The sequence below is a fragment of the Erinaceus europaeus genome, chromosome 18 (assembly GCF_950295315.1).
Source record: "Erinaceus europaeus chromosome 18, mEriEur2.1, whole genome shotgun sequence".
Classification (NCBI taxonomy): Eukaryota; Metazoa; Chordata; class Mammalia; order Eulipotyphla; family Erinaceidae; genus Erinaceus; species Erinaceus europaeus.
In genome coordinates this window covers 4,909,485-4,981,573 of record NC_080179.1, presented here as the reverse complement: position 1 = coordinate 4,981,573, position 72,089 = coordinate 4,909,485, and the positions used below count along the sequence as shown (strand labels likewise).

At 41.4% G+C, this 72,089-nt stretch overlaps 1 protein-coding gene and 2 long non-coding RNA genes across 3 annotated transcripts; 2 read left to right on the top strand and 1 right to left on the bottom strand.

Annotated features, from left to right (window-relative positions):
- Positions 1-28,054: 28,054 nt before the first annotated feature.
- Positions 28,055-53,428, bottom strand: SLC40A1 (solute carrier family 40 member 1). The gene is made up of 8 exons (XM_007528998.3): positions 52,968-53,428; positions 52,404-52,471; positions 43,960-44,119; positions 40,591-40,706; positions 39,483-39,609; positions 32,462-32,707; positions 31,074-31,724; positions 28,055-29,676 (listed from the first exon to the last, which is right to left on the bottom strand). The coding sequence occupies exons 1-8, from the start codon at positions 53,008-53,010 to the stop codon at positions 29,363-29,365; spliced, it is 1,725 nt and encodes a 574-aa protein (XP_007529060.1). The 5' UTR covers positions 53,011-53,428; the 3' UTR covers positions 28,055-29,362.
- Positions 53,429-55,367: 1,939 nt separating this feature from the next.
- LOC132534301 (uncharacterized) lies at positions 55,368-57,022 on the top strand. The gene is made up of 4 exons (XR_009546024.1): positions 55,368-55,485; positions 55,641-55,724; positions 56,040-56,114; positions 56,891-57,022. It is a non-coding gene; the product is annotated as an uncharacterized LOC132534301 (long non-coding RNA).
- A 3,617-nt stretch (positions 57,023-60,639) lies between these two features.
- On the top strand, positions 60,640-64,112 carry LOC132534300 (uncharacterized). Its single transcript, XR_009546023.1, has 3 exons — positions 60,640-60,803; positions 62,100-62,293; positions 63,553-64,112. It is a non-coding gene; the product is annotated as an uncharacterized LOC132534300 (long non-coding RNA).
- Positions 64,113-72,089: the final 7,977 nt, after the last annotated feature.

Below are 72,089 nucleotides of genomic sequence, written 5' to 3'. Positions count from 1 at the left end.
GCTGCAGTCAGCAAGGAAGTGGGAAGTCCCCACCCATGGGTGAAAAGCTTTGCGAGTGGTGAAGCAGGGCTGCAGGTGCCTCTCTGTCTCTCTCCTTCTCTATGCCCCTCCTCCCTGTGGATTTCTGGATGTCTCTAGCCAATAAACAAAGATAATTAAAAAAATGGACAAGGCAAAATTGAATTTAGGAATTATAGGGTCTGGGGATAACACAGTGCCCACGTACCAGTTTTTCATGAGTGAACACAGAGGTGGCATTTTCAATCTCCAGCACTACTCTCAGTCAGAGATACGCAGTACTCTGGTATCTCTCTCTCCTTCTTGCATTAAATAGAATTAAGAAAGGGACCAGGTTCAAGTCTCTAATTCCCATCTGCATTAGGGAAGCTTCCTGATCAGTGCAGCAGTGTTGTAGGTCTCTTTCTCTCTCTCTCTCTCTCTCCCAGTAAAAAGGAGGGGAGGGGGTGGGGGGAAATAGATAGCATGATGGTTATGCAAAGAGATTCTCATGTCTGAGAAGCCAAAGTCTCAAGTTCAATCCCCTTGTACTACCATAAACCAAAGCTGAGCCATGTTTTTTTTTTTTAATTTTTATTTAAAAAAAAAAAAAGGAAACAAAAAACACAGGACAAGAGGGGGACAACTCCACACAGTTCCCACCACCAGATCTCTGTGTCCCATCCCCTCCCCTGACAGCTTTCCCATTCTCTATCCCTCTGGGAGCATGGACCCAGGGTCACTGTGGGATGCAGAAGGTGGGAGGTCTGGCTTCTGTCATTGCTTCCCCGCTGAGCATGGGCGTTGGCAGGTTTAAAAAAAATGAGAAAAGAAGAGGGTCCTGGGAACGGTGGAGTTGTGCAGGCAACAAGTCCTAGCAATGACCCTGGTGGCAATGGATATTTTTCAAGTCTATTTTAAAAATGACTATAGTTCTGTGAAACCCGGGAAGAGTCCATGACCGAGGCCTATCATTATCATTCACCAGTTTTATGTACACAGAGGTGGCTTTGTCAGCTGCATGGTTCTAGGTCATCGTAACATGAAACTTAAAAATATCCTGGCCATTTCCAGAAGCCAGTAAGCCAGTGTCTATATGTGCGTGGGAAATATTTCAGAGACGATGGAATTAATTTCTCCCTCCAAAATATCTAATCAGCATATTCCTTTCAAGCTAAGTGTTGTATGGAGAGGAAGTGTGCTCAGGTTTGTCGTTTGTTTGTTTGTTTTGATGAGATTGATCAGTTCTCCCATGCAATTTCCAGTGTTTGGTCTCTATGTAAAAGGACTTCAAAACTTCACCCTCCAGGCTTCCATCTCTTTAAGTTCTTGCTGCTTTGTGTGCCATTCTTTCTTTATGTGATATGAATGTGAACCTTAAGACCTTTTAAAATCTTTATTTGTTTATTGGATAGAGACAGCTAGAAATTGAGAGGGGTAAGGAAGATAGAAAGGGAGAGAGAGACACCTGCAGCCCTGCTTCACCACTCATGAAGCTTCCCCCTGCAGGTGGGGACTAGGGGCTTGAACCCGTGTCCTTGCACATTGTAATACGTGTACACTTAGCCAGGTGCGCCACTTTCTGGCCCCACTTTTTTTTTTTTAAGAATAGCATTTGGGTTTCAGGTAGTTTACTTAGCTGAGTTGTTCTTAGATAAGGATTATCCTCATTTAGAATATTTCTAGATGAGGCAATCATTAAACTTCTTATTGATTTCTTCAAAAGAAAAAGATGTAGAATGCTGCATGTTTCTCTATCAATCCCTTTATCCCACTCTGTTTCTCACTCTCTTATCAAACAAAGAAAGGGAACTTTTAAAAAGGAAAAAAGTGGTTACTTGGAGCAGCGAGGTCATGGTGCATAGTGATAACCCTGGTGGCAAATAAATAAATAAAATTGAATATATATATATATATATATATATATATATATATATATACTGCTTTTTAAAAAATATTCAGTATCTTTTAAATTTATTTTCATTTATTGGATAGAGACAACCAGAAACCGAGGAGTTAGGAGGAGACAGAGGGGGAGAGACACTTGCAACACAGCTTCACTACTCACAAAGCTTTCCCCCTGCAGGTGGGGACTGGGGCCTCAAACCCAGTCCTTGCACATGGTAACACATGCACTCAACCAGGTGCGCTACTACCCAGCCCCTATTTATTATTTTTTAAATTGCCACCAAGGTTGTTACTGGAGTGCAGTACCTGTATGATTAATTCACTGCTTCTAGCTGTCTCTCTCCTTCCCTTCCCTTCCCTTCCCTTCCCTTCCCTTCCCTTCCCTTCCCTTCCCTTCCCTTCCCTTCCCTTCCCTTCCTTTCCCTTCTCTTTTCCCTCCCCTCCCCTCCTCTCTCCTCCTATCCTATCCTTTTCTTTTCTCTTAATTTTTCTTCATTTGATAGAACAGCGAGAAATTGAGAGGGAGTGGGAATAGAGAGGTAGGGAGAGATAGACACCTGCAGCACTGCTTCATCACTCATGAAATTTCTGCCCTGCAAATGGGGACTAGGGGTTTGAACCTGGGTCCTTGCACATGGTAACATGTGTGCTTAACCAGGTACACCAACCACCCAGCCCCTAACAAAATATTATTATCAAACCAATGCTGTCCTATTACTTAGAAGTTGACAGAAATACTACATGAAGCCAACTTCATTCTTCATCGAGATCTGGCGCCTCTACTGAGAAAGATGGCGGAACTATGAAAGTCAGCAAGATGGCATCTTTACCCAGTGTCTGAAGCGCATGTGCACATTCTCAGTACAATGCCTTCTACTTGTCAGAATGAGATGGAAAGCAGTCTGTTGCCAGCAGACAAGTAAATTCCAGTTGAGCATGATTCCAAGTCAGCCCATCTGCCCTGCCTCAGCCAAGACAGATCATAAATCAGTGAAGAAATTGCTTATTCACGGTGGCAGTTCCGTCCTGACTGAACCATGCAAGTTTCCAACAAGGCTGGAAAACAACCTGATTTATTAGATTGTTATTGTGAGGGCAGGTAATGAATGTCACATTCTTTGTGTCAGGCTATATCGGTGCCCAAGTTCATTGCTAAGAAAAAGAAAAAAGAAAAAATAGGGACAGGGCTAGGGAGGTAGCATAATGGTTATGCAAAAAGACTTTCATGCCTGAGACACTAAAAGTCGCAGGGTCAGTTCCCAGCACCACCATGAGCCAGAGCTGGCAGTGGTCTAGTTAAAAAAAAAAAACAAAAAAACAAATAGAGGGGAGCAGACGGTGGTGCACCTGGTTAAGTGCACATATTACCATGCACAAGGACCTGGGTTCAAACCCCTGCTCCCCTACCTGCTGGGGGGAAAGCTTCACAAGTGGTGAAGCAAGACTGCAGGTGTCTGTCTGTCTCTCTCCCTCTCCATCTCTCCTTCTCCCCTCTCAATTTCTCTCTGCCTCTATCCAATAATAAATAAATAGATAAAATTTAAAAATAAAAAAACCAAAAGAAAGAAAGAAAAAAGGAATAAGAAGGAGGAGAAGAAAGAAGGAGAAAGAATGAGAGGAAGGATGAGGAGGAGAAGAAAGTAGAAGGAGGAGGAGGAGAAAAAGAAAGAAGAAAGAGAAGGAGGAGGAGGAGGAGGAGGAGGAGAAGAAGAAGAGAGAAGAAGAAGAAGAAGAAGAAGAAGAAGAAGAAGAAGAAGAAGAAGAAGAAGAAGAAGAAGAAGAAGAAGAAGAAGAAGAAGGAGAAGAAGAAGGGGAAGATAGAGATCATCAAAGTTTTAATATCTAGGAGGAACCAGCTCAGTAAGATATGAATGAAAACTTACACAGTTGATAATTGAAATGAAATGTAGTGGCATGAACTAGTATTCACTGAAATATCATCAGAAAGTCAATGTGTAAAACTCTCAATTGGTCAAAAATGAAAAGAAAATGGCACAGGCTATAAATAATTGTAACCTGCCTCAGCTTCATTCTTCCTTCACCCACCTGCCTCTCTCACTAAGATGCTCCCCCTTGGTATATTTAAAAGCAGACGTAGTCAGTTCCACCTAGGAATTGAGGTTTGGTTGAGTCACGACTCCAGGTTACCAGGGGCTTTGGAACTGCAGCTCGGGTAATGCAGACTCTTGAGCAGTGTGCCCGAGAATTGGTGAGAAATGCCAATATAGGAGAAAGGGGTGGAGACTGAGTCCACTTATATGAAGGAGTTTTCAGTTAGTGCAGCTCTGGTTAGAGGAAAGTTCCTGAAGGTGTTTGGTTTTTCCCTGGGAGCTCTGTCTTGAGTGTGGATTCTCATGAAACCAGTGGATGTGTCTGAATGAGTCTACCCACCCGCCCTGCCCCACCTCCTCTTTTAAGAATCTATTTATGAGTTACCAGTGCATTACTAAATTATGGAAATAGGCATGTCGTCCCATACTACTAAAGTTCTGTATCCCACTTCTCACTGCACCAAGGATAACCACCATAGTTCCCTCAGTCTTATGGACAAGTTGGATACTTTCCTTTTTCAAGTTCATGGGTTTCAGTTCTCTGTATTCCACACGGGAGTTATCCTGCTTTGTTTGGTTTTATTGTCTTGTTTGTTTGTTTTGTCTTCAGGGTTATCACTGGGTCTTGTTGCTGGCACTACGAATTCACTACTCCCAGTGGCTTTTATTTCTTTTTTAAAATTTTTTTAATTATCTTTATTTATTTATTTATTGGATTGAGACAGTCAGAAATCGAGAGGGAAGGGAGGGACAGAGAGGGTGAGAGACAGACACCCGCAGCACTACTTCACCAGGTGTGAAGCTTTCCCCCTGCAGGAGGGGACTGGGGGCTCGAACCTGGGTCCTTGTGCATTGTAACGTGTGCTCAACCAGGTGCACCACCACCTGGCCCCTCCTTTTTTTCTTTATTGGATAGGACAGAAAGAAATTGAGAGGGGTAGAGGATATCTATCTATCTATCTATATCTATAGAGAGAGAGAGGGAGAGGAGAGAGGTAGAGAGAGAAAGAGAGAGAGAGTGTGTGTGTGTGTGTGAGAGAGAGAGAGAGAGAGAGAGCCGCAGACCTGCTTTACTGCTGATGAAATGATGCCCCCCCCCAGATGGGGAGCCAGGGGTTCGAACCCACATCATTTTGTTTCATGGGTCCTTGAGCTCTGTACTATGTGCGCTTAACCGCGTCCACCACTGCCTGGTCCCCCCCCCCTTTTTTTTACCTAGACATGTAATGACTCCATGTCTGTGTTCAGCTTTTAGGTGTTGCTCACCACCCCTTCTTCTTCTAGCGTTTGCCATTCACCACCCCCACCCCCCTTATCTAAACTGTATATACCCAGGAGTTGCTCTTCTCCACTTTTTTGAAGTCTGGCATCCTGTACGACTCACCTTGCACCTGGGAATCTTGCAGAATTTGCAGTCCTGAGTCTTCTTTGCTGGAGACTGGCCCTCCTTCGGATGTGAACAGCACACAGACAGGCCTGCTCTTTGTTCGTTTTCCACAGCACAGCTCCGCAAAGCTGTCTGCTGGACAAAGTCGCCAAGGTAACTAAAAGCACGGGCCAAGCAAGGAGTCATTTAGTTCAAGAGAAACAGACCAGGGACAAAACACCATCAAGTTTAAGTCCTCACAGCTGTTCCTACAGAGGCTCTTCCAACTCCCAGCCCCGCTGCCTTCCGCGCCTTGCTTGTATATTCTCTACTGTTTCTGTACTTTTTTTGTCATGCAAGTCTCCATCTTTGGCAATTCTCCCTCTTAAGGACAGTGGTTGCTCTGCTGTCACTGTTCATTATTCCCAAGTTTCTTCATTCAGATTAAATCCCAGCTTGTTCCAGCTCTGTAATCCAGAGAGCAGTGTGTGGAATTTTCCATCCTGCAGAGCAGTCCGGGACGGTGTGGGCACATCATGGCCTGGCCATGTCTTCAAATCCAGCCAATACTCACTTCTAGAGAATGTACAGCCAGAGTAAATCACAAAGTGGTGGCCACAGACAAGATCTATTTCAATTTCCACTTAACTAGAAAATAAGCCTGGAGGGCCCCAGTGATGGCACAGTCAGCTAAGTGCAAGTATTCCAGTGCTCAGGGACGGTGGTTCAAGACCCTGACGCCCACCTGCAATAGGAAAGCTTCACAAGCTGTGGGGAAGTGTCTGTCTGTATGTCTGTCTGTCTGTCTACCTATCTAGCTCACCCTCTACTCTCATTTTATCTCGACCCAATAAATAAATATTTTAAAAATAAAAAAAAAAAAGAAAGGAAATCTGGGACCAGGAGCTAGCTCACCAGGTAAGGAACCTGCCTTGTCATGCGTGGAACCCAGTTCAAGTCCCTTGTAGATAGCAAGGGAATACTTTAGTATCGAGGGAAGTTACAGTGCTGAGTCTTCTCTCTCTCTCTACCTGAAAAAGGTCACCTGGAACAGTGAAATCACACATGATCAAGACCCCAGTGAGAACCAAGATAAACGAAACTGTTTCTGTGTAGATAGAATAATGTTCCCTCCCTTCCAAAATCCTCATGCTCTGATCCCCAGTGTCTGGAATATGTTACTTTCCAAGGCAAAAAAAGACTTTGCAAATTTCATTAAATTAAGAAATTGAGAGGGGGAGATTATTCAGGTGGGCCTAATACAATCACAATAGTCCTTACAAAGCAAGGAGAGAGACAGACTAGACCAGAAAAGGAGATAAAATGAAAGAAAATGAGGGTCAAAGTCAGGCAGAGACTAGAAGGCATCATACTGTTGATTTAAGAAGAGGTCCCAGGCCAAGGACTGCAGGCGGCCTATAGAAACTAGCAAAGGAATTAGAATGGAATCTCGAGAGCTTCTGGAAGTGTCCAATAGCACAGCCTGGCTGTCAATCTGGCTTCTAACCTGTGAAACCCACTCCACAAATCTCCCACGTCCAGAACTGTACGGTCATTAAACCGTATATATATTTTTTTGTGTCAATTATCATCCATTCCTTAGAGACAGCCTGAAATCGATATGATAAGGGGAGATAGGGAGGGAGGCAGAGACACCTGCAGCACTGTTTCACCACTCACAAAGCTTTCCCCCTACATGTGGGGGCTGGGGCTCACACCTGGGTCACACCTGGTCACATGTGCACTCAACCAGGTGTCCCTCTACCTGGCCCCTGAGATTGTATTGTTTAAGCCACTGTCTGTGCCTACGTGAATAGCAGCGATCAGAAGTTAATGTCATTACCCACAATTAAAAATCAGAATTTTTTTTTTAATTTTTAAATTTTATTTATTCCCTTTTGTTGCCCTTGTTGTTTTATTGTTGTAGTTATTATTGTTGTTGTCGTTGTTGGATAGGACAGAGAGAAATGGAGAGAGGAGGGGAAGACAGGAGGAGAGAAAGACAGATACCTGCAGACCTGCTTCACCGCTTGTGAAGCGACTCCCCTGCAGGTGGGGAGCCGGGGTTTGAACCAGGATCCTTATGCCGGTCCTTGTGCTTTGCACCACCTGCGCTTAATCCGCTGCGCTACAGCCCGACTCCCTAAAAATCAGAATATTTGATATTAAAAAAGTTGGGGGGGAGCGGGCAGTAGTGCAGCGGGTTAAGCGCACGTGGCGCAAAACGCAAGGTCTGGCGTAAGGATCGCGGTTCAAGCCCCCGGCTCCCCACCTGCAGGGAAGTCGCTTCACAGATGGTGAAGCAGGTCTGCAGGTGTCTGTCTTTCTCTCCCCCTCTCTGTCTTCCACTCCTCTCTCCATTTCTCTCTGTCCTATCCAACAGTGACAACAACAATAATAACTACAATAATAACCACAAAAACGATAAGCAACAAGGGCAACAAAAGGAGAAAAATGGCCCCCAGGAGCAGTGGATTCATAGTGCAGGCACTGAGCCCCAGCAATAACCCTGGAGACACAAATAAAATAAAATAAAATAAAATAAAATAATTTTTTTTTACCTCTCTTGTAGGAGAAATCAGTTGTAGTGGCTGCTTGAGAACAGGGTCTGTGATTCGCCATCGCTACCTTCTACGTGTTCCCAAGTGCTGAGGCTAGAAGCCAGGTGTGATTTACTAAGCTGGTTCTTTAAGCTTCTTTGTTCCACTCAGTGCTACAGGCATCACCTGTGGTCGTAACATTCGCCCCCTACACTTCTGCTGATTTGAAACACTGCCCCAAAAGGGGGCCAGGCAGTGGTGCATATGGTTGAACTCATACATTGCTGTGCATGGACTCAGGTTCAAGTCCCCGGTCCCTACCTGCAGGGAGGAAGCTTCATGAGTGGTGGAGCAATGTGCCAAGTTTCTCTGTCTTCCTCCCTCTCCATCTCCCTCTACCCTCTCAATTTCTCTCTGTCCTATCATATATAAGAATAATAAAATAAAACAAAATTGAGAATGGCCGAAATGGATAGTCATTTGAATTTCAAAATGCTGCCAGTGGATGGCTGTGATATTCATCTTTACCTTTGGAAAGCAGAGCACAGAGGTGTGAGCGAAGCATGGAAGAGGCATAAGTCTGTCCAGAGGCTGGCTGCAAGGAGGGGTAAGGTCACTGTCAAGTGTTCACAGTCAGGCACCAGGCCTCCTCAGGTCTAGACAGGCTTCTCCTGACGACATCATTTCAGTGGTGTGGTGTGGTGATCACTTGTACACATGTGGATTCTACAGATTATAATCAGCTGAAAATCTTCTTTTTATTTTTTTGCCACCAGGGTTCTTGCTAGGGCTAGGTGCCAGAACTTTGAATCAACTTTATTTTTATTTGACAGGACAGAGAGAAATTGAGAGAGGAGGGGAGATAATGAGGGAGAGAGAAAGATAAGACAGCTGCAGACCTGTGGACCTGCTTCATTGCTCAGGATGGGGGACTCCCTGCCCAGTGAGAACAGAGTGCTAAAGCATCCCTCCCTTTGGATTTTGAAGCCAAGAGAGTACTGAGCCACGAGTGTATAGTATGTTTTGTAAAGTCATCTTGTAAATCCAACAGATGTCAGCCTAAATCTGGGTTGTTTTTGTCTGTGAAGAAAAGCTTTGGTGCTGGATAGACAGCATAATGGTTATACAAAGAGAATTATGCCTGAAGATCTGAACTCCCGGGTTCAATCCCCTGCACCACCATAAGCCAGAGCTGAGCAGTACTCTGACAAAAAGAGAGAGAGAGAGAGAGAGCTATAAAATAAAGTTTTGGCCACACACACACACAAAACTTATAAAGTTTTACTACATGCAAATAATAATGCTGAATATGCTTAAAAGGTGTCCAAAGTAAGTATGTCTGCCATGAAACCACCCATTCCTCAACTTGACTACTGCAAAACGTTTCCACTGGATGGAGACAAGCCTGTGCCAGGCCAGGTGCTGCCAGGCTGAATGTCTGCGTCTCTGGTTACACAGAAGATGACTTTATAAGATGGTGGTTGGTATTTTATTCCAATAACACTGAATGTCAAAAGACAGCACAAAGAGCACATTTCCGAAAATTAAAATCTCTTCCTCCATTAAAAACACATAGTTATGGGAGTCGGGCAGTAGCGCAGCGGGTTAAGTGCACGTGGCACAAAGCACAAGGAACGGCATAGGGATCCCGGTTCGAGCCCCCGGCTCCCCACCTGCAGGGGAGTCGCTTCACAGGCGGTGAAGCAGGTCTGCAGGTGTCTGTCTTTCTCTCCCCCTCTCTGTCTTCCCCTTCTCTCTCCACTTCTCTCTGTCCTGTCCAGCAACGATGACAACAAGAATAACTACAATAAAACAAGAAGGGCAACAAAAGGAAATAAATAAATAAATATTTAAAAAAAAACCCACATAGTTACAACCTCTCTTTGTTAAAGGGTAACCAATTTGTTTTGTTTTTATTTTAGCATCTCTAAGGATTCAACTATGCGATGTCCAGCCATTATGAACAAGCCAATTCTATTATTAGATTGGTTTAGAAGAGTAAGTAGTCCCCCCCCCCAAAAAAAAAAAAAGTGGTAGAGATTCATCCTCCAAATCTGGCTGTTTCCTCTCAATGTGAGCTTTGGTAAAAAAAAAAAAAAAAAAAAAGAAAGAAAGAAAGAAAGAAAGAGAAAACTGCTGTGCCTAGGAATTTGTGGATATGGAAAAATGAAGCAATTTCAAACTTCTTATGTGAGTACATTTTTTTCCCAGCATAGGCTAGGTCTGTCCTTTTGGTGTGTATGAGAATCGAGTGTGTACCAGATGGGGAAACACACCGGTGATCTACGTGTTTGGGGACCTGTCCTATAGTTTCCTGGGGAGAAGACATTTTTACTTAGAAACAAACTTTACTGTCTCCTGAATCTAAAGTTTAGAAGTCTTGAAATTATGCTCTCTCTCCTCCCTTCCCCCACCCCCACCCCCCGGGGACTGTGAAAGAGAATCCAGTTTACGCCTCTCACAGCTTCTGGTGGTTTTTGTCATCTTGGGAAAAATTTGCTTCACTCTGATTCCCACCTATATCCTCTTTTTAATTTTATTTATTTATTAGGGTTTTTGTTTGTTTGTTTGTTTGTTTTACAAAATTACATGTCAACAGGGGTTTAAATCCACACCACTCCCACCACCAGAGTTCTGAATCTTCAGTCTGCAATCCACTGCCATCCAGCACAGCTCCCCTGAAGTTGTAGACATGGGCCAACCATCTTCTCTACAACTATCTGTCCACATTTATACATAGTCACCCTCTTTTTTTTCCTGATTCAATCCTCTCTTTCCCTCTAAGTCACTCATGACATCACAACTACCTCCATATGTCCCTCTCCTCTCCCTTCTCTCTCTCTGGGTGCTGATGGAGCTGGAGGCAGAGTCCTCTTATCTGCATCCTGTCACTTCTCCCCTGCTGGGAGTCTGGATCAAGGTTGTTTATGGGGAGCAGAAGGTGGGAGTTCTGGCTTCTGCAGAGGCTTCTCCGCTGAGCATGGGCGTTGACAGGTCGATCCACACCCCCAGCCTGTTTCCATTTCTCCCTAGTGGACCAGAGCTCTGGACATGTGAGGGTCCAGGACACATGGGTGAGGTCGTCTGCCCAGAGAAGTCGGGGTGCAGCCATGGTAGCATCTGCAGCCTGGTGTCTGGAAGGTGGCAGGACCTGAGGCTGTGGCTTTTTTCAGCTGTAGTTCATGTGTCCAAAATTCGATCTCTTGTTGTGAACAATATTTTTATTGGGGAGAGCGAAGGTCTGATTGCAGCTACTCCATCAACCACGCCCCCCAGAAGTCCTCTATCTCTCCCTTTCTATCCGAAAAAAAGTGTCCCAGTACTGTTAAGTCCTAGCAACAGCAAAAAGGATAAATTAAAAGTAGAAAAACATTATTAGTTCCCATTTTTAGCTCTCCATTAAAAATTGTAAGTGATTTAATAATTATCAACAAGATTGTAAGATCACAGGGGTATAATTCCCACCAGCAGAGTTCCATGTCCCATTCCCTCCATTAGACGGTTCCCTATTCTTTATCCTTCTGGGAGTATGGACCAAAATTCCTTATGGGGTGTAGAAGGTGAGGGTTCTGGCTTCTGTAATTGCTTCTCTGCTGGACATGGATGTTGGCAGGTGAATCCATACCCCCAGCCTGTTCCACATATTTTTAGTTTTTCTGAAAATTCGTTGTTTTTTCCTCTAACATGTAAATTGTTTTCTCTGAGTTGTCCAGGTCAAAGCCCTCATTATTTTTACCCAAGGAAATACAAGTTTCTTCATGTTGTAACAGCCTCTTTCTGCTGCATTCTAAATTATACCTGCTTGTTTCAATTTAGCATCTCAAAATTCACCCCCAAAAGAATCGATTCCCAGAAGCCAGCCCTGCCACCTTCTGCACCCCATAATGATCCTGGGTCCATACTCCCAGAGGGAGAAATAAGAAAGATTTCAAGAGAGGGGATGGGATACAGAACTCTGGTGGTGGGAATTGTGTGGAATTGTACCCTTCTTATCCTTTTTTTTTTTTATAAAGAAAACACATTTTAAAAAAGAGTCAATTTCCTCATCCTTTCTAAATTTTAACAGATGCATATTTTCTCCTTTTAATGGTTTGACACAGGTTTAAAGTAGTGTGAATATGGAGGGGTGTAGTTTTACACCTGCATGTGTGTGAAAGACTCCACACCCCCACACCCAAGTTCCAGAGTCGCTGCAGCAAAGACACACCTCAGCCCGGCCCACTTTCCCTTCCCATGACCTCCAACCACTGCCCGACTTTTCAAGAGTCCAGGTTAGTTTTGAATTTGTTTGTTTCAGCTATTTATATTCCATATAGGGTACCAGTTATCACCTGGTACCTGCCTTTCACTTACTTACTTCACTTAGCATAATCACTTCAAGTTCCATCCATTTTGTCCCAAAAGACATGAGAGATGGGGCCAGGCGGTGGTGCACCTGGTCGAGAGCACACACGACCGTGAGCAAGGAACAACTTTATAAATTTGCCTTGGTCCATGTCTGTTCAGAACAACCACAGATACGTATCCATCCATATTCAACCTCCTTGACTGAGACACAGGATGGAAGCCTGCTGGACTCTGAATTATTGCAAACAAGTTGCTGGGCTCAGAGGAAGCTGAGAGCATGTGCGGTGCTGCTGGTTCCCAGAGTTTCTTGGACTCAGTCAGGCACCAGCTGCATCAGATATTTTTTTGCATGGGCTGCTGGCCGCACTCCACTTCTTCTCAGTCAGAACCACTTTTCCCTTTCCTGTTAACTGCTTGTCTCTTAGGTATATTGACCGAAGAACATTATTTCTAGAAAGAGGAGTGTTCCAAGCATCACAATAAATTTTGGCAGTTAGAGAGACATTGCCAAACAATTTTCCCTCCTCTGTCTGGTGTACTCTGTCCATCCTGTAAGACTGAGCTCAGAACATCGGATGTCAGGAAGTAGGAAGGGATTACATGAATAAAACCATAAACATCTTGTTTTACTTTGCAATGCAAATAAATACTAGAACATTTGTTCTAGCAAAGCAATATTATTTAATAGAAGGTAAAAATTAAAATGATGAAGAAGTCAAATTCTCCTAATAGAGTTTATCTCTATGGTAATCAAAATCTCAACAAGCTTCAAGAAGTTTGCTAAAGTTCATTTAGAAAAAAGTAAAATGCTAGGGTGGAGGGTAGATAGCATAATGGTTATGCAAACAGACTCTCATGCCTGAGGCTCCAAAGTTCCAGGTTCAGTCACACCATCATAAGCCAGAGCTGAACAGTGCTCTGGTTCAAAAAAGACCAGTGAATGCCCATGTTCAGCTGGGAAGCAATTACAGAAGCCAGACCTTCCACCTTCTGCAACCCACAATGACCCTGGGTCCATACTCCCAGAGGGATAGAGAATAGGAAAGCTATCAGGGGAGGGGGTGGGATACGGAGTTCTGATGGTGGGAATTTTGTGGAGTTGCATCCCTCCTATCCTACGGTTTTGTTAATGTCTCCTTTTTTAAATAAAGAAAGAAAGAAAAAAAGGGAAAAAAAAAGAAAAGGTAAAATGCTAAAACAATCAGGACAAAAACCTGAAAATCATGAATGAACCAGTTCACACATGTTATGAAGCTACATTCCTACTGACCCATGAATTTCTACATTCTAATAAATGGAACAGTCGAATCTGAAAAAGCCCACATACACATGTGGATTTAGTATGCAACAGTGACAAAGATCACAATTTAGTGACCTTTTATGTGTCATGCATTTTATAAACCAGGGATCCCGTTAGGGAGAGATAGAAACAGGCTGGGGGTGTGGATCCACCTGCCAACACCCATGTCCAGCAGAGAAGCAATTACGGAAGCCAGACCTCCCACCTTCTGCTCCCCATAAAGATATCCGGTCTATACTCCCAGAGGGATAAAGAACAGGGAGGCTTCCCGTGGAGAGGATGGGACACGGAACTCTGGTGGTGGGAACTGTGTGGAATTATATCCCTATTATCTTACAATCGTATAAGCCAATAGTAAATCACTAATAAAAATTTGAATAAATAAATAAACTAGGTGGTGGGCATCATCTAGCCCACAAGCTGTATAGGACCCTTGAAATCACTGGTTCTGGCCTTGCCAAGGCCAGCACATATAGGACTTGAAATTCAATAAACCTAGACTGCTTTTTCCATAGCAACACTCACTACTAATTTTTAAGTTGTCATTTTTGTATGGTCCACAAATGGCATTATGAATTTGCAAATCTCCCTTGGCAGAAAAAAAAGTTGTCTTACCCATATTCTAAACCCTTCACATACATTAAAATACACAGTCCTGACAACCCCCTATTATTCTATTCCCTACCTACTTACTATATATTTGAGAGACTAGGGGGTGGGGTAGGCAGTGGCGCTCTGGGTTAAGTGCACAGATCTCTACACACAAGGATGGGGTTTCAGCCCCCGCCCCCCACCTGCAGCTTCACAAGTGGTGAAGCAGGTGTTTCTCTTTCTCTCTCCTTATCTCCCTGGCCTCTCTCAATTTCTCTCTGTCCTATCAAGTATAATAGAAAGAAGGGGAGATGAACACCAGGAGCAATGGATTCATAGAGCCCCAGTGATAGCCCTGTAAACAAAAACAAGTTGTGAAGCAGGTCTGCAGGTGTCTGTCTTTCTCTCCCTCTCTCTGTCTTCCCCTCCTCTTTCCATTTCTCTCTGTCCTATCCAACAACAACGACATCAATCATAACTACAACAATAAAATAAGGGCAACAAAAGGGAATAAATATTTTTTAAAAATACATAAAAACAATAAAAGTAGTAGAGGAAAATATTAGCATTTAAAATATTGATGTGAAAAGGATTTTTTTATATGCTACACGAAAATCAAATCCTAAATGGGAAAAACTGATAAGCCTAATGCAAGCTTTTTTTTAAAAAATCAAAAAGTGAAAATGATCATCGGAGTATGTATAACAAGCACACTTTAATATCCCTAGTACATAGTGATCCTTGACAAATAACCAGACAGCTGTAAACAGGTCAGTGATAATCGTACTTAAGTGATTCACAAAAGTAAGGAAAGTTGGTTTAAAAAAACCTCGAAAAAAGGTTTAAGCTACTTAATGATTAAAGAAATGCTCATTGGAGTAAAAAATTTTTTTTCTTTTTTTTTGTTTAATTTCTTTATTGGGGAATTAATGTTTTACATTCAACAGTAAATACAATAGTTTGTACATGCATAACATTTCTCAGTTTTCCATATAACAATACAACTCCCACTAGGTCCTCACAAATTTTCATTTATCAGATTGGTGAAGACCTAATAGGTAAAACTCACTGTTGACAAAGGCATTTGAAAACAAGGGAATCTAATTGGTACTTTTTAGGAGAGGACTTTGACATTCGTGACTTGCAATCTTACAACATCATCTAGCAATTCCTTGAGAAACGTAGTTAGGGAGATGACTGTCCAAGTACCCCATATTAAACATACTCTGCAATTAAATACTGAATGATTTAAGAGAGCATTTAAATGTCCTGAGGACTCTGCTCTAGGCATAGCATTTCAGCCTCAAGTTTTCCAGTGAACTCTGTCTCTGTTTTGACACAGAAAAACAATGTTTTGGCTCTGAGTAACACACAGAAATATTTCACAATAAGTTCTTATCAGTTTGTTGACTTGACCACGTGAAGTTTTCCCTTTTCCAGGTCACAAATTATTCCAGGATTAGTGCTTTTGAACTATGGTGACAGACATGAATTGCAGATAGAAATGAGCTTTGATTATAATTGGGCTGTTGGAAAAGTCAGGCCATATTTTTCTATGCAAAAATGCATCATGACTTTTCCAACAACTATATATATATATATATATATATATATATATATATATATATATATTATAAAGTACATGAAAAGGGGAGTAAGAAAGTGAATGTATGGGGCTGAGTGGTGGCATACCTGGTTGAACGCACATGTTACAATATGCAGGGACCCGGGTTCAAGCCCCAGGTCCCCACCTGCAGGTGGAAAGGTTAACGAGTGGTGAAGCAAGGTTGCAGATATCTCTCTGTCTCTCTCTTCCTTTCTAGCTCTCCCTTCCTCTCAAATTCTGGTCATCTCTATCCAGTGAATAAATATAGATAATAATAAAAAACTTTAAAAAAAATAAAGGGGATATATTAACGAAGTGATCATTCCAGGAGTAAAAAGAATCTCTCTAGCTGAAATGAACTAAAACCTGAAAGACCTGGGGGCAGGCGGTGGCGCACCTGGTTGAGTGCTCACATTACAGTGCACAAGGACCCAGGTTCAAGCCCCTGGTCTCCACCTGCAGGGGGAAAGCTTCACGAGTGGTGAAGCAGGGCTGCAAGTGTCTCTCTGTCTCTCTCCCTCTCTATCTCCCCACATCTCCCCTCTCAATTTCGCTCTGTCACTATCCAGTAAATAAATAATAAAAAAAATAAATAACACTGAAAAAAAACCTGAAAGACCTAACTTCTATTACAAGCTTTTAATATATTCAAGAAAGTGGTGTTGGTTTTATAATGTCGATGGGGATAAGCTGCTTGGAAAAACAACCCAGAGGCTCAGGAGGTGGCACAGTGGGTAAAACCATGAATGCTCAAGCATGAGGTCCTGACTTCCACTCCTGGGCTAGACTCATGAAGCTCTGTCCTCTCCCCTCGCCCTCCCTCTCATTAAGAAATAGATCATTAAAAAGACAAACAGGGCTGAACTGTATTAAATGGGAAGTTGCAGCTCTGCCCCTTGCTCCATCAGGTAGGGATGATCACTTCCGTTCTTCCTAGGTCTTCAGATATTTGTCTAGTATTAGGTCTGTTTTCCTGTGTTAAGGCAGGTGTGATTTCCACACACTCCTCTAGCCAATGAAAGCATCACTTTTTAATGATTACATGAAAGTTGTGGTTCTTTTTTTTTAAAAAAATAAATATTGACACTGACAGGTCAGGCAATGTCTAAGAGTTTATTTACTTAATCTTCTGGAAATTCAACATAGAATTCCTACAATGCTTTATACTAAACATGTGTTACCATTTTGAACTTATCTATAACCTAGAGTTAACATCTCATAAGAATAAGATAACACAATTTCTTAATTTTTTAAATATTTTTTGGGGGGATTAATGTTTTACAGTCGATGGTAAATACAATAGTTTGTACATGCACAACATTTCCCAGTTTTCCACATAACAATACAACCCCCACTGGGTCCTCTGCCATCACGTTCCAGGACCTGATTCCTCCCCTCACCCCCACCCCAGAGTCTTTGACTTTGGTGCAATACACCAACTCCAGTCCAAGTTCTGTTTAGTGTTTTCTCTTCTGATCTTATTTTTCAACTTCTGCCCAAGAGTGAGATCATCCCATCTTCATCCTTCTGTTGCTGGCTTATTTCACTTAACACGGTTTCTTCAAGCTCCATCCAAGATGGGCTGAAAATGATGAAGTCACCATTTTTACTCTGAACATGTCCAATAGCTCTCGTTTATCTATCTCTTCATTTACCTCCTTCGCTTCTTTACTGATTTTCTGCCTGGGTGATCTGTTAAAGTATAACAAAATTGATGACATTATAGATATTTGTATTGCAAAAGTTTCCAATTAAGACAGCTTCTAAGATCACACAAACTTCTGCCTCACACAAATATACTTAACTTTATAAAACAAATAAATTAGAATTTGTGTGCTCAACTGGAGTGTCACCTCCCAGCCCCCTGCTTATTCATCCTAAAACTGTATTTCCAAAGGAATAGTAGAAGCTGGTTTCTCAGTAACTCATTCACTAGGTTCATAAAAAATTGTACTGCAAAGGCCAGGAGGTGGTGCACCTGGTTAAGTGCACACATTAAGCGCACAAGAACCCAAGTTCAAGCCTCTGGGACCCACCTGCTGGGAAAAAGCTTCAAGATTGGTGAAGCAGGGCTGCAGGTGTCTCTGTCTCTCTCCCTTTCTATCTCCCCCTCCCCTGACAATTTTTCTCTGTTTCTATCCAATAAATAAAAACATTTTTTTTCCTCCAGGGTTATTGCTGGGCTCGGTGCCTGCACCATGAATCCACCGCTCCTGGAGGCCATTTTTCCCCCTTTTTGTTGCCCTTGTTGTTGTAGCCTCGTTGAGGTTATTATTATTGCCATTGTTGACGTCATTCGTTGTTGGATAGGACAGAGAGAAATGGAGAGAGGAGGGGAAGACAGAGAGGGGGAGAGAAAGACACCCACAGACCTGCTTCACCGCCTGTGAAGTGACTCCCCTGCAGGTGGGGAGCCGGGGGAATAAAAACATTTAAAAAAAAGAATTTTATTGAAAGTTCTGTCCATGTATTAAGATCATCCCATATTAATCCTTCTCTTTCTGGCTTATCTCACTTCACATGATTCCTTCAAGCTCTGCCCAAGATGAGGTGAAGAAGGTGAATTCACCATTTTTTTTTATTTCTTTACTGAGGAATTAATGTTTTACATTCAACAATAAATACAATAGTTTGTACATGCATAACATTTCCCAGTTTTCCATATAACAATACAACCCCCACTAGGTCCTCTGTCATCCTTCTTGGATCTGTATTCTCCCCCCCACACACACACCCACCCCAGAGTCTTTTACTTTGGTGCTATACGCCAATTCCACTTCAGGTTCTACTTGCGTTTTCTCTTCTGATCTTGTTTTTCAGCTTCTGCCTAAGAGTGAGATCATCCCATATTCCTCCTTCTGTTTCTGACTGATTTCACTTCACATGAATTTTTCAAGGTCCATCCAAGATCGGCTGAGAAGGGTGAAGTTATCATTTTTACTAGCTGAGTAGTGTTCCATTGTGTATCTAGACCACAACTTGCTCAGCCACTCATCTGTTGTTGGACACCTGGGTTGCTTCCAGGTGGTTTTGGCTGTTACACATTGATGAGCAAAACATTTAAGATTGAACCTGGAACTTTGGAGCCCTAGACATGAGAGCTTTTTTGCATAGCCAGTCTACTCTCTCCCCCAACAAATATTACTTTAGACTATTTTTTTTAAAACTACTTTATTGAGGAAATTTTTATCTATAATGCTGCTGTTGTCACAAGGGTACAGTTCCACATCTGCCCAAAGAAGGTGACCCCTCACTATATTTTATTGGGGGCTTAATAATTTACAGTAGAACCTGAATTGGAATTGGCATATTGCATCAAAGTAAAAAACTCTGGGGTGTGGGGGAGGTGGAGAATACAGGTCCAAGAAGGATGACAAAGGACCTAAAGGGGGTTGTATCATTATGTGGAAAACGGAGAAATGTTAATGCATATACAAGCTATTGTATTTACTGTTGAATGTAAAACATTAATTTCCCAATAAAGAAATTAAAAATATATATTACCACATTTGCAAAAGTGGAAAAAAATAATTTACAGTAGATACGATTGTTGGTACATGTACAAAATCTCTCAATTTTCTGCAAAACACTCTCAGCCTAAGTCCTCCTCCACCATGAGACACCAGGACCTGAGAGCTCCTTCTTGCTCTGCATGGCAAGGCAGGCGTCCTACAAGGTGAGTCATTTCACCAACACTTCTCAATTCCTTGAATCCTACTATTTAGTGTTGTTGGTTAGCTGTTTACACTTATGAAATGACATCTAGATTGGTGAGTTCAAGTAGTGTGTGTAGAGTTTATTCATGCATAGGTTGTGTTTTCTTAGCAGACCTGACGTAAAAGCTCTAGGTGTGTAGGCCAATCAGGTCAGTATGGGATCTCCTTTAAGCACCTGGACAGAGCACCAAGTCAGGGTTTCACCACCTGCCGCCGACCACCCAACTGGGGGCTCAGCAGGCCGATCCAGGGAGAATGAGACTTATAGGTGGGAGGTGGATTCGGCGCGACAGACAACACTGAGACACATGAGTTTCAATGCTGCTGCAATCTTTTACTGATATAGAGATTCTTTTTATAATAGCATAACAAAGAAGCATAAATCAAAAGCTGGCCAAGTCAGTTGACCACAAAGTACGCAGGGTACATTTTTTATAAGTAACACAGACAGGAGGAACTGAAGGCATACAACTACCATCAAAACGAAAGCACAGCCATACTGTTCTTTCATGGGTTATTAACCACATCCCTTTGGTTTCAGACAAAAGTCAATTTATCAGTAAGAACTAAATGCTTTCACTGCTCTCATTTATCCAAAGGGCTATTCTTTCTCCTTCCAAGCACTGGACCTTAATACCCAGAATAGGGGGGGCACTAGTGGGAACACGGCGTCTTGCTCTGATCCTTATGCCAAACTCCCTTTCCTGTAATCTACCTAAAACAATATGCAGGTGCATTTCAGGGTTGCTATGTAACATGTTTCCTGGGAAAGCTAAAGGACCATTGTCTGTATGATTGAATGTAATATTTCTGAGAATAGTGCTCAGTCCTTGCTCAACCTGGATAGCCAAGTCATTGGGGCTTGAAGTGCTGGGATTTACTGTTGTAAGGGTCTTTTCATCCAGTGGGGTCCCATCTGGAATGTCCAGACTAGACTTGGGGGGTTGCACTGTAAGCGTCTCCGGAGTCTCCTGGACATTCCCTGGGTGGCCTGCATAAAGCATGATAAACAACAACAGTAAGCTTTCAGAAGCGAAACCAAGTCCACCTAGCCATCCAAGGCCTTTCCGCCAACCGGGAGACCCAGAGATCCGTCCACACAAATATCCAGGCTTCTGTCCACCACCTATCTTGGGTAGGGTCTTCCGTACAGGAGCTTGTAAGGCCCCTGTCCGGTTCCCTAACCAGGTCACCCGCACTGTTTTGTCACACCGCGGTCGTGGCCTGCCTATCTGGCCAGACAGGTGTGGCAACCACCAATATCAGAGCTAAATGGCTTTTCTCTTGCTCCCTCACCCTCCCTACGACTATCAGCCCTTGCCAGCCTGACTGCGCAGATTTTTTTCATCACCTATTCGCAAATGTCATTACATAGATGCTCTGGGAAGGGCACCTCTTTTGTATAAAATTCTGCCTACTCTTCTATTTCTCTCTCTCTCTCTCTCTCTCTCTCTCTCTCTGTGTCCTTTTTTTTCTTTCTTCTCTCAACCTTTGTCCTTTTGTTCTGATCTTTTATTTTACAGATAAGTACCTAGATAATCTAGATGATGACATCAGAATTAAAGACAATAGGGGCCGGGTTAAGCGCACGTGGCGCCAAGCGCAAGGACCGGCATAAGGATCCCGGTTCGAGCCCTCAGCTCCCCATCTGCAGGGGAGTCGCTTCACAAGTGGTGAAGCAGGTCTGCAGGTGTCTATCTTTCTCTCCCCCTCTTTGTCTTCCCCTCCTCTCTGCATTTCTCTCTGTCCTATCTAACAATGACGACATCAATAACAACAATATTAATAACTACAAAAACAGAACAACAAAAGGGGGAAAACAAATTGAAAAAAAAGAATTAAAGACAATGATGTAAATTTCTGCTTTTCAAAGAGGTTCTTTATGGTTTCCACAATAATATTTTAACTGTTTGTTTATCAGGGAACTGAGCAAAACAATTCTTAATTCTGTTTGCTCTAGACAGGTTTTCTTAATAGAGAGAATTTATTACCAAACTGAATACATCACTCTCAACAAACAAAATGAACAAGTCACACTGATTGATCTCTTTAGCCAAACAATCCATCTGATAGGACACATTTGTAGAATGTTAGTTCAGCTAACAATAAGTGATGTTGAAGCAAAGAGTATTTTCAATGGTTCCTCGTTTATTTAAGGAATTATTTAAGTTAAATTATTTAAATAAATTATTATCTATTTAAATAAATAGTTATTTAAATTTAATTATTTAAGGACTAACTTAATGAGGCTTCTGTATTAACTACCGGGTAAGAGTGCTAAGGCCCTATGTAACAGCTATTAGTAGGGCTGGTAAGATAACTCTCTTAGATAGTGTTACCTTTCCATGCACGACCCAGGTTTAAGCCCTACAACACTGAAGGAAGCTTCAGTGCAATGATCTTTTTTTTTTTTTTTTTTCTCAAAAGAAAGAAGGAAGGGAGGGAGGAAAGAAGGGAGGAAGGGAGGAAGGAGGGAAGACCAAAGTAATTAATGATTTCTCTGAGAAGGTGGAAAAAGCAAGAGTATGAATTACACTGGAAATCTGAACAATTTAATCCCTTTTTAAGACTGGGGCAACATATCACATGCTAGAAAGTAGTGAGAAATTTCTAAGGAAATTATTAAAGGCAGAAAACATTAGAAAGAAAGGAAGGGAGAAAGAAAGAGACAGGGAGAAGGAGAAAAGGAGGGAGGGAAGGAGGGAGAGGGAAGACTATGAATAGCTGCACTGTGCAATCAAAGGACAGAAATTCAGAAAAGTTGAACATTTTGCCCAAGAACACAAAAACTAATCATTAGCAAGGTTAAAATTTGAACCCACATTTCTCCACTGCTCCCGACCGATTCCTTATTCCGCTTCATTTAATGATATTAGGAGAGTGTATTAAATGTTACACAAGGACCAAGATGTTTAAAATGAATGTGGTAGCTGTAAATATTAACAACAGCAATAACAAAAATAGCTCCCTGGATACACTGTTATAGATTCTGATGTCCAATGTGTCTATTAATAGAGTTATATCCACTTTGTTAAAATTTGCCATAAGCAAACCAATGAAGGGTCAGTCAACAAAGCTATTAAGGATTTTAAAGATTTTCTGATGCCTCTAAAGAAAGTTCATGCTAGGACTGTGTCAAATGGAAGAAAGACAACAGCCTTTTAAAACATGAAGAACACTAGCTTTGAAACTTTGGCTGTAATGTTCAGTGTCACACACACACACACACACACACACACACACACACACACAATTTACTGTGACTGTTCTATTTATTAGGAAACATTTACAATTCCCTATAATATAAGCCAGAGTTGAGAGTGCTCTGGTTAAAAAAAAAAAAAGTAAGGAAACATTTATTGTAAGACCTTTGAAAATTAGTTCTTCTAAACATACATAAAGAAGTTTGTTTTTTTTCCATTGATCGACCTTTGTGTTATCATCACTATAGCTGCATATGTGTACTAAGAGCAATTATTAAGAGAATTTTTTGCATAACTACCTATGAAACTTCTCCCCCAGTAAAATGCAATAAGGAAAATGCTCAAATAGGAACATGTGTACTTAGGAACACAGAGGCCAGGTGAAGAATGTGGGCTAGAGCTCCTACTTGTACTTTGAGCTCTCACTTATCCAGCTTTTAGATAAAAACAGTTGCTCCTTTGTGGACTTGGAAAATGTAGACAAGTGTCCCTGTACTGGAAAGAAACCTTTTTTAACATTTAAGGTGTGACTAAAATTTGTGTTCGTTTGTGGTAAATGTATGTTGTTATAAAGTCCTTCTAATATTTGAACTCTCTTCTTCAATTCATATCTTATGAAAGTGTTATGATAGAAAATATTATTATGGAGGGAAGAGGATGGAAAGAAAAAGGCATTATAAAAGAAAGAAAATGTTTATCTGAGATAATAAACAGTGACAACTTGAAGATCATTTGAACATCGGCTGTGAGACTCAAGGGTGTTTTGACTGGACTAGAGGGGTGTCAGGCTTAGTTTTTCTCCATCACAAGAAACATATTAAACAAAACAATGTGCAAACCTGCTTTGATATTTTTAAGGATTTTAACTATTCTATCAACAGTCTATATAACCATGACTTCAATGTTCAGAGTTTAGGAAAAAGACAAATTGATTAACAAATAGAGATGTCAATAATCTTGATAAAAAAAAAAAACTAATAATGCTATAAAATGTTCTTTTTTAAATTTCATTAAAATATTACCTTTTAGAGGTAGCAGAGAAACAGTTACATCAGCCAGAACGCCTACCTTCTGTACCCCATACAGAATTTTAGGAAAGATGACCAGAGGGCTCTGAACTCGAATTTCATTAGAATCCAGAGAGAGAAGAGGAACAAAAGAAAAAAGAAGGAAAAAAAAAAAAAAAAGGAAAGGAAAGGAGGACACTTGGAAGTAGTAGGTGTGACTTAGAAAGGAAGAGAAGGCAGGAGCATAGAAAAAAAGGAATATATATATTTAATAGGAATAGGGAATAGTAGCCAGCCCATATCTGTGATCTTGGGAGAACTAATGTAGTTAGTTTTCAATGAAGGGAATGGGGACACAGAACTCTGGTGGTGTGAAAGGTGTGGACTTATACCCATGTAATCTTATAATTTTGTAAATCACTAATAAAAATAACTTTAAAAAAGAAAATCTTCAAGAATATACTATAAACAGTCATGGTGAAGCATCACTTCAGGTGAGAGTGTCAGATTGGAAAGCACTTGGACAATTTAAACTTTTGTGCTTTTTTTAAAAAAAATATGAAGCTTGCACTGTTTATAAACCAAAATTTAAAAGTGTTTTTTTTTTTTTTATTAAATCATTATTTGGGGCCAAACTGTGGCCGACCTGGTTGAACAAACACTGTTGCCACAAGGACCCAGATGCAGCAGCCCGCCAACTTGCAAAGGCAAAGCTTCAAAAGTGGCGGGCGGGGCAGTGGGGCGGACAGCTCTCTTTCTCCCCGTCTCCCCCTCTTCTCTCAATTTCTGTCTGTCCTATCAAATAACAATACAAAAAAAATTAAAGCATATTTATAAAGAAATACAAATGAGCATTTTAAAAATGGAAACAAAGATAGCAAATAGCCATGTCGATGTTTAAGTCACCAGCGGCCACAATAAGGTTTGCAAGGGACAGAACTCAGTGTGAAAACAATGTGGTAAGTTTTTATAAATGTTTTTAATTAAAAGTTTTCTAATTTTAATTTTAACATTTTTAATTTTTATTTTTAATGTATTTTTAATTGATTAATTAGATAGAGACATAGAGAAATTGAGAATGGAGGGGGAGATGGAGAGGGAGAGACAGAGAGACACCTGCAGCCTTACTTCACCACTTGGAAGCTTTCCCCATTGTAGGTGGGGATCAGGGGCTTAAACCAAGGTCCACAGCTCCCGGAGGCTATTTTTTCCTCTTTGTTGCCCTTGTTTGCTTATTGTTGTTGTTGTCATTATTATTATTGTTGCTATTGTTGTCATTGTTGTTGGATAGGACAGAGAAAAATGGAGAGAGGAGGGGAAGACAGACTAACCATTATTTACTACCTATTTAAATGACATGAGCTGGGCTAGGGAGACAGCATAATGGTTCTGCAAAAAGATTCTCATGCCTGACTGGGAGTATGGACCGACCAGTCAACGCCCATGTTCAGCGAGGAAGCAATTACAGAAGCCAGACCTTCTACCTTCTGCAACCCTCAATGACCCTGGGTCCATGCTCCCAGAGGGATAGAGAATGGGAAAGCTATCGGGGGAGGGGGTGGGATATGGAGATTGGGCGGTGGGAATTGTGTGGAGTTGTACCCCTCCTACCCTATGGTTTTGTTAATTAATCCTTTCTTTAATAAAAATAAAAATAAAGATTAAAAAAGAAAAAGAAAACAAATAACCCCATCCACAAATGGGGGAGAGGACATGAACAGAATATTCACCACAGAAGAGATCCAAAAGGCTGAGAGACACATAAAAAAATGCTCCAAGTTTCTGATGGCCAGCGAAGTGCAAATTAAAAAAAAAAAAAAAAAAAAGATTCTCATGCCTGAGGCTCTGAGGTTCTAGGTTCAATCCCCAGCACCACCATCAGCCAGAGCTGAACAGGGCTTTGGCCTTTCTCTGTGTGTCTTTCCCTCTCCCTATCATTAAAATAAATAAAATAAAATATAAAAAGAAAGGAAGGAAAGGAAAGAGAGAGAAAGGAAGGAAAAAAGGAGAGAAAGAAAGCAAAAGGCATGAGCCAGACCAGTAAAGGATGGTGCTGAAACTTTACATGTTCCAGGGGCTGGGCAGTAGCGCACTGGGTTAAGCACAAGGACCTGCTGAAGAATCCTGGTTTGAGCCCCCGGCTCCCCATCTGCAAGCGGGTCGCTTCACAAGTGGTGAAGCAGATCTGCGCGTGTCTCTCTCTCCCCCTTTCAGTGTTTCCTTCCTCTCCCAATTTCTCTCCGTCCTATGCAATAACAGTAGAAAAAAAGGTGGCCTCCAAGAGCAGTGGATTTCTGGTGCAGGCACCAAACCCCAGCGATAAACCTGAAGGTAAAAGAAAGAAAGAAAGAAAGAAAGAGAGAAAGAAAGGAAGGAAGGAAGGAAGGAAGGAAGGAAGGAAGGAAGGAAGGAAGGAAGGAGTCAGGCTGTAGTGCAGCGGGTTAAGCGCAGGTGGCACAAAGCACAAGGACCAGCATAAGGATCCCGATTCGAACCCCGGCTCCCCACCTGCAGGGGAGTCGCTTCCCAGGCGGTGAAGCAGGTCTGCAGGTGTCTGTCTTTCTCTCCCCCTCTCTATCTTCCCCTCTTCTCTCCATTTCTTTCTGTCCTATCCAACAATAATGACAACAAGAATAACTATAACAATAAAACAAGGCCAACAAAAGGGAGTAAATAAAAATATAAAAAAGAAGGAAAGCGAGAAAGTTATATATATGTTCCAAGTCTTAGGGGAGATAAAAGCTGCTGCTAATGAACTATGTGGATCAAATCTGGCATCAGTTTGGCATAAACACCCCATGTTCAGAGACAGACATGTCTGAGTGCAGAACGTGGCTCCAGCTCTGTTATCAGCATGAATCTTCCTCTGTCATCAGTCATGAGACCAGGTCATGTTTGAGTTTGCCGAGCACTGCTGCCTGACTTGACTCAACAGGGAAGTTTAGAGTAGGTAGAGTGGATTTATATGATCATCTCCAATTTATGGGAGAGAAAAATAGACCTCACCTTAATGTGACTTCAAAGTCACACAATGAGGACAGTCCTCATGCTTACCATGCTTTCATCAGACGCTACAAACTAGAAATGTAAACAGGGAGTAAAAACCACCAATTTGGGGAGTCGGGCGGTAACACAGCGGGTTAAGCGCAGGTGGCGCAAAGCAAGGACCGGCCTAAGGATCCCGGTTCAAGCCCCCGGCTCCCCTCCTGCAGGGGAGTCGCTTCACAGGCGGTAAAGCAGGTCTGCAGGTGTCTGTCTTTCTCTCCCTCTCTCTGTCTTCCCCTCCTCTCTCCATTTCTCTCTGTCCTACCCAACAACAACTACAACAACAATAAAAAACAAGTGCAACAAAAGGAAATAAGATTTTTTTAAATTAGCAACTAATAATGGGCCCCAGATCACATCAAATCGATGGGGTTTACAGTCAACAATATTTACACCCCTTTCCCATATTAGGGAGCTACTCTCTTCCCTGACCCAGCTTTCTGGTCCTTTTCCCAGCCAAGACATCATCTCCCCAGACAATAATTAGGATCCACCTGCATATCAGATTTCAGGCTCAGGGCAAAAACAAAACAAAACAAAACAAAAAAAAACCACTAGTATAGCTACAGGCCTTTGAAATATAACTAAAATATGCCTACTAGCTATCTACAAAATGGAGGATCCCCCCCAAACACTTCATCTGCACTATTCTAGCCTTTAGGTCCATGATGTTGTATGTTAACTCTCTTTTCAGCCACCAGGTTCCAGATGCTAGCAGGATGTGACCAGACTTCCCTGGACAGACAACCCCACCAATGTGTCCTGGAGCTCCACTTCCCCAGAACCCCGCCCCAAAGGGAAAGAGAGAGACAGGCTGGGAGTATGGACCGACCTGTCAACGCCCATGTTCATCAGGGAAGCAATTACAGAAGCCAGACCTTCCACCTTCTGCATCCCACAATGACCTTGGGTCCATATTCCCAGAGGGTTAAAGAATAGGAAAGGTATGTGGTCTGGGAGGTGGCGCAGTGCTAAAGCTTTGGACTCTCAAGCATGAGGTCCCGAGTTCGATCCCTGGCAGCACATGTGCCGGAGTGATGTCTGGTTTTTTCTCTCCTCCTATCTTTCTCATAAATAAATAAAATCTTTAAAAAAAAAAAGAATAGGAAAGGTATTAGGGGTGGGGATGGGATACAGAGGTCTGGTGGTGGGAATTGTGTGAAGCTGTACCCCTCTTATCCTATGGTTTTGTCAATGTTTCCTTTTTATAAATAAAATTTTTTAAAATTATCAGTTTTTAGCAAATAGACTCCAACATTCTATGTTCATTACTATTAGTAAACTTGAACCTTCTACAGAGAAAAAAATTCCATTCAGACATATTTTGTAACAAAAACAATGTTTATATAATTAAGAACACAATTCAGGCCAAAGAAATCAAGATTTAAAAAATGCTTTATATAGAAATATTTTTACAAAGATTTTACAACACAGTAAATCATTTTATACTCTAGAAAGAAGATTTAACCTCCAGGATGAAGAAAGTGCTCTCAGCAATACACTGCAGTCTCCCTCAAAGTGCTCTCAGCAATATATCGAAGTCTCCGTCAAAAGTGCAGGGCAGTTAAGGCAAAGTACCAAGTCGGTACTGGCACTTGGCAAAATGACATGTAAAACAGTTTTATTAATATATACAAAAGTATTTTTCTTTTAAACTTCGTTCTTCTCAACATTTGAAAGGGATACACTTATGAAGTCTTGCTCTCTATGTAAAAATAACTCCTGGGTATAAAACAGTAAAAAGTGCTCTCTGCCTGAACTAGCATGCCAAAAGTAGAAGGGTTAACGAAACAAAAGCTTACTAAGTATGCGCTTGCTTTCTTTGTTTAACTTGCCTGATTGGAAAGCTTACTCCCCTCTTATTCCAACACAGAGATTTATTAATGACAGGGTGTGAATTCAACTTGGATTTTACCCTCCTGTGTGACTTTTCGTTTCCAGGTTATATGGCCAAACTTGTAGCATATCTGAAGCTCGTAATACATTTGCTGCGTTTCACGTCTACTTTACAGCTGTGCTACCTACAGCTTATGAGCTCAGCCATTTCACCGAGGGCTTAATTATCTGCCTGATAATAAAAATGTGGAGGTGCTCTCTAAAGTTATACCACAAACCCTCCTGAAGAATCCTAGTTTTGTCTTTCATTTGTCCACATCTAAGTAAGTCCTGTAAATAGGATCCATAAGGATAACACTGCTTATTGAATTTTAATCTTCTAAGTCAGAGCAGAATTTTCATAATACAACTAGGAATAAGATGCCCTGAGCAGAGTTATAGTTGAACAAGAATGAGTTTTAGGGAAAGCTAATTTGAATTCTAATACAGATAATAAATATCTGCAAAAGAATAACTTAATACACACAACTCACCACATTTTAACGGAAATTTTTATCTACCTGTGAGGAAAAAAAAAGGAACATTATATTTCTATTTTAGTCTCTGTATTTAAAACAAATTTTTCTTTTCATATTTTTTCCATTCATACATGGGAGGGTAATTAACCAGCTCCTTTTTGCTCTCTTAGATCTCCTTTTAGCCCTCAAGGTATAACTGTGGTAAAAAAAATAATAATAAATAAAAAAACCCAAAGAGAAACACCCAGCCATTTATTGGAATTCTGGAGTAGAAAGAGGCACACGTGTTCTCTATAAGTGAGTCACAGGGATAGCAACAGTTAGGTATGTTTTATACAACAGATGAGTTATTTTCATTTTCATTCGTGACTTCTTTTTCCTCAGGGCCACAGGCAAAAAGTTGACTGCCCAGAGTTTTTTGAGAAAATCGGAAATACATGATGTGACCCATGGCCACGAAGGAGACAGAGATCAATACAAGCAGGCCAAAGGCTTCTGGATTTGGTGCCAAAATGACCATGATGAAATGTAGGAGATCGAGAAGGTAATTCATGGAGTTCTGGACGCCGTTTATGATGCCTCGTTCAGATTCAATGACATTTTCTTGCAGCAACTGTGTCACAGTTAAATCAAAGGACCAAAGACCTACGACAAAAAAAATTTTTTTAAGACTGAATTTTTAAGTGATAGCTTGACCTTTCAGATTTAAAGATTACAAAGCACTACTCTGCAAACATTTCTGTTTTTCTAATCATTCATACTAGGAAAACAAAATTCTGCAATCAGACAGAATAAATCCACTTATAAGTACCAGTATCTCTAAAATTAAAAAAATAAATGGACCTAACATATTGCAAACAGTTGAATGTTAAGAAATTTTAAGCCACCATTACATGAACAGCCTGAGTTGTAAAACCCCTACAATAAAGCTGTCTTACCTGAATATTAATGTCTTAGATAACTTAATGAACTGTTTTGTATCACAAGATAAATGTGCTTTCATTTGAAGAATGAATACAGGGTAAGGTAATTCACTGGGACTCCATTAATGATTACTTAAACTTTGCTTTATAAGAAGTCTATCATTGTGCTTCCTCCCAGAGTTATAAAATTCATTTATTTGGCAAAGTATATAAAAGATACACATCAGCTAGAGAGGACCTTTGGAGGATGTTTTTTAAACTGTTGTTTTTAATAAAAAATATTACACTTCCTCCCATAGAAAAAATTTTTTTCTTAGGGCAGGAAGAAGCAGGATACTGGCTATGCAAAGAGGCTCTCATGCCTGAGGCTCCAAATTCCCAGGTTCAATTCCCTGCACTACATATGCCAGAGCTGAACAGTGCTCTGGTAAAATAAATAAATAATAAATTTTAAAAAGAGAAAATAAAAAAAAATTTTCTGATAGCCCTAGAAGAGCCCTATGGGATATTTAGTGGTGATGGCAATACAAAGTTTCTAAATTGCTGAATATCAATATAAATAAGTGTTTTCTAAAAATTACACTGAAGAGATATATTTAAGATATTCACTTAGAAAAAGTTAAATCTCTAAAATCCATGTATTTAAAAAAAACCATATATGTGCACACTATAAAACTTTCATCATACTCTGGTTTCTCTTCAGATCGCACAAATCTCTTGCCTTTTACTATAAAACTTTCATAGAGACTTGATTAAATGTAAGGATAAAAGTTAACTTAAATCAATATTCAGGGAATTTTTAAGATTATTTACTGAATTCTCGGAACCTATATTATAGAAAGATGCTGTAACTCATTAAGATAAAAAGGAGGGAGCAGGAGGTGGCACCTGGTGGAGTGCACATGTGACCCAGTGGACAGGGACCCAGGTTCGAGCCCCCGGTCCCTAGCTGCAGGCGGAAAGCTTTGAGTGGTGAAGCAGTGTTGCAGGTGTCTGTCCCCATCCCCCTACCGTTCCTTCCCTATTGATGTCTGGCTGTCTCTATCCAATAAATAAATCAAGACAATAATGAAAAATATCTAAAAGATAAATACATAAATAAATAAGAAGATGTCTTACCGATTCTAGCAGCAATGACACCTGCAAACAACAGACTGACAGAGACCATTGACTCAGAATTAACACTCATGGCTGAGAAATCATCAGTCGGGTCAGGTCCGCTTGACACATTCATCTCTGTTGTACGGAGAATTGCAGGTGTCTCTGTAGGCATATGTATGGGCTCTGATTGAATGAACCTAGAGCGAATGTCTTCAAATGGAGAAACAGTCAAGTCCAAGGGGCTTCCAGGCATGAACACGGAGATCACACACAAGATGAGACAGGAAAGCTGTGCGAATCCTGAGATCAGACCGGTGCGAATCAGTCCACACTTGCGACGCAGCCAGGTAAAAGCCACAGTGCCCATGATTCCAGTGATGGCTGACGCGCCCATCAAAATACTGAGGATGGAACCACTCAGACCCTGAGTATAGGCGTACCCTGTGGTGATACAATCAAAGCCCAGAACAGTCATGTAGAGAAAAGCAAGCCCCATGCCCGCAAGAAACACTGGCTGGTTGTAGTAGGAGACCCAACCGTCTCGGAAGGTGCGGAAGGGCTCAGATAGCTGGGAGCCGCAGCTTGGCTCTTGTCCATCTTCCAGCTCACGGAGGTCAGGGTCTTTCTCACCCATGAGATGAGTTCCCTCCAAGGGTTTTGGCTCAGTTTCTGTTGAAAAAAAATATATATATATATATCATTACTTGGGAAGAGAGGACATGGGGGGGGGGAGTCAGTTATCGTAGTAGTATTCTCTTTCTCTTTCCCTCCTCCTTGATGATTACAAAAACCAAATATTTTCTTGCAGTAGTCTAAAACTTCTAGTCAAGAAACAATTTTTCAAATAGCATTTATATCCAACAAAACATTGATAACCTTCTTTCTTCCTCTTAGAAATTATACTTTCACCAAAGTAAACAGTAGAAAAACTCATCAAATAAAATCTAATGCTTTAGAAAACAGAGCATTTATTTCCTGGGGCCCTGATAAGATCCCGGCCATCTAGAAGCCAAACTTCCTTTCTGTGCCTGGGAAGCGTCCAAGTTCATACTCTCTTATGTTTCTGCTGCCCACAAATGGTCTACAAAGACTCCTATGATCCCTGTCTACATGAATTCCCAGAAATTGGCTTGTTCTCTTCTGTTTTTCACTGTTGTTCTCATCCCTAAGGTTCAACGTTGTCCAGCCATCTCTTAACTGGTTCTGTGTCTCCTGCTTACTATAAGAAAAGAATTAGGGGGTCACATTCCAACGCAGACCTTCAAAACCGGGGTTGGGACTACCTATCAAAGTGCTATATTCACTTCCTCATTAAGGAGTTTCAGTTGTAATAAAATTAACACATACTCAAAACAATATTGATCTCCACCAAAACCTAAAGACTAAATGTTGCACTGTGTTTTTACCTTTGTGTACATTCAGTTGTTTCAATTCAGCTTCTTCTGCTTTAAGAGCAGCCTTCACAGCTAGAGCAGGGGTTTTCTGGTAAACCTTCCAGAGCAGAAAGTATTCCACACACATGGACCCCAAATTCCATCCCGAAATGAAGCCGCAGCCAATAACTGGAGAGCCAAAGGTCATAATCTGGCCAACAGCCATGGGGGCCAAGATGTTGGTTAACTGGTCAATCCTTCGTACTGTGGCATTCATATCTGCAGAGGTAAGTGGATGAGGCAGAGAGATGTATACAACTATGAAAAAGGGGGTCGGGCAGTAGCGCAGCGGGTTAAGCGCACGTGGTGCAAAGCACAAGGAGCGGCGTAAGGATCCCAGTTCAAGCCCCCGGCTCCCCACCTGCAGGGGAGTCACTTCACAGGCAGTGAAGCAGGTCTGCAGGTGTCTGTCTTTCTCTTCCCCTCTCTGTCTTCCCCTCCTCTCTCCATTTCTCTCTGTCCTATCCAACAACAAAAGACATCAACAATAACAATAATAACCACAACATGGCTACAACAACAAGGGCAACAAAAGGTGGGAAAAATGGCTTCCAGGAGCAGTGGATTCATGGTGCAGGTACTGAGCCCCAGCAATAACCCTGGAGGAAAAATAAAATAAAATAAAATAAACTATCAAAAAGTGATCACCCACTTACATAATACATGTTCATAAACCAAGAGTTCACATCTCTAAAATATCTTCGAAAAGAACTCTAAAAGAAAATAATTTTGTTTTTTAAAAAAAATGAGTTTGAGTTTGGATCAAGTCACATTAAATTTGCCTCAAAAATCATGATTCCCCTTGGATTATTAATTCAACTCACATTAATTTTTAAACTGTGTATAATGTCACTATGGTTATATCTTAAAACATTTATTTAGTTCCTCTCATTCAGGGGAAAATATCCCTGTCATCATGAAGTTTATATCCCCAGGAGGAAAATAAAACAACAGATTCATATAAAGATATATAGCATCCCAGTTGTTCATTATTGTCATGGAAAAGAAAAGGGAGGGGGGTGGGTGGTAGCACGCCTGGTTGAGCGCACATGTTACAACATGCAGGGACCCTGGTTTGAGCCCCTGGTCCCCACCTGCAGGGGGAAAGCTTCACAAGTGGTGAAGCAGGGCTACAGCTGTCTCTCTGTCTCTCTCCCTCTTTGTCAATCACCCCTTTCCTTCTTGATTTCTGGCTATCACTATCCAGTAAGTAAATAAAGATAATTTTTTTTTTTTAAAGAGAGGCATAGAGAATGCTTAGGAGAAGGGGCCAGGTGGTGGTGCACCTGGCTGAGCACATATGTTACATGCACAAATACCCAGGTTCAAGCCCCTGGTCCCCCCCCTACAGGGGGAAAGCTTTGCGAGTGGTGAAGCAGGGCTGCAGGTGTCTGTCTTTCTCCCTCTCCATCTCCCCCACCCTCTTGTTTTGACTGTGTCTATCCAACAAATAAATAAAGATAATTTTTAAGAAATAAGAGAATGCTTAGGAGAAAGGGAAAAACTGAGTTTTAAATCTGGGAAGATCACTGAAAAAGACAAAAGTATCACAGCAAAGACACAAAGTGATAGGAGGTCAAAGAATGTCTACTGCTGGTGTCAGTAAAAGGAACTCCAGACTAAATTTAGAAAGTTCAAAAATCCTGGAAAGAGCAAGGAAGGGATCAGACTGGGAGACATGAGGTTGAAGAAGGCAGGAGACTGGGCCACTCAGGCAGGATCTGGGGGAATATTACATGAACTTGAATTTTGATCCTGAAGGTTGGGAAGCCTTTAGAAACTTGTAAATAAAGAAGTCTGGCATGTTTTTCTAGTGTTTTTAATTTATTAACTATTATTACCTTTAATGTCACCAGGGCTATTGTTGGGGATCAGTGTTTGCATGACAAACCCACCACTCCCAGGGTGTGTGTGTGTGTGTGTACACAGAGACACCTGTAGAGCTGCTTCACCACTAGTTAAACTTCCCCCTGCAGTTGGCGGCTGGGGGCTGGAAGTCTGTGCACTCAGCTTGGGTATACCAGTGCCCCGTTCCTAAAGGCTTGTTTTTAAAGACATGCTGATGTTGGTAGGTCCACTAACATTCAAGCCTGCAGAAAGCAAGCAGTGAACCATGAGTGCGGAGCACAGATCTGAAGTCATCATGAAACCGGTTAGAACACCAAGGGAACGAGTGTGGATCAAGAGACCAGGTCTGAGGACTGAGTCCTGGTCATGCCAATGTTGAAAGGTCAACAAGCTGAAGAAAAAGCAGCAAAAGAATAGCAAATCTTTTTAAATTAAAACAACGTTGCCTATCTGGAGCTCTCAGACCCCAGTGTACATTTTAATTGGTGCCTAATCTCTTATTTCAGTTACTGAGCTACTTGGATGGATTCTACACTTCTCTTGTTAAAATGTGAATTAGAAAGTCATTTGTGGAATCAAGTGGAAGTTCCTGAAGCTTTTGTGAAAATAAACGGTTACAGGTAAAAATCAATGCAAGCTGCCTTTGCCTCTCAAGTGAAAGGTGAAATATGTCAAAGTTCTCCTGTTATCACAGAAGCCTTGCATGTTCACGGGGTTAATTGGGAATTGAGGACCAGGAAGAACTAAAGAAAGAATAAAGGTGATTTTCTGTTAATGTATTTATTAGTCATATATTGCTCTCCCCTGAAGGTGCCCCAAATGACTTGATAAACTTATCTTACTAATTTTTGTTCTACTCTCTAAGATAATGAGAAAGTAGGTCGTTTTCTTGACTCTTCCATCTTGTCCTGTGTCCTGACTCAGCTGTGTGCTCCTATCACCACACTCTGTCATATGGTCTAAGTACTCCTATGGTCTTTGTCTCACAGAATCCCAGACACTCGTGTCTTGAGTTGCTTCCTCCTCTCTCTTGAGCTTACTTCTTCTGGTATCTCAGCTCAGCCATGTTCCAACCTCATTGGTACCTAAAAGTCATCACATCTACTACCTTTTATAGTTCGGGACCTTGCTTCTCGTCCCAGCCCAACACAAATTTCAAGGCCAGTCATTCTAGCCACATGATTGCCTCTTGGCATATGGCCTCAGCTCACTTGGCCTCCTCTCCTTATTCCTTTCCTAAGATCTTGGCTAAACCCAGCCTTTCACAGTAGAGCAATAACAGAGGCAAATGCATGAGTTTTGTCACTTCTCTCCCTAGACACTCACGATCACTGGTTTCAAGCTGCCATATTGATGATCATATTATGCGTTCTCTGAATGTGCAAATAAACATTTTTACAACTTTGCATTTATTCTTCATTTCCGTTTAACTGTTTTCAGCCACAGCTATGATACAGAGTACACCATTCAGTAACGATCTCCTATTTGAGCTAGCAAGTTTGCCGAGTTCAAATATGAATTAATTTTTAGTCACTAAGAGGTTGAACAAGAAATCTATCTGCCATACTTGATCAAGCTAAACCGAAGCTGTTTCTTCACAACAGTGAGCAAGAAAACCTTCAGAAGCTATCACTGAAGAGTGACTAACAAAGAAAACAGGGCACAAAGTCAGCAAACAGATGGAGCACAAAGTCTGGGAAAAGGAAGTTAGTTTTCAGGTAGGTATGATGGACTTAAGGGTCATGTCATGAGACAAAGTTTTAACAAAACACTAAATCAAGTACGTGTCCCAACCAGGTCACAGATTAACAGGATGTATGTGAAAAACAATACATCTGCTATCTAGCTATCTAAACTACATGTTTAAAAGACACGTTTTGTCCTGCTGCCACTATAATTCTGAAGCTTTTGAACTTTCCAGGAATTTTTTTTTCTCTTGCTCTATATCCTCAAGAAGTACAACTTCCAACTGTAAAGTCCACGGTAAAATCAATCCTGGAATCCTGGAATAAAGCAATGGATGCAGCTAGCACCTGGCTCAGAATCTTTCCTCTCTATGGACACAAGCTTTCTCCTTCTCCCTCACACACTAGCACAAGCTCTCCGGTTTAGCTGGCCCTACCCATCCCCTTGTTCGGGTTTCTCTCACTCTTTGCCAGCAATGCCAAAAACTCAATTTGCCTGTGTGTGGATTCTTCCCGTATGAAGTGGGTGTGTCTGTGCCCAAAGAGACACAACCCCAGAAGTCACTAGGGCAGCAAGTGGAGTTTCGTTTCCTTCTCTTTTCTCTGTTGTCCCTTATATTGCCTTAGCTCTGGTCTTTAACTCTGCCTCAGGGTAGACATGGCATAAAGATCCATGGTCGAAGTTCTGCTGCCCCTCAAAACCAACAGAGGATTTTGTATCCTGCGTTGAATGCACTGGTTTTAGTTGGGGCAGTTTTTTCAACTTAAACTTGAAGAACTGCAGGAAAGACAACATGAACATCTTCTTCATTAGGCTACGATCCTGCACTGCTGGGCTGGATGTGATAGTCCACCAGGGACTAAAGGCCAACTCACGGTGGGAGAGCTCAAAACTGACAGCTGGTCTCCTTTCCAAAACTTGATTACCCAGGTCCTTCCCCTCTGGAATAGCTGCCATTATCAAGAAGGACATCTGAGAAATGGCCAGTCATAATTTTGTTCTGGGATGATGATGATTATTATGATTTTGCCTCCAGGGCTATAGCTGGGGCTTAGTGCCTGCACTACCAATCCGCTGCTCCTGGTGGCCATTTCCCTACCCCCATTTTTAGTGGATAGGACAGAGAGAAATTGAGAAAGGAGGGGGAGATAGAGAAGGAGAGAGAAACGTAGACACCTGCAGACCTGCTTCACTGTTCATGAATCTTCCCCCTGCAGGTGGGGAGAGGGGGCTCAAACCCAGATCCTTGTGTGGGTCCTTGGGCTCAGTACTATGAGTGCTTAACTGGGTGCACCACCACCCAGCCCTCTGGGATAATCACTTCATAGTAAAAAAGAGCTCACAGAGTTATGTGGGATCTTAGTTTATTATTAGCTTATTCAGGAAAAGTTAGAGATCAGGAATAGTTGTCTCTTCGCTAAAAACATTTTATAAATGAGCTAAGAAACTGGAAAACTTATTTTGAAATTTAACTCTTTTCCCAAATTTGCTCCAACAGAAAAAGCATAATGGCTTACTTTACAATAGTTTAACGTCACAAAGAGGGATATGGATCCCCCCCCCCCATTACTAAGTGATAGCAGAAAAAACAACAGTCAATGGGAATAACAACAGTAAGAATCTTTCTTTCTTCCCTCCTTTCTTCCTTTCTCTCTTTCTTTCTTTTTTGCCTCCAGGATTATTGCTAGGGCTTGGTGCCTGCACTACACATCCACTGCTCCTGGAGACTGATTTTTCCCTTTTGTTGCCCTTGTTATTTTATGTTGTTGTGGTTATTACTGATGTTGTTAGTGATGTCATTGTTCTTGGATAGGACAGAGAGAAATGGAGAGAGGAGGGGAAGACAGAGAGGGGGAGAGAAAGACAGACATCTGCAGACCTGCTTCACCGCTTGTGAAGCGACCCCCCTGCAGGTGGGGAGCCGGGGGCTCGAACCGAGATCCGTGCGCCAGTCCTTGTGCTTAGTGCCATGTGCACTTAACCTGCTGCACTACTGCCTGACCCCCTTTCTTTCTTTTAATCCATGTATGCTAAAGTAACCTGCACACATCATCATCATATAAAATGACTGCAGTACTTTACTAGCTCAGAAAGATAATTTAAGCAATTTTTTCTTTAAACCTTTCACCAAGTTTGTTCATTACCACTCCCTTTTTATTCTTTAAGAAAAAATGACCCAGTTAAACAAAAGTGTGGGATAACCCTAATACCTAATCTCACCTTCTGTATCCTGCAATATGTCACAAGTCATTACGAATGGTTTTCCGTCAAGATGTTCTGGCAACATGTTTGTGACAACCATTATCTCAGTGACTAGTGAAGCTGACTCAGCTGATCTGATAGACAGATAGGTGTCAGCTGATTTGCTCAGAACACAAGTGTGATTTTCTTCTCCTCACCCTGTGTAATTATCAATCCAGTATGTGTCTGTGTGCTGGGTGGGCACAGGAAGAGACTATTATTCTGAAGACAAGTAATAATTATATAACAGGACACACTGCTTTGAAAGCCTTTGGCCACTTGCATATGTTTCCAATGAAGACCAAAGACTGTAAGTATCTTAAAGATTGTATTCTTTCCTCCATTTTTACAAGTTTCTAATAGCAATTTTATTCCATAATGTAAGACAAATTCTAGATTGTAACTTTAAAATTGAAGGGATGAAGTCACACAATCTCTCCTAGAAGTAAGTTGCTTTTAGTTGGTGTGAAGGAAAGCAATATCTAGCATGACCAAGAGAGGTTAATCTGCTCATTACTGTTAAATTCTATGTCAAAATTTCACCTTTTTTGGTAGCAAGGAATATCTACTTCCTTTTTAAAAAAATTTATTATTATCTTTGTTTATTGGATAGAGACAGCCAGAAATTGAGAGGGAAGGGAGTGATAGAGAGGGAGAGAGACAGAGACACCTGCAACACTGCTTCATCACTCATGAAGCAATCCCCCTGCAGGTGGGGACCAGGGGCTTGAACCCAGATCCTTGCACACTGTAGCATGTGCACTCAACCAGGTGCACCACCATCCAGCCCTCAAAATTTCACTTTTCTAAGTAGTAAGTAATCATTTTAGAAGTTAACAGAACAGTAAAAATGGTAATAAGGGGGCTAGGGAGATAGCATAATGGTTATGCAAAACTGCTTTCGTGCCTGAGGTTCTAATGTCATAGGTTCAACCCCCAGAACCACCATAAGCCAGAGCTCAGCAGTGCTTTGGTAAAAAACAAAGCAAAGTCCTTCATTTGTGAAGTTTGCGAAGGACAGAAGTGAAGTACACTGTTCCATGTCATAAATTAACTTCATAATGAAGAGAGAAATCTCTGCATGGATAACGAAAAGACTGTTTCCAACATACTGTGCTTGAAAAGTCCTCAGAAAAGAGCTGACGGTCTCATTTATCACTGCTGACTTAAACGTCAATTCCAGTTTGATCCATTTAGTTGGAAGAGAAAATCAAATTACCTGCTAACTTGCTTCTGTTTTCCCCTGCAACAACGACAATCCAATCCCTTTGGATGGTGATGGCAGTAGCTGTACTGGCCAGATTGGCAATATTGGCGATAGTGATGATCAAAATATAGCAGCACGTCTAAGGAATCATAGGGGAGAGTGGAGTTAGAAAGTCACTTTTTCCAGACTGGACCTCACTGTACAATTATTGTCCAGAATGGATGTGGCAGTATAGGAATAACACTTTGGCTTTGACTTGACTGATCTCATTTTACTCTGCACACCTAAAACAAAAGATAACTGTGGTCACGTTAAAGGATATAGTATCTCCCTAACCCATAGCATCAGTACTACACATTATATAAGAACTGTGGTAACTATACGCACAGGTATCATAAAAAAAAAATGACACAGTGACGTTCTTTAATATTTCCACTACAAATATCTCTTTTGAAAAAGCATTAAAAGTAAGAAGGCCTATGATTAATTCCAAATTTTAACACTCTAGTTGTCACGGTCGTTACGTCAACAAAGTGACGGGAACAGACTTTCAATATACTACGTGACTCTAACAATGCAAGGATGCAGAAGTATATATATATAATAATATGCAATAGCATATTCATTCTTTTCCACCATATTCCTACATATCTTTCTTTTTTTTCCATTAAGATATCATGATGTCATAGTGTGAGAAGTTAACTAATCCATAGCCCCAAACAGAAAAAAACGAGTTATTGGAGGACAGCTACACAAATGGATAGCATTTTTATACTGTGTGACTAAATTTTAGATTAGTAATAATGAACTAAAGGCAACTGCATTCTATAATCTAAGCAAAGGTAACAAAAACAGGCAAAAACTGTACAAAAACTGTACAAGTTTTTTACAGTCGTACAAAACTTCAAACACTTATTAATGAGTGCCTATTAATGTGTGTGTAGGACCCAAACCCCAAAACGAAACAAAAACTCGAGGGATAGTGAAGTTGATACAGAGATCAATATTAAAACGCTGGTATGTGGAAAGACACTTTGTAGTCTCTAAGGGACTTTTGTTTCTCCTTTTACCACTGCTAGCTGTTAAGATTTTGCCATCAGAAGCATCACTGAGTACTTACAAGAACCCATCCGTGGTACATGGTCAAAAGCTCATCTTTATGTAAGAAAACCATCATCAGGATAATTCCACACAGGATGACTGAAACATTCTGTACCACCAGCGAAGTCTGGGCCACTATAGAGAGAAAGAAAAGTATTCCCAATGACAAGCCATCTCCAGAGAGCTGTATTTGATCCACAAACCACTATTTTACTACATTAATGGATTTTGTGAATTTCTACATTAGTACATATGCAAATTAGAGAAAAAAAAACTAAGCAATTTCTAGCATGATCCAGCAGGTCACCTCGGACTAGTAAAATTGGCAGACAGAATGATGAACCCACCATTTTTTTTTTCCTGTTAGGTGAAGCCATTCAAAACAGTCACATTTTATTCTCTTCAAAGTCTACTACCATAAACAGGACGAAACTACATGAATGAGAGCCATCTCAGCTCTTTGCTGCTTAAGTTCAAGTAAGTGCGTGGAGGAGGGCAGAGAGACTATTGATGAAGAGGTCATGAAGTCCATAACCTCTTAAACAGGAGACTGAATCTGCCACGGTAAATGGCCTGGGTGAATGGGAGAGACATGCAAAACAATGCCGTGAATAAAGCAGCAATGTGTTTCAACAAGAGCTATTTACCATTGCCATGATATTCTAAGCTATGCCTCCCTCCTCAGAAAATGCCTTCTTTTTTTTTTTTTTTTTTTTTTTTTTAAGAGTAAGGTGCCCAGGTAGATAAAACACTGGAGTAAAGACAGGTAAGTACACTGGGTACAGTCCTTAGCCACTCAGGTAGGCAGACGATCTAGGGCAGGATACCTAGGATTTCTTCTGGCTATAATGTTGTGATGATCAGACTTGCCTCCTTACTTTATAAGGTCATTAGGATGCACAAATAAAATACTCATGAAAGCATTTTGAAACACAGAGTTGTATCTATAGATGGAAGGTATAATTACAGCTCTTGTCTTCAAGGACAGTGAAGCTCATTCTGGTTGGGAAGGTAATATCAAAGCCTCAAGACAAAACAAATGGCTTTTGGAAATTAGTCTGAAATAAATTCCCAGCATATAACTCACTCGTTCCTAGCACAAGGATTAGATTTCAAATGAATGAGCTTCTTAGCTTATAGGACCTCCAGACCAGAGGAAGGACAGATCTGTGGACAGATAATTACCAAGTGTAAGAACAGTGTCCACAGAGGAAGCCTTAACCCAGAGAAGATTTGCTTTTTGTTCTTTTCTACTGACACTGGCTTACACGCTAAGATTTTAAAAGTATAGTTTCACACCTATGTGTGTGTGCACAACTCACCACACCCGGTTCCTGTGCCATTGCACTAAAGACACACCATCCATGGGCCCTCCTTCCTTCCTCTGATAACCTCCCAAAGTTTTCATAGAGTCTGTCAACTTGATTACTATTACTACTATTTTGGAAAGTTCGTTTGTTTTATTTCTGGTCCACATATGAGTGAAACTACTTGGTAGACCTCTTTCACCTCTTTAATAATTGCATAAACTTAGCATAAACCTCTCAGAGAAAATTTTCATGGACATTCACACGATTTCACTAGATGGGAGACAGCTATCTTACCAGTGTCCCTCCAGTTTAACTTTCTTTACTGGCCTATAATTTTAGTGTTCATTTATCTTTTTTGTTTGTTTTTGAAGGAAACCTAGATAAACATTACCTTATTTTATTTGATATCAATCGCAGAAAATTCTGTGACCTCAAAAGTTTTCAAATTCACTTTGGCAGTTCTAAATTAGGTTGCTTTTCTCTATCTGTATGTTTTTAACATTATTGGGGAGGCTTCTCAATAACCTTCAAGGTAGAAGTCTCTAGTTATAAAGCTTGGTTGTCAGAAAGGTCATCCCATATTTTTTCAATGCAAAAATGCCTAGATCTTTCCAACAACCCAATCTGTCAAGTTCTTATGTTGAGTGAGGCACAGAAGAACTTATCTTTTTTCTAGAATATTCCTTCCTTCCTTCCTTCCTTCCTTCCTGCCTCCAGGGTTATCACTGGTGCTTGCCTGCACTATGAGTCCACTGCTCCTGTGGCCTTTTTTTTTTTTTTTTCCTTTTTAGGACAGGACAGAAAGAAACCAAGAGAGGAGAGGAAGACAGTGAGAAGGAATGAAAGACAGACACCTGCAGACCTGCTTCACTGCCTCCCCACCCCTGTAGATGGGGCGCCCGGGGCTCGAACTGAGAACCCTTGGACGGGTCCTTTTACTTCATACTGTGTGCTTAACTCAGTGCAGCACCGCCCAGACACCCAGAACTTTTTCTACATAGGATTTGATCTACTCAGTCCCAAGACAAAATCAAAAATGTCTAGAATTTGAGAAGCGACTTGCTGTCTCTTCAGGAGAAGCTATCTTCAGTGAAAGAAACTGATGACATCTCTATCTTTCTCCACCATCTCAGACACCTGCACCCAGGTGTCAACATTATGAGCTGAGTAGTTCTTGACAATTTTGTCTTCAGTGACTGTTCACATGCTCTTTCTAGCCCAAGGGACAAAGCTGCTCAATCACTCTCTCTTTTGGCTACATAAAGCTGAAATGATTTCTGTACTAATATCCTAACATAAATGTCAATATAGAATTTCTTTGCTCTTCAAAACGTGTGCTTCATATCTCTGTGATCCAGACTCACATATGATCTTTTGGAGATGTTCCCACACAGACCTCTGCATTAGCATAGCACCCCAGAAGATGTGAAAGGTATCACTCTGAAGGAACCCCCAGTACAAGTCATGGTGAGAAAGGATGACAGAATTAAACAGACTTTTTTTTTTTTTTTGCCTCCAGGGTTATTGCTGGGCTCAGTGCCTGCACTATGAAGTCACTGCTCCTGGAGGCCATTTTCCCCCCTTTTGTTGCCCTTGTTGTTGTAGCTTTGTTGTGGTTATTATTGTTATTGTTGATGTCTTTTGTTGTTGGATAGGACAGAGAGAAGTGGAGAGAGGAGGGGAAGACAGAGAGGGGGAGAGAAAGACAGACACCTGCAGACCTGCTTCACCTGAGCCAGTGGATTGACTCCCCTGCAGGTGGGGAGTCGGGGGCTGGAACCAGGACCCTTCCACCGGTCCTTGCGCTTAACCCACTGCGCTACCACCCGACCCCCTAAACAGACTTTTAATGTTTAACATGGATCCAAGTAAAGTGCTACCGTGCTAATCATGAACATCTGGAATTTTTGAACAGCCAAGACCTAAAGAAAAATCCCCAAGCTCCGGTTCTCAGATTCCAGTGTAGCGCAGAAGGCGTAACTGGACTCTAGTCGGGGCTGCTACCACGGAACGCCAGCTACTCAGACACTCACACACGGATCCCACAAATACAAACACTCAGCCGGAGCACCACTCACCTTTAAGCCTAGAATTTTTGTCCACCCAGTCGCCAATGATGGCCCCTAGGAACAGAACAGATCCTGCAACTATCAGTCCATAGACGGCAGTCAAGAGGAGACTGTTTCCATAGAGTTCTACCAAGAACACTGACACTGCAAAGTGCCACATCCGGTCTCCCTGTAGAAAAAGACGAGAAAATGTGTCGATGAAATATTTTTAGTGTCTATACAACTATCCAGTTGTACTCAGGAGTTACTTCCTTATCAAAAGGCACTTTCTGGTTACATCACAGAATTGGTTTCAAAGTCAACAGTCAGGTGTCAAAACGGTTCATCCTGGCACCATGGGGAATATTCTGGCTCGATTTCTAAGTGAATCTATAAAAGCATGATATTAATGAAACACCTATTCTTTATCATTCGAGAGAAAAATGCAGTTTATAGACCCAATATTATTATTATTATTAGAATAAATCTGTCATCTTGCATGTCAGGGTTAGTCTGCATAGCCTGATTTCAGAAACAAAAAGTAGTTTCCTGTTGACCCAGGATGAAATTATTCATTTAGCAAACAGTAACTTGTGTCTTGAAGGTCAAGAAAGGGTCCACTTCCCATTTTTCTTTCTTTCTTTTTTTCTTTGCTAGGACAGAAAAAAAAAAAACTGATAGGAGGGAGAAAGGGGGGAGAGAGAGAGAGAGAGACGCTCCTGCAGTACTTGCTTCACTATTAAGAAAGTTTCCCCACTGCAGGTGGGGAGTGGGAGCTCAAAGCCAGGTCCTTTCACATGTTATCTGTGCACTTAGCCAGATAAACCACTGCCCAACACCCTCAACCATTTCCTATTTTTTAAAAAGATAAACTATATGATAACTAAACTCCCTTTGACCACTGATGTTCTAAAATCTGTACTATGTTTCACAGATATCTTTCAAAGTCATAAGATAGCAGAACTAGTCAGTAAGATGAAATCAACATGGGCCAATTCAGATGCCCCACGAGCCAAGACGTCAGAAACAGATGCATAAGCAAGCGACTGTTTCAAGATCTTAATCAAGATGCATTTCAAAAGGCAATAAAAAAATTTGACATTTTTCACTCTAGATTATATATGGAATTTTGAAAACTATTAATGCAAAATGTAGAAAAAATCATTCAGGAACATTTATGCATAAGAAATCTATAATGAACTTTATTATGAGATTTTAGCTTTAGCTCTAATTTATGGGGGTTAAGCTAAGATGGGGTAACAATATTCTATAGCTGGTATATCCTTGTACTTGGAAATCACTACAGACAATTAAATTCTGAAGGCTAGGTTTGTTATAGATTTGGTCCGATGTGAAAGTACTTATACTCCTAGTTCTTTCAAATCTATCAACATCTTTCTGATAAATTTAATTTATAGAAGCAAAATACCATCCTTTTATGCCATATGGTTTTAAAAAATGTAACAAAGTCATAGCAATACTAGAAAAAGAAATTCCTGCAGATACAGTAGCATGAATAAACCATATAATGTTCATAATAAACATCACACTAGTCTCAAGAGAGACGGCTGACCCAGAGACCAAGTACCAATGTCTGGAGCTGTTCTGGATTGTCCTAACTGTGGTGTGGGAGATTCTGAATTTAATTTAGAACTATAATATAAAAGGAACAACAATCAAAGCCTTGTGGGACAGGGTATGATCCCTGTTCATATGGTCAAGTAGATGTTCAAACAAACGCTCGATGGCCCTGAAAATTCAGTGTTTGAAAGACTGTCACATGATAGTATGACATGTGAGCTCTAGAACCTTCTATACTTTTTCAAATTATTTTAAGATTTATTTATGAGAGGGGATAGGAAAGAGAAAGAACAAGAGTATCACTCAGGTACATGAGATGTCAGGGATCGAACTCAGGACCCCTTGTCTGAGTGAGTCCAACATTTTATCTAGGATGCCACTTTTCTGCATTCTTAACCCTCCACACTGGCCAGAGGAGAGCCCAAATAACTGTGGAATCAACAAGGACAAATATGCAGTGGATCCCAACTGTGAGTGAACAACTGAAGAATAGGCTGCCAGCACCAAGACCAATTTGTCCACTATATTATTCTTCCTTCTTTCTTTATTGGGGGATTAATGTTTTACATTTGACAGTAAATACAGCAGCTTATAAATCATAACAGTTCTCAGTTTTCCACATAGCAATACAACCCCCACTAGGTCCTCTGTCACCCTGTTCCAGGACCTGTGCTCTCCTCTACCCCCACCCCCCCACCTACCCCAGAGACTTACTTTGGTGCAATATACCAACTCCAGTCCAAGTTCTGCTTTCTGTTTTCTCTTCTGATCTTGTTTTTCAACTTATATTATTCTTTTTTAAATAATATTTTTATTTTATTTTAATGAGAAAGAGGTATATAGATGGAAAGATAAAGAGAAAGACCAAAACACTGCTCAGCTCTAGCTAATGGTGGTGCTGGGGATTGAACCTGGGACCTCAGAGCCTCAGGTATGAGAGCCTTTTGCAGAACCACTATGCTACTTCCCCAGCCTTCAACTATATTATTCTGGTACATTAAATTGATTTCATGAATGTTCATGAAGTTTAAAGACTAGTCAGTAATATGGTTAATATTTCTAAGACAGCCTTTTTTCTTGAAACTTTGATAATGAATAGTTTTAAGTAGAAATTAAATTTTAAATACCATCAAATGCATTAAAATAATTTGTTTGAAACCAAAACAAAGGCAAGTTTATGTACAAGATAAAAATATCAACTAGGTTTTTTTCTATTTCTTATTTTGTCTTTATTTCATGAGAGGGGACAGCACACCAGTTTGGCACGTTTATGGCCAGGGATCAAATGGGTGACCTCAGTGAGCGTTCCCGCTGAGTCACCTCTTGGCCATGAGGTTGTTTTCTTAATCTGAAATGTGAGAAGCAAATACAGAAATTTTATCAGATTAAAATTTATTAGAATACCAAATAATATTTTTATTAGAATGAAATGTAATTGGGGGAAGGAGGCACTTTATCCTAATCTCCATTCCTTTCAATAACTTCCAAAAGAAAAACAAAGAAACCACATAAACTGGACTGGGTGATGGCCTGAATGGACACATGACCATGTCAAGGACCCAGGTTCAAACCCATGGTCCCCACTAGTAGGAGGGAAGCTTCAGGAGCAGTGGAGCAAGAATGCAGGACTCTTTCTTTCTCTCTCTTCTCCCTCTCTCAACTTCTCTCTGACCTATCAGATAGAAAGGAAGGAAGAAGGAGAGAAAGAGAGAAAGAAAGAAAGAAAGAAAGAAAGAGGAAGAAGTAAAGAAAGAAAGGAGAAAAGAAAGGAGAGAAAGAAAGGAGCAGAGAAAGGAAGGAGGAGAGAAAGAAGGAAAGAAAGGAGGAAAGAAAAGGGGAAAGAAAGAAAGAAAGAAAGAAAGAAAGAAAGAAAGAAAGAAAGAAAGGGTGAGTAAAGAAGAAAAGAAAAAAAGGAGGGGGAGGCAGAAGCAATGGCAGCTGGGAAGAGTGGATTCATCAGGCTGGCACTGAGCCCCCAGCGATAACCCTGGTGGCAAAACCAAAATGTAACCTAAGTGCCCTAAATGACAGCTTGTCCCAGTGAGTGAATTTCCCTTCTTAATATAAAAGACAAGGAATTACTATTCAGCCATACCTGCTTCTTTCTACGTTTGTCTACTTGTGTTTGTTTTCTGGATGTCTTTGTTTGAGATGCCCCTAGAGCAAGTATTATTCAGTGACAAGGTCTTCTTTTGCTTCCTACCTTATGGTAGCTCACTTGTCCCAGGAAAAGGAGCAGAACTGTTTCAGGTATATGCCAAAGACTCGAGCTTTCAGAAGCAACAGGATTATATACTCACAAAGCCCAAGGGTTAGGTGCAGTCTAAATGTCAAGCAAGTGTGATCTCAAGCCTATCACTACACCTTCTGCTCCCACATTCTCGCACCAGACTTCGATGGCTCACTTAAATGTTCGCCTGCCTCTAGTGAGCTGAGAGTTAAAAATCAGCTGAATACCTATGAATGAATGATCACAACCATCAACCCACTTAGAAAATGAGCATGCCCGCGTGGGGGGAAATAGTCATGCCTGAGGCTCCAAAGTCCCATGTTCAATTCAATCCCCCACACCACCATAAACCAAAGCTGAGCAGTGCTCTGCTTAAAAAAGAAAGAAAGGGGGGCTGGGCAGTAGCACAGTGGGCTAAGCGCACATGGCGCAAAAGTGCAAGGACTGACGTAAGGATCCCGGTTCAAGCCCCCAGCTCAGCTCCCCACCTGCAGGGAGGTCGCCTCACAAGCAGTGAAGCAGGTCTGCAGGTGTCTATCCTTCTCTCCCCTTCTCTGTCTTCCCCTCCTCTCTCGATTTCTCTCTGTCCTATTCAACAACAATAATAACAACAACGATAAACAAGGGCAACAAAAGGGAAAAATTAGCCTCCAGGAGCAGTGGATTCAGAGTGCAGAGTACAGGCAATGAGGCCCCACGATAACCCTGGAGGCAAAAAAAAAAAAAAAAAAAAAAGAAAGAAAAAAAGAAAGAAGGAAGGAAAGAAAGAGAGAAAGAAGAAAGAAACTACTATACACGCAACTTACTGTAGGCACAAGGAATTCAGCAGTGCGCAGAAGTCAAAGGCTATATGCTTTCATGCAGCACACGTCCTACTGAGCAAAAACAAACAAAATAAAAATATACCTAAAATAGACCAGAAGGTATAAAAGCATAAAGAGTTTGAGGAAAAATAAAGTAGGGTGAGGTTGGAATGTGACTTTTCACATGGTGTTGTAACACAGCCCCTTGTGAGCAGAGATCTGAAGACTGAGGGTTAGAGACACAGCGCTATCTGTGGTCTAAACAGAGATAGCCCATAGGATAAAGACAGGAGATAGGATCTACAGGCCAGCCTTTTCCACTGCCTTGCCCTCTCAGTTATCTTTCTGTGATTAGATATACTTTTTAAAGCCCATACTAAATTATACTACATGCTCCTTGCCAGATACACCTCCTACAGGGCTTTATGTTTAAATAGTCTAGAACAAAATGGAGTGAACCATTGGCAAACAGAAATGAAATCTGAAATTAAAAAAAGCATTTAAATGCATAAAAAAAGTAATCTGATGGGTCAGCAAGACAGTTCTCTTGGGGAGGTGACTAGTCTGTGATTCACCAGATGGGAGTCCAGGTCCCAACACACAGGGAGTAGAGGGAGAACCTTCGGGGCTACAATATCTTTCTCCCATGTCTCTTATCTGAAGTAATCAGCGAGGAGAGGTGGTGGCTTCCCTGGTTGAGGGCTCACGTTGTCATGTGCAAGAACCCGGTTTAAGCCTCCAGTTCCCATTTTATGGGGGAAGCTTCAAGAGCTGGAGCTGTCACTTTAGGTATCTCAATGCTTCTGTCATATACCCCCCCCCCCATCAAAAACAGCAGAACAGAAAATGAAATGAAGCACATCAGCCTGTAGAGCTCACAAGCTACACCACTCAGAGGGACCCACGTTCTAGTCCCAGGTCACCACATGGGAGCCCTGCAAAGACGAAGCTACCACAGTAGTGGAACAGAGCAACAGTATCTCTCTCTCTCTCTCTCTCATTCTCTCTCTCTCTCTCTCTCTCTCGGGAAAAAAAAAAAAAAAGGCCACTGAGAACAGTGAAGTCATACAGGTTCTGAGCCCAAGCAATAACCCCGGTGGCAGATAGATAAAACAATAAAGCACAGTTACAGCCATTTAAGGTTTGGTGGACTTTTACTTCAAATTGGAAAAAAAAGCAAGTATGAGAGAGGGGTGGTAACTTTAAATAAACAGTGTTACCTTTCGAGTTTTGTCTCACTTGCTACTCTCTTACTTTAATACAGCAAAGCCTCTGCCCCCACATATCTATCTGCGTGTGCACCCGTGTTTTCTGCTCCACTGTAAATGCTGCCAAGTCATGGCTCCCACACGTACACAGAGGGGCTAGAGAAGAAGACTGTATCAGAGTGATATATATATATATATATATATATATATATATATATATATATATATATGATCACCAAATATATATATTTGGCTCCGTTCCTGTCACTATGACTGAGCAGTGTCTGGTCTCTCTTTTTCTTTCTCTCTGCCCCTCCCTCTTTCCTTCTCATAAAAATAAAAAAACATAAAGACAATTTTGGATCCTATCTTCCTCACTTGTTTTTGTTTTTAATACTTGTATTCACTGAACTGAACTGGAAGGGAAGATAATATCGGTTTAGATTAATTAGTAAAAGCTTTGCTAGGCTTCTAAGTAGAATCAGCAGCTATTGAAAATAGAACAAACTGAAAACAGTTCCACTTTGTTTACATGTATTTGCAGAACCATCCCTGTCTGAGTCTCTGGAAAGATAAGGCCTTGTGTCTTTCTCAAATGCCATCTGTGAGCTTTTAGCTCTTAAAGAACTGATAACCGAGCTTAATAATTTTCTAAGAACATAGGGTACAAACTTCTCCATACAATAGAAGTCCTTAATTTAAAAATAAAATAATATTCACAACATTTATTCTCAAAATTCTTTCTCCTTATGGCTCTTTTAGTTAAATACCACATGTGAAACATGAATAAAATACACTCAGAAAAAAAAATAAAAAAAAAATACACTCAGATTTATCACCTTCAGTTAATCAGACAGCTTTTTAATTTTAAAAGCTTCAGATAGAACCAAGGAGCTACCTAAGTGTCAGAGCACAGAACTTGCATGCATGAAGCCCTAGGTTTGATCCCTGGCACCACGTTTGATACCTGAGTGGTGCTCTGATCTCTATCATAAATAATAAATCAAAATGCAGATTAATCATCATTGGGCCAAGTAGTGGCGCACCTGGTTAAGTGCTCACATTACAGTATACAAGGACCCAGGTTCAAGCCCCTGGTCCCCACCTACAGGGGGAAAGCTTCATGAGTGGTGAAGCAGGGGTGCAGGTGTCTCTCTCTCCCTCCCTCCCCTCTCAATTTCTCTCAGTCTCTATCCAATAATAAATAAAAATAAGAAGAAAAAAGAATTAAAAGTCATCACTAAGTATATATCCAGCATCCTTTTAGGATTATTCATTTTGTGAGGGATTGGTGAAAGAACCCAAGGTAATACAAACCCTGGGGAAATCTCCCAAGACCAAATAAAAAGTCTGAAGAATTATCAAACATATGATGATTTTCATTACATGGTTTCTACAGTAACCTGTGATCCTTCACATATAACTCTCCACAGATAACACTTTTTATAAGTGATTTAACAGTGGCTTAAATGATTTATAAAATTATAAGAGCTCAGTTCCACACCATACCCACCACCAAGTTTTACGGGCCCATTTTCCCCAGTGACAGCCAGCGCAGCTCTCAGAAGGCCTTAGGGACAAAATTCATTTATGTTTTTTGCTTGTTTGCTTTTCACCAGAACATTCCTCCATTCTGGTTTCTGGTGGCAGCAGGGATCGAACCTGGGACATCAGAATCTCAGGCATTTAAGTTATTTTGTATAACCATGATGTTATCTCAACTTCCATTACAGGTTCTGTTTTTAAAGGCCAGGATTTTTATATTTGTTTTGGGGGAAACACTATGTAAGTCAATTGGGGGCAGTAAATTAGACTTAAAATCAGTCTCAGAACTCTACTATTAGCCTTAGCCAATCTACCATGGTATTGTATTTTCATAGTGTGGTATGCTGTTTTTTGTTCCTGGCCTGGATTTTACCACTCCAGATCAACTTTTTAAAATATAAGGTGAGAGGCAGAAACAGGGAGGGAGGGAGGGAGGGAGAGAAAGAGAGAAAGAGAAGCACCTTAACTCTGAAGCTTCTTCCCCCAGTGCTGTGAGGGCCACCCTCAACCCTGGGTATTGCACATGACAAGGCAGGTGAGCTCTCTAGCCAGTCCAAAAACCATCTCTTTTTACATTATTTCAGAAGGAGAAGAGGAAAGGCACTGCATCACCACTCCACCACTCCTGGGACTCCCCCAGGGCCATTCCAGGGGCTGCATTGTGCTACCAGGGCTCCCTTCACACCTGGCCAGGTACAGCAGAGACTAGGTGCACGACTGCCCAGTCTGGAGAAATATCTTAAATGTGAAAGAACAGAAGGTCTAGGAGGGAGTCATCCATTCTTAATAGCATATATTTCTATTTACTAAGCATAGTAATTTAACCTGTAATTCACATGCAAATATTCTGATCCTAGTTAATTCTGTCTCTGGACAGTGGTCCAGCTACATAAAGTAGGGTAAGTTGATAAATTATACAGTAATTTACTAATATCTATAGGGAACTGTCATTTTATTTATTTTTTTTCATTAAAGTGTGTTTCTTTGGATGATTTTTTTTAACTGCATGCTAAAACTGGAAGATGGCTTAATATAACTGACCCAAATGAAAGGAAACACAAGTTGTGTAAGTAAGTGTTGTAAGAATTACTGGATATTCTTACTTACCCAAGTAGACAGAGAATGACCAAGGTAAAGGAGGAACTTTGCGGAGGTCAGGTAGTTTGTGAAGGATTCTGCATATACACATAAAATGGGGAAGATAAAAAAAAGAAAATCATAGTCACTTGAGTGAACTGAGGTAGGAATGCTTACTCATTTGCTCGGTACAACTTTGTGGTGCAAACCATGTCCATTTGAACAAGTCAGCTACAAGTCATGTCCATTTGAACAAGTCATGTGTTGAGTTCACTTCATACCATTTGCTTCAATCCAGCCTGACCTATTGGTCCATAGCCCCTCACTTCACAAACAGGGAAAAGGCTGTTGGTTCAACATTCTCTTACATTTTTTTTCCCAAACACAGCCATCCAAACTGCCCTGCCTACTCTATCTTTGCCTAAATGCAAGCCCCTTTTCCAACACCTTGAAATTCCTTTCTCATTCCACTCCCCCGACCCCCCCCCAAAAAAAAAAAAAAAAAAACCAGCTAGCAAGCACAGATTCTTTCACAATCTGCTGCTGTCCACCGCCCAACTTGTGTTTGCGCCATATGCATTTTGGCGAACTCACCGCAGCATCCTCCCTGGCGGTTCTGCTCTCTTGTCTCGGGCATGACACCGAGCGCCCACCTCCCCAGCTTCTTCTTCTTCTGCTGCTGCTGCTGCTGCTGCTGCTGCTGCTGCTGCTGCTGCTGCTGCTGCTGCTGCTGCTGCTGCTCAGGTCGAGGTGCTTGTTGTTAACAAGGAGTGTCGGGAACGGATGAGAGCACCACTGAAAACACAACAGCCTTGTGCAAAAATAAAATAAAATAAAAATCGACCCCCCCCAAAGACTAGTATAGTCAACAACAAGAGAAGCGGTCCAGAGGGGTCTTCTTTGAGTCTTCTTTCCAAACTTAGCTAACACTGTAGCTGAAGTTGGAAAGGGAAAGCCTTATGGAAGCGGGGGGTGAGGGGCGCAACAGGCGCAGCGAGCCAGCCGTGCAGGGCGCCCGGGTGCCAGCTGCCGCCTCCGCCGCCGCGGGCCGGGACTGCGCTTATACGGGCGGGGCGGGGCTCCGGGCTGCCGGCCTCGCCGCTCGCCGCTCGCTCCTCCCTGCGGGCCCGCCCCGCCCCGCCCCGCCCCGCCCCGCCCCGGGCCGCCGCCGCCCCGGGCCGCCGCCGCCGGGGCCGCCAGAGGCCGCCCGCTCCCAGCCGTGCGTCGGGCCTGCCCGCTCCTGCGCCCCGGCTGCGCCCGCCGCCCTGCGGAGCCTGGAGCGCCGGCTGCGGGCGGGCGGGGCGGCGAGGTGCGGGGAGCCCCGCAGCAGGTGCCGGGCGGGCGCGGAGCCGGGCGGCCACCCCACCGTCTGCCCACAGGCTCCGGGGCTCACTGGTAGCAGATTAGATCTGGGCCCTCGGTCAGATCCGTGGGGTGGACAGGTCTCGGTGTTTAGGTACTTTTCTTCGTGCTTGGGAGCTCTCTCTGTCCTTATCCAGCGCTCTAGTCCTGTTCTCAATTCTAACCCCATCTTCCCAGCGCTCTAGTCCTGTTCTCAATTCTAACCCCATCTTCCCAGACTATATTTTTAGTTCACCTGCACATCAGCTATCAGGCTCAGGCAAAAATTACTAAAGTAATTTGGGACATAGCTAAAATAGACTTCCTAGCTCCTTCCCATACAAAGATCCGAACAAATTTCATGTGTTCCTGTTTAGGAAACAATTTGCCCTGCCTTATATCTTACCGCCTTTCAGGCGCCAAGTTGCAGATGCTACCATGATTCCATCCTGACTTCCCTGGGCAGACGACCCCACCAAGGTGTCATGGAACCTCCCCTCCCCAAAGCCCTGCCCTACTAGGGAAAAGAGAAAAACAGGCTGGGTTGGGGAGGGTGGATCCACCTGCCAACATCCATGTCCAATGGAGAAGCAATGACAGAAGCCACAACTCCCAGCTTCTGCTCCCCATAAAGAATTTTGGTCTATACTCCCAGAGGGGTAAAGAACAAGGAACCTTCCAATGGAGGGGATGGGATACAGAACTCTGGTGGTGGGACTGTATGGAGTTGTACCCCTATTGCCTTACAGTCTTGTTAATCATTATCAAATCACTAACAATTTAAAAATTAAAAAAAAAAAAACCTTTAGTCTGGGCTTAAGGACTTGTTTGTTTTTATACAAAAGTCACTTATAATATGGCCATCTAAATACATATTATCTTTGATTCAGAGACCTTCCCATTCCGGCCCGCCTTCCTCAAAGGGTATGTGTCCTACCCAGGAGCTCTTAGCCAGGCTTTCCTCAAAGAACCAGAATCAAAGGACAGGAAGGGGGCGCAAAGATCAGAGCCCAGCCCTCACAGGAGGAAACAAACGGAGGCTGGGAATGTCAGCTCCCACAGGAGTTTGGGGGCTCGCGCCCAGCCCAGGATGTGCCCACAAGTTGTGGAGAAGCAGCGAGGAGGAGGACTCATTTAAATCTCTGCCAGCAGCACCCTCTGGCCCCTGAGCAAACACGCGCCTTCCCCACCTCGCATCAACAAGCTGTAACCAGCCATACCGGTTTGTTTATCCTAGCTATGTCTCTAGATCTGTCCAGGTAACCTCCTGGAGGGACAAATGAGTGACTGCAAAACACCAGACAAGCCTTCCGGGGATTTTTCCCTGTCCCCCCCCCCCACCCCATTGAGCCACCCTCTCCCCCTTGTAGTTCAGAACCCCTGGGGGCATCCAGGCCTCTAGTGCCAGCAAGTTACTTTACCTTTGTAAATCTCTCCAGAACCCTGGGAGTCGATCCCACACATTGAAACTCCAAGCAGATTCCACAACCCGAGCACAGGCTGGACTGACGCGCCGTAGTGAAGGCAGATGAGCGTGAATATATGCCCTGTATCTGCACTTTTCATCAGGAGCCCCACAAGACTGTGGGCGTGGTGCCGTGGATTCAGTTGGGATGTGGTCTGGTGGACAGAGATAGAGGATTTACAGTTTAGCTACTACTGTCAACTGCTTTTACCTCCCGACTTCCCATCTCTCTCTCTCTCTCTCTCATTCTCTCTCCCTCCCTCCTTTTTCTTCCCACATTTTGAAGTTCTTTCTCCTCACTCATAGGTAAGTTTTGGTTTATCTTTTGAAGTCAGAAACAGGGTCCTAAAGGACCCTAAACTAACCCCTAAAGGTTACAGGGTTCTCTTATAAGAGATGGCTTCTGTTGACAGGTGCTTCAAAAAGGCACAAAAGATAACGACACTGTGTATTCTCCACAGGCTCTTCCAACAAGAACAAGTGCTTTAATTTTTATGCTCCATAAGAGAAGTGTTTCTCCTAACTTGTGCCATTCCCATTTGCAGGTAACTTTTTTTTAATCTTTTAAAAAAATATTTACTTCCCTTTTGTTGCCCTTGTTTTTCATTGTTGTTGTAGTTATTGTTGTTGTTACTGATGTCATCATTGTTAGATAGGACAGAGAGAAATGGAGAGAGGAGGGGAAGACAGAGAGGGGGAGAGAAAGATAGACACCTGCAGACCTGCTTCACCGCCTATGAAGAGACCGCCCCCTGCAGGTGGGGAGCCGGGGACTCAAACCGGGATCCTTCTGCGGGTCTTTGAGCTTTGCGCCACATGCGCTTAACCCACTGCACTACCACCCAACTCTCCATTTGCAGGTAACTTAAAGGAGGGTCAGTTGAGAAAAACATTGCTTCAAATTGACACTTGCATGAGAAGTAACTGTAGGCATGGTAAGTATGTCACTGTATGTCTAAAAAACATGAGAGGGAGACTTTGTTTTTCACTGTCCTTAGGAGTCCCCATATGCCAAAAACTCAGAAGGATGAAAAGAACAGATGAAAGATATCAGTGGGGTACGAAGAAAAGATAACTAGAAAGTAAGCAAACAAGAACTGTACCATTAAAGCCGGTGAAGCTTGAGCTTGAGCTAGGAAATCTTAAATCCTGGTTAATGAGAACAGTCATGTCGTCCAGTGGCAGTTGGGGGCTCATGAAATGGAAAGGAATTGAAAATGAAATAAAAATTCTCAAAATATGAAAAAAGGAAAATTATGAGAAAAATCTACTGACAATGACAACAGAGATTTTAAAAACACCACTTCATTAAAAATTAAACAAAAAATGCTTAAAAACACCACTTATATCATAAATCCTAAGACTGAACTGGCAAGCTTTCCTCCCAAGAAATCAATTGACAGACTGAAAATTAAGATTTCTTTTAAAAGTCACATATTATTTTTTCCAGAATTCAAAAACCACAACTTTCCTCTGAATGTACTGATGGTTATATGGAACCATGTTAGTTTTAAATCAGTTTAAAGGGAAATAGATGTCCTAAAGATCATTGCCAAAGTTTTTAAGTTTATGACTAGGTTAACTTGAAAAAAAAAAAATCCCAACCAGAAAAAAACAAGATTCTAATTTTAAACTGTTAAGAATTTAGGGCTGAAACATAAAATGGGGTTTTTAATTTTATTTTTAATTTGTTTTTTCACTTACCCGTTAGACATCCTGTTTTCTCTGCTGCATCTGATGTGCTCACCCAGGCCAAACGCAGAATAAAGAACGGTCACCACTATGCGGCTCAGAAGAGAAATAGGGTTATCACCAACTATCACCGGAAGAGCTCAGACTCAGGACAGAGTGTCTTTTGGGTGAAGACTTCTAAGTTTAACTTAGGAGCCATAATACCATGTTGCCATTGAAAAGGTTTTCTTTGTTTCACAGGAATATTTCACAAATTCTAGATGTGTGTATGTGTGTGTGTGTGTGTGTGTGTAGCAGGGCCATGCTCATGCAGTATTCCACAGATTCCTATAATGAGTTTTTTATTCTTTTTAACATTTCAGATAGGAAGCAGGGACGGGAGGAGGCAGGGAGAGATGCACAATGAGAGGCACCACTGTTACCGCATTTATGGGGCTTCTCCTGTCACAGGCCGGTCATGTCTCCATGTGTAGGTCATAGCTTTCTCATGTGGCTGGCCTCCAACCCAGCTACTCATGCATGGAAGGCAGGTGCTAGATGACTGAGTCCTTCTGACCCCTCTCTGGCATATCTATAACCTCTGACTGACTAGACAGACCCTTGGCAATTGAAAATTAAATGCACAAGGACTCAAATTCAACTCCCCCCGCCCCGCCCCCATGGAGAAAATTTCATGTGTGATGATGCAGTTTTGCAGGTGTCTCTCTTTCCCCTCTCCATTTTCCCCCCCCCCTTCTCTCAATTTCTGTCTATATGCAATAAGTAAAATGTTAAAAGAAAGAAAACTCTATATCCTCCTAGGTTTCCACTTTGCTGGAATAGTCCAACATATTTGACGTTGCAAAGTTTGTCATGAATGCTGACTCTTTCTTTCTTTCTCACTCAGATGCACTCACAAGTCTTTTGTTTCTAATTATAAAATTAAGAGAAAATGCAGAAATTCCCAAAGAAATGTGTTCCTAAAGTCAATTCATAGAGGAACTTGCTGGAGGACAGTGAGTAGTCACTGCTTAAAGAATATTTTTACTTTGAAATAATGTAAGTGTTCTGGAACTATAACATTGTGAATGTACTAGCAGTCACGGAAATATATAGCCTTTAGGATAGTTAAGGTGATTTCTAAGTGGTGTAAAGTTTACCTTGATTAGAAAAAAAAAAGAATCATATTCTTTTCTCATATATATATTTTTTGCCTCCAGTGTTATTGCTGGGGCTCGGTGCCTGCACTATGAATCCACTGCTCCTGGAGGCCCTTTTTTGTTGTTGCTGTTGTTGTTGGATAGGACAGAGAGAAATCGAGAGAGATGGGGAAGACAAAGAGAGGGAGAGAAAGACAGACACCTGCAGACCTGCTTCACTGCTTGTGAAACACACACACACACACACACACACACCCCGCGCGGGTGGCTCGAACCAGGATCTTTGCACCAGTCCTTGTGCTTCGTACTATGTGCACTTAACCTGGTGCACTACCACTGGCCCCCTGGATTGTATTCTTATATGGAAAGTTTATAAATGTTCACTAGTCTTAGGGGATCATATTCGAAAATAAAGAATTTAGAAAGAGGCAGTCACATTCATTGAAAAGCAACACTGAAACTGAATCAACTTAAAAAAAAATTCCATTTGATAAATGTTGCTTCTCAACTTTTGTCAGAGGTAGCATATTTTTCTGACTTCTCCGTGCTACAATATAAGTCTGTTCCTTCATAGTCAATCTTCCATAATACAGAAGACAGATACAGAGTATCACCTTAATGTTCCTGAGCTTACCTGGCTTTGTCTTCCTCTGCAGACCAGAACAGGAACGGACTGTTGAGCCTCTCAGTCATCTAGTTGACCTCTATACACCTTTACTATGTGTGGTTGCTTGGAAGCCCTTCACAGCCCCTCACCACAAAGCCTTCATTCATCTCAGCAAAGACTCTTCTGCTACCCACTGTCATATTCCATCCCTTCAGTCTCAGATATTCTACAGTGCATAGCCACTTTCCTTCCTTTCTTTCTTCCTTTCATTAGAGACATTGAGAGAGGAGGGGAAGATAGAAATGGGGAGGGAAAGATAGACACCACTTGTGAAGTACCCTCCCCCTACAGGTGAGGAGTGGGGACTTGAACCTGGATCCTTGTGCTTGGTGATATGTGCTCCTAAGGCCAGCCCCCACATAACCAACCTCTTTCTAAGTAGTACTTTGAAGCCGGCTCCTACTAAGCTGGTGATACACTTATGTATGAAATTTACGTTCTTAATTCTCAGCAAAAAAAAAAAAAAAAAAAAAAATCAGAACTCCATAATGTTCATTTGGGATATTGTCCACGTGTTTAGTATGAGATTTTTTTCATTTCCAGCATCTTCCTTACCTCGACAGGATAACCACTGTGCCCAATCTTCTATTTTGTTTGCTTTTAGTAAATACTGATAGCACTCCCATACTGCTGATTTGTTTCTTGTACCTCATGAAATAAACAATTGTATTAAGACATCAGTTACAAGTACAGTAAAGTTGAAGATGTCTCAAAGTCATAAAATAATGACTAGCTGATATCTCTTATCTTGCATCCTTGAATTTCTGGTCAGACAGACCAATAGCTTAAAATTTTAATAATAAAAAAAAGATGCTATCGCAATAAAGAAGACTTAATCTGCCCTGGACAAAGTCCTTCTTAGTTATACAAGTAGAAAATATAGTCTAGAGTGTTTATTTCAACTTTAAGAATAAAAATACAAGAAGTGTTTTTTCCCCAAAGATGTTTATAAAAAATGTTTTATTCAGGCTGGGGATATGGACTCATCTACCAACAACCCATGTCATGTCCAGTGGAGATATAATTACAGAAGCCAGGACTCCCACCTTTCGTGCCCCATAAAGAATGTTGGTCCATATTCCCAGAGGGATAAATGTCAGGGGAAGATGACCAGAGGGCTCTGAACTCCAACTCCATCAGGACCCAGAGAGAGATAAGGAAAAAAGGAAGGACATTCAGAAGTAGCAATAGGTGAAGGTGTGACTTAGAAAGGAAGAGAAGGCAGGGCCAGAGAAAAATGGATATATATATATATCTTTTTGTTTTGTTTTTGTTTTGCCTCCAGGGTTATTGCTGGGGCTCAGTGCCTGCACCATGAATCCACTGCTCCTGGAGGCCATTTTTTACCCCTTTTGTTGCCCTCGTTGTGGTTATTATTGTTATTGTTGATGTCGTTCATTGCCGGATAGGACAGAGAGAAATGGAGAGAGGCGGGGAAGACAGAGAGGGGGAGATAAAGACAGACACCTGCAGACCTGCTTCACCGCCTGTGAAGCGACTCCCCTGTAGGTGGGGAGCCTGGGGCTCGAACCCGGATCCTTACGCCGGTCCTTGCGCTTTGCGTCAGGTGTGCTTAGCCCGCTGTGCCACCGCCAGACCCCCAAATATATATATTTATAGAAAGATTGTTATAGTTAGAATAGTCAACCCATATATGTGACCTTAGGAGAACTACTGCAGTTTCCAGTGGAGGGGATGGGGACACAGAACTCTGGTGGTGGGATTATATCCATGTTATCATTTTGTAAAGCAAAATATTAAATCACAAATAATAATAAAAATAAATGAGGAAATAAATAAATGTCTTATTAAATTATTATCTGCATTGAGCCGTGCATGGAACAAAAAATACTCTGTATGTGTCAGATATTAAACAAGGTGTTTATCGGGCTATTTTCATGTTCAGCTTCACAGCACCCCCATTAAGGCATATGGTTATTACCTCCCCTGTATGCAAGAGTTGAAGTACCTCACCTAAGGTCACTCCGTCAGAGAAGGCTAAAGCGAGGACTCAAGCCTAGACTTGTTTGCAGATGCCTGGCTCTATCTGCTTTGTGGTGTGAGACAACACAGGTGATGCCAAGAAGCACAAGCACAGCCTAGTCTTCCTGTTGACTCCCTGAGAGGTACGGAGTAGGGGCTGAGAACTTAGTCTTGATGAACGAAGCCATCGTAAAGCTCACGTGTGTCGCATGTGAGCATGAGGTGGGAGTACTCCCAGCCCTTTGGTGGAATGGGAACCACTTAAATCAGGGACTGTTGGAGAGCTTTCATGTGGTGGCTGCTGTCCAAGCCTTGCTGATAGTCGAGTCCCATTTTAGAGGCCTGTCTGGCTAAAAGATGGATATGACAGTACTGAGTACGACTGTGCACAGACTCAGTTACACAGCTGAAATCACGAAAAGAGAAGGCTAGGCCAAAACAAATATTTGAGACTACCTGATCTTATTTTTAGACTCCTTACTAATGAATGTGGGGGCTTTCTACTAATGCTACCTCATACATAGTTTAAAGGAGTTTCTTGGCACACCCATACCCAAAGACAATGGTAAAGAAAGAAAGAAATTTAAGCTTCCTGTGCTTTTATTCTTTCAATTGCAAGAAGGGTTTCTTGTACGAGTTTGTACTGCCTCAATCCAACAAGCTAACTATGAATTATTTTCTAGGACATGGATCCATGAAATTACTAGGTAAATTAAATAAATTTTCAAAAGTTCAAGTCATGATATAGTTTTAAAAGGAAATTCAAGGGCTGGATGGTGATGCACCTGGTTGAGCGCACATGTTACAGGGCTCAAGGACCCAGGTTTGAGCCCCTGGTCCCCACCTGCAGGGGGAAAGCTTTGCAAATGGTGAAGCAGGGCTGCAGGTGTCTCTGCCTCTCTCTCTACCTCTCCCTCCCCCTCTTGATTTCTGGCTCTGTATCCAATAAATAAAGGTTAAAAAAAATTTTAAGAAAGAAATTTTAATAAATCTTTCTACCACATATATGGGTATTTAAGAGGAAAATTCTTGATGATTTCTGTCCTTGATTCAGCACTTGAATTAATGCTATTCTTATTAAGTTTGGCATTCCTGAGGTATCCCTCAGCTATAGCAGATGGCCTGTATTTACTTTAGGCCACTTTATTTATCAGATGTAAATATTCGCCACCTATAAAATACCACCAGCTAAAAGACCTTCGTTTGCTGCTTCTGAACTTAAATTGGATTTTGCGTTGAATCCACCTGTTATCCGAACTGTAACTGGCTATTTGAAATTGGCTTCATGAAGAATGTCACATTTATATGTGAAGCACTATTTTTAGCATATATTTGTAGAATGGCCAGAGATGTGTGCATATGTAACACACTGCTAGAACTGATGGACAAAAATATCTTCAAGGTTCTCAGTCGCAAAAGGCATGTCCTTGAACCTACAGGTTTCATTCGATCTCGGATGTCCACCTTAGAGCACTGGCTTCAAGTTCCTCAAGGGTTTCTTCACTAGGCTCACCTGACCCTCCATTAACACCAAGCCTTTCCTTTTTGGTCCCCACCCTTCCCTTCTGACGGACAGTAACAGCTAATTACTACGCTGTGGCAAGCACCGCGTGCCATTTCTGGTGGTCACAAGGTATGTACTTCTTGTATAATCTGCTTCTGCTTTGTTATTCTCCTCGGCATTACAATCGTCTACCCTTTGGGAAAAAATAAAACAGATAATAATGGAACCTAAGGAAGTGACACTGGAAAACATTAATGTTTTGATTAATTTAAAACTGCAAATGAAAAACATCCAGGCTGCAATTACACGTTTACGAGGATGTAGGGTATCATTAAATAAGTTCAGCTGTTTCTTTGTAGTGCCAATTACTTTACACATGCCTGATTTGTTTCTCTTTTGTATGAGCAGTCTATTGTTCTTGAAGGTAATGTAGACTGATATAGGAAATAATGATCGTATGTCAGCTCTTCAGAGAGTAAAACATCTAAGTCAAAGCTGAATGTTAAAGTACACAGTGGCTGAAGGCAGGATCATCTTGGTGTCACTGGAGTCTCTTCTGCTTACTAAAAAGAAGTCTTGCTTTCTAAGGTGCCACTCAGCTCCGATTTGACAGCAGTCATAGCAAACTCAGCTTTTTCATCTATCTATACTGTCGTCCACATATTTCTGAGACTGCTTGGTTCATCGACGCTATTTGTTCAGAAGTTATTTGCAATCCATAATAGTACAAAAAGCTACTTGTCTTTCAAGCCCTAACGACCACACTAAACAAAGGTTCTAACAGTGCGCTAAATGTACCTTGTGGTCAAACTAACCAATATATATACATTTATGTAATTGTTTTAATACATTTGGTTCAAAATACTTTTTTTTGCAAACAGACCATGTAAAACTTTGCCCATGAATTAAATTTTTATTAATATATTAATATAAATATGTAGAATTTCTCCAAAATACTTTTAAGTTCTCTTCCAAACACTGGCTGTAGAAAGACAGCCCAGCTTACATAACTAAACCTAAATTTCAGTCACACATATAAAGTGTTGGTTCAATCAACAAAGAAGTGAGTAAACATGCCTAGGGCTTTAAGAATTACTGACAAATGCATGTGTGTGTATATATAATTACCAGAGGGGTTGATAAAGAGTTGTTATAATTATATATGTGTAGGTGTGTGCAAAAACTGTTCAAATTATACCCCTGAAACTTGTCACCCCCACAAGGGGAAAAGAAGCTTCTCTACTGGGATTCATTTGCTTTAAAATTTAAAAAGGGAAGAAGTCCTAACCCAGGTGTCCAACAACAGACGAGTGGCTGAGCAAGTTGTGGTATATATACGCAATGGAATACTACTCAGCTGTAAAAAATGGTGACTTCACTGTTTTCAGCCGATCTTGGATGGACCTTGAAAAAATCATGTTGAGTGAAATAAGTCAGAAACAGAAGGATGAATATGGGATGATCTCACTCTCAGGCCGAAGCTGAAAAACAAGATCAGAAAAGAAAACACAAGTAGAACCTGAAATGGAACTGGTGTATTGCACCAAAGTAAAAGACTCTGGGGTGGGTGGGTGGGTGGGTGGGGAGAATACAGGTCTATGAAAGACGATGAATGACATAGTGGGGGTTGTATTGTTAAATGGGAATCTGGGGAATGTTATGCATGTACAAACTATTGTATTTACTGTTGAATGTAAAACATTAATTCCCCAATAAAGAAATAAATTATAAAAAAAATAAATTAAAAAAATAAAAATAAAACATTTTAATTCAAAAAAAAAAAAGGGAAGAAGTCCCTTTTGATATTTAGTCTAGCTTCTTTCCACTTAAATTTGCTGTAGTTGGCAGAGTGGCTTCCCTGGGTAGCATATGTGATCTGCTGTGCGCATGGCGCAGATTTGGAGGAAATGTGGGTGCTATGGTGTCTCGCCCGTCCTCTGTCTTTCTCCTTTCATCTGTCTAAAAAGTCAGCCTAGATCTAGGAAGCCCTGCTAATAGCCTGGAGAAAGAGAAGGAGTCAGAAGAGGAGGAGAAGGAGGGAGGAAAAAGACAAGCAAACAAAAATTTTATTTGCTGACTCTATTAAGAATGAAACCACGATTCTCGAACTATTTCTGAAAATGGTATAAATGCCAGGTGGACTTAGCCTAATAGTCAGTGGCCCATTTCCTTTTGTTTTTTAAAAAAATTTTTTAAAAATATTTATTTATTTATTCCCTTTTGTTGCCCTTATTGTTTTATTGTTGTAGTTATTATTGTTGTTGTCATTGTTGGATAGGACAGAGAGAAATGGAGAGAGGAGGGGAAGACAGAGAGGGGGAGAGAAAGACAGACACCTGCAGACCTGCTTCACCGCCTGTGAAGCGACTCCCCTGCAGGTGGGGAGCCGGGGTTTGAACCGGGATCCTTACGTCGGTCATTGTGCTTTGCGCCACCTGCGCTTAACCCGCTGCGCTACAGCCCGACTCCCTTTTATTTTTTTTTTTATTTTTTTTAATATTTATTTACTTATTCCCTTTTGTTGCCCTTGTTGTTTTATTGTTGTAGTTATTATTGTTGTTGGCGTTCCTTTTGTTTTTTAAGGAAGTGGTTTGGCATAGTGGAGAGACATGCTCTTTGACACCACAAAAGCCTGAGATCAATCAAAACTACTTCTTTTCTTTCCCTCCAGGGTTATTGCTGGGCTCAGTGTCTGCACCATGAATCCACTGCTCCTGGAGGCCATTTTTCCCCCTTTTTGTTGCCCTTGTTGTTGCAGCCTCGTTGCGGTTATTATTGCCATCGTTGACGTTGCTTTGTTGTTGGATAGGACAGAGAGAAATGGAGAGAGGAAGGGAAGACAGAGAGAGAGGAGGAGAGAAAGACAGACACCTGCAGACCTGCTTCACCGCCCCTGAAGCGACTCCCCTGCAGGTGGGGAGCCGGGGGCTCGAACCGGGATCCTTATGTGGGTCCGTGTGCTTTGAGCCACGTGCGTTTAACCCACTGTGCCACCGCCCGACTCCCTCAAAACTACTTCTTAGTATGTCAAACGCTAGAAGAAGAAGAAGTATGTGATCAAATTCCTTAATTCTGTACCTCAACTTGCTGTCCAGTGAAGTGGAGACAGTGGCATCTCTTTTGTTAGTCAAAGTAGATGTCACTAATACACTTTCACTCATGAAATAAAGTCTATTCCAACCAAATCTAGGCTGATTTTCAGAGCTTATCTCTTTTTGTGGGCACTCAGGAATATTTTAAATTTGTGTTTGTCCTACTAGATAACATCGGCAGGAATAAAATCATGAATCAGAAGTGAAAATTCAAACAACTTTCTTTTTTCTCTCTTTGTTTTATTTATTTTTAAATTTGTATTTAATTTATTTTTATTATTGGATAGAGACAGAGAGAAAGGGTGAGGGAGATGGAGAGGGAGAGAGGCCGAGAGGTACCTGCAGCCCTGTTTCCTCACTTGTGAAGCTTCCTCCCTGCAGGGGCTCAAACCCAGGCCCCTGTGCATTATAGTGTGTGCGCTGAACCAGATATAGTTGGTTAATTTCAGATATAATTGGTTAATCATCTCCTGGCCGCCTGGCTGCCTGGCCCCTCAAACAACCTTCTAGTTCCATAGAGACCCAAGATATTTTATCTAGTATTTAGTATCATAGAAACTCTATAAAAAGTGAAATCCAACTTTCAAAATTTAATATATGGAAATACAAGCTTGGTTTCAAAATAGTGTTTTTCTCTGAAACCAATGCACAGTATCTCAAGAAGCAGTAGCACTTGGTGAAATTCTCCAAAAGTTAGAACTAGTCAAAAATCAAACTACACAGTTTTCAGATATACAGTCACATAGGTAATCTGTATCAGATATTTAAAACTATTAGAAACTGTTCTGTCATAGTAAGAGGCCTCAGAGTACGTTGTCTACTTCAAAGAGGCAACAACTTCCAGTCATTTTAATGAGTATTAGCAATTCCAATTTGAATAAAAAAACATAGAACACAACTGATTCAGCCCCTATAAATGTACCTTCTAGCATATCTGCTTTACAGTTTGCTAAAAACAGACACATATCCATGTAGTGTTATGAAAATAAAACACTCCTTTTAGCAGTGTCTTTTAAAAAACAACAAAAATTCAAGTTTTTTTTTTTTTTATTATAAAGATTACATTCTTGTGGTCCGGAAGGTGGTACAGTGGCTAAGGCACTAGACTCTCAAGCATGAGGTCCTGAGTTCAATCCCCGGCAGCACATGTACCAGAGTGATGTCTGGTTCTTTCTCTCTCTCTCTCTCTTCTATCTTTCTCATTAATAGATAAATAAAATCTTTTTTAAAAAAAAGATTATATTCTTTAAAACACGACCAATAACAATATTTTAGCTTGTTCATGGGTGCATTTTTCAAAAATTTGTGCCCGGAATACTGAGGTAGTAAAACAACAGGTCAGCATCGACCAACACCTAGTTTTGCCATGGCAGTACATGGTAAGCGTTTGTTCAGACACGGAGATGACGCTGACAGGATGTAAGATTTTCCTAGTAAGATTGGAACAATTCCATAGAATTCAGGATGGGTGGCACCCTTATAGTTTCCTCAGAAGCAAATTATATAAAACTGAAGATTTTCACATTGGATTATTTCATTTTGTTTGTTTGTTTGTTTATTGCCTGCAGGGTTACCACTGGGGCTCGGTGCTGGCACTACGAATCCACTGCTCCTGGAGGCCATTTTTTCCCCATTTGACTGGATAGGACAGAGAGAAATTGAGAGAGGAGGGAGAGATAGAGAGGGAGAGAGAAAGGTGAAGCAGACCTGCTTCACTGCTCATGAAGCGTACCCCTACAGGTGGGGAGCCGGGGGCTCGAACAGGGATCCTTGCATTTCGTACTATATGCTTAACCCAGTGCACCACTGCCTGACCCCTGATTTTTCAGATTCTTTTTAGAACATCTATCCAACAGTACACTTTACTGGGTGTTATACTCTTGAAGTGTCTATAAGAGACCACCATTTCTGCATCTACCTTATGAAATGGACTCTATTTCAGTCAGCAGACCAATCAAGCATTCAAATTCTTCTACATCAGTGACTTGCTTAGCCGGTCAGTTGGCTATTTTGTTTATTAATTAGTAGGCAATAGTTAAAAGTTTAGTTTACTTTATGAGAGGAAATCAGAGATAAAGGTGGGGGAGATAGGCTAATGGTTATGCAAAGAGACTGTCATACTTGAGGCTCCAAGGTCCCAGGTTCAATTCCCGACACCACCATAAAACAAGGCTGAGCAGTGCTCTGGTAAAAATTTTAAAAATCAGAGTATTACTCTGGTACATGCAGTACTGTGGCTCAGACTGCAAGTTCTGCCTAATTCTGCTGGGCCACGATTTTAAGACTTTTTTTTTTTTTTTAGGTTAGACACAGTCCCAAGGGGCATGTTTCATTGCTCATGAATATTTACAATGGAAAGCAAAATAATAATGGTTATGGGTTAAACTGTCCTCTCCCATGCTACACCCCTGTTAATGTGTTGAAGTATTAACCTCCATACTTCAAGGACGTCACACTTCACACCTCAGAGTGAGGCCTTATCTGTACTAGAGTCATTTCAGATATAATTGGTGAATCCAAGGTCATACAGGAGTAGGGTGAGCTCCTTAGCCCATCCTTATGAAAATGAGAAATCAAGGATCATTTCAGATGCAAGTGGCTACTATGACGTGCTCTTTAATCCAATGTGACTTGGATCCTTATGAAAAGGATAAATTAGGACATAGATACACGTAGGAATGATGGCCTGCGAAAGGGAAGGAAAGACAGACAAGTAAGTCAAGGAACACCAAAATCAGAAGCTTCAAGAGAGGCACAGAACAGCTTTTTCCCTCTCAGGACTCAGAAGGCTTCAGCCCTAGTGACTCCGGGTCTTTGACTGCTAGTGCCCAGAACTGTGGAAGGAGTGTATTTCTATTGTTGTTGGCCATGCAGTCTGTGGTACTTGTTATAGTATCCTTAATAAGCAATGTGATAACTCCTCACCACTAAGTTCACTCTAAAAAATAAAAATGCCTGACAGATTGGGAAAAGAGCACAATGGTTATGTCACAGACTTTCATGCCTGAGGCTCTGAGGCCTTAGGTTCAATCCCCATCATCACATAAGCCAGAGTTGAACAGAGCAAAACAAACAAACAAAAAAAAAAAAAACAGTGTGACTCTACCTCTGAATTAAACTATTCATTCCACTTCTCTAATTATTTTATAGGAAAAACCTTATGATTATGTGAAGACTAAATTTTGGTTGTTAGTTATGAGGGCAGCACACTCTCCGTCTTGGGTTGAACACACATAGTGCCAAGCTCACGGGCCGGGTTTGAACCCCTACACCCCACCTGCAAGAGGCCGGCTTCATGAGTGGTAAAGTTGGTGTGCTTGGTGTGCAGGTGTCTGTCTTTCTCTCCCTCTTTATTTCCCTGTCCTCTCTTAATTTCTCTCTGTCCTATCTAATAAAAATTAGAACAAAAATAAGAATGTAAAAAAATAGTGCAGACACGTGAGCACAAGTGATAACCCTGGTAGCAAGATAAATAAATAAACAAGTAAAATAAACTACGGGGCAGTAGTAATCAAAACAGTGTGGTGGGAGAATGAGAGGAGACATACAAGCTAGCCGAATGGTATTGGAAGTTCAGGAATCAATTTCTATATACAATGAACAATTAAGTTTTGCTTTTTAAAAAGTTATTATCTGGGAGTCGGGCTGTAGCGCAGCGGGTTAAGCGCAGGTGGCGCAAAGCACAGGGACCGGCATAAGGATCCCGGTTCGAACCCCGGCTCCCCACCTGCAGGGGAGTCGCTTCACAGGCGGTGAAGCAGGTCTGCAGGTGTCTGTCTTTCTCTCCCCCTCTCTGTCTTCCCCTCCTCTCTCCATTTCTCTCTGTCCTATCCAACAACAATAATAATAACTACAACAATAAAACAACAAGGGCAACAAAAGGGAATAAATAAATAAAATAAATATTTTTAAAAGTGATTATCTTTATTTATTTATTTATTTATTTATTTATTTATTAGATAGAGATAGCCAGAAATTGAGAGAAAACAAAGATGGGGGGGGAGAGGGAAAGAGAGACAGAGAGAGGGAGAGGGAGAGTGAGAGGGAAAGGGAGAAGGAGAGGGAGAAGGGAAGGGAGAGGGAGAGGGAGAGGGAGAGGGAGAGGGAGAAGGAGAAGGAGAGGGAGAGAGAAAGAGAGAGAGAGAGAAGGAGAGGGATAAGGAGAGGGAGAGAGAGAGAGGGAGAGGGAAAGAGAGAGAGAAGGAGAGGGAGAAGGAGAGGGAGAAGGAAAGAGAGAGAGAAGGAGAGGGAGGAGAGGGAGAAGGAGAGGGAGAGGGAGAGGGAGAGGGAGAGGGAGAAGGAGAGGGAGAAGGAAAGAGAGAGAGAAGGAGAGGGAGGAGAGGGAGAAGGAGAGGGAGAGGGAGAGGGAGAGGGAGAGGGAGAGGGAGAGGGAGAGGGAGAGGGAGAGGAGGTAGAGAGACCAGCAGTTCTACTTCACTACTTGTGAAGCTTCCACGCTGAAGGTGGAGCCAGGGGGCTTGAACCTAGGTCCTTGTGCACTGTCGTTTGAGTGCTCAACCAGGTGTGCCACCGCCCGGCCCCAGTTCAGCTTACTTTTTTACTGCACAGTTAATGGTTTAAAATACTTTTGTTGTTGTTGTTTCATCATTTCAGGCATCTGCACAACACTCTCATCCCCAACGTAGGTCCTTTCCCACCAGCAGTTCTAAAATCTGAAAGGCCCCCCTAGGGCCCCAACCCCTCTCCCGTCCTTCTTTCTGCAATATGCCAAAGCAGTCCAAGCTTTACTGTGTGTTTCCCCTTTCTGTTCTTAAACATTTCTGAAAACTAAAGACTACTATTGATTTGAACGCCTCTGACTTATAATTTTGAATTCTTTGCAACCAGGTTCTAAGAGAAAGAATTCTCAAGGCCATTAAACAGAGGAAAGGGGTAAACTATAGAGTAAATTGGATAAAGGAACCAAGTGTGTTGTTTAAAAAGAAGAAGAAGAAGAAGAAGAGGAAGAGGAAGAGGAAGAGGAAGAAGAGGAAGAGGAAGAGGAAGAGGAAGAGGAAGAGGAAGAGGAAGAAGAAGAAGAAGAAGAAGAAGAAGAAGAAGGAGAATTCATCTTTCAATGGTGGACATATGGATAAACATGACCTGAAATTTATAAGTTTTAAACAAATATTATCTCAAGCAAAATTGTTTGCAAAAATAATTTTAAATCTTCTGAAGAGTCTATCTTTTCTTACTTTGCTTACATATTGACTCCTATTCTTAAATATTTTATAACCTGTCCCCTACATACAAATCACTTTCAAAGCTTCCAAACTGTCCTGGCCCATGAAGTCAAACTTATTTTAGTAGAAATAAGGGGAAACCTATGAAATTAATGGATTTAATTTTGGTGCTTTAAAGAGTTAAATGAAATCTTTTCAAGTTTTCCTTCTTAGTTGCAATCACTACTTTTCAAAATATTTTTCTCAATTCAATCAGATGTTAATCTTTTATATATTTTTTTTTCACGTTTCATTGCTTCTTAGGAGAAAAGCCTGTACTCTTAAGTTTAGGATTTTTTTTAAATAAAACTTTATTCCTTAGTGCAGTACTAGGCTAACAGCAAAACTGAGCAGTAAGTCAAGAGATTTCTCATATAGCCTCCCCCCCACATTTGCATAGCTCCCCCATCGTCAGTGTCCCCACAGGAGTGGCACAATTGATAGGATTAACTGGCCTCTCTGAACAGATTATCCTACCTAAAACCTCTACTATAATTCATTCTTGGTTGTCCACATTCTCTGAGTTTACAAAAATAAATAAGGATATTTTTTTAGCCCTCGCAACTATAACAATTACTCTCTATTACAGAGGAAAATTTCTTTTTCCAGTTCCAATATTACTTTATTAAGGAAATGTCACAAAAGTACACATTCACATTTCCCCAAGGGGGTATCAGTTCGTTTTCCCCCAAGTAAACCATTTCTTAATTCCGCCATAGAGACTTGGGTCCCTTCTCCTTCCTGAGTCTCTGAATCTGCTGTGATAGACTGTAGTCCATGGACTATTATGGGGGTTGGTTTAGGAAATAAAAGTTGGAAGAAATAATTCATAAAGTAATCGAATCGTGTTGGGTTCCTTCGACGCTTGGTAGCTTCACAAAATTCACACTGGTGTTGCCAATAGACTGTGTTTCACAGCCACAAATCTTTTGCAAGAGTTAACTGGGAGGTTCAACATTAATTTAGGTGAATTGTGTTTCAATCTGCTTTTAAACAACAAAACAAAAATGCACAAAATGAGAAGTCACTTTACTAAACAAGCTATTAATTTGAGTGACCAATTTAATCATGCCAGTGCTATCAAATCCAACATAAAGTGTCCAGGCTACAAATTACATTTGTTCAGAAATATGAAATCCAGAAAATGTAATTACATTTCTGCATGACCTGCATGTAGCAAAATATACACAGCAGTACACCCCTCAGTACACTGTAGCAACATAGGTAGCAACATAGAATGTTTAAGTAACCTGGAAATACAAGGAGCTTTTGCAAGCTTTGAAGACATTGAACTACACAGAATAGTATTTATGTTACCAAACAATGTGTAACGAGATGTGGCTCTTTAGTACCACATCATAATGACTATTTAGGTTTTTGAACTTGTTCAGACAGTTATCATGTCTCACATGACCCAGGAAAGAAGTCAGGTGGAGATCATAGCAGATTACTGCCCGGCCAGGTAGATTGGCCAGGAAGGTTGCAGGTGGGCTGAGTTTGGCTTTTTTTTTTCAATTATCTTTATTTATTGGACAGAGAGCCAAAAATCGAGAGGGAAAGGGGGTGACAGAGAGGGAGAGAGACTGAGAGACACCTGCAACACGGCTTCAC

Bases quoted from the DNA above. Each gene is read 5' to 3' on its own strand.
- SLC40A1 (XM_007528998.3), bottom strand. From the start codon at position 53,010: ATGCCCGAGACAAGAGAGCAGAACCGCCAGGGAGGATGCTGCG. The intron at 40,707-43,959 runs GTGAGTGGTGCT...TTCTCTCTATAG, and splicing joins CAAAAATTCTAGGCTTAAAG to TGGCCCAGACTTCGCTGGTG. The intron at 31,725-32,461 runs GTAAAAACACAG...TTTTTTCAACAG, and splicing joins ACAACTGAATGTACACAAAG to AAACTGAGCCAAAACCCTTG.